General features: G+C 36.6%; 4 protein-coding genes across 9 annotated transcripts in view; 3 read left to right on the plus strand and 1 right to left on the minus strand.

Moving 5' to 3' along the window:
- Positions 1–4,743, plus strand: part of golt1a (golgi transport 1A) — a 9,997-nt gene extending 5,254 nt beyond the window's left edge. For 2 of the 4 annotated variants that reach the window (XR_007140007.1, XR_007140008.1), the window contains 3 exons: positions 1,101–1,164; positions 3,267–3,389; positions 4,522–4,743. Coding sequence is in view for 2 of the 4 variants with exons in the window: in XM_047810449.1 (XP_047666405.1) it covers positions 1,101–1,164; positions 3,267–3,311 (109 nt within the window). In the remaining 2 variants the exon portion in view is untranslated. Of the gene's footprint in view, positions 1–1,100; positions 1,165–1,258; positions 1,539–3,266; positions 3,390–4,521 lie in introns of those variants that run through there. The other 2 variants (XM_047810449.1, XM_027144373.2) reach the window with 2 other exon arrangements.
- A 623-nt stretch (positions 4,744–5,366) lies between these two features.
- LOC113641580 lies at positions 5,367–8,649 on the plus strand. 2 transcript variants are annotated; one of them, XM_027144369.2, is made up of 6 exons: positions 5,375–5,901; positions 6,016–6,037; positions 6,206–6,303; positions 7,277–7,399; positions 7,500–7,552; positions 7,876–8,648. In XM_027144369.2, the coding sequence occupies exons 1-6, from the start codon at positions 5,799–5,801 to the stop codon at positions 8,212–8,214; spliced, it is 738 nt and encodes a 245-aa protein (XP_027000170.1). In that variant the 5' UTR covers positions 5,375–5,798; the 3' UTR covers positions 8,215–8,648. The 2 variants fall into 2 exon arrangements, with proteins under 2 accessions (XP_027000171.1, XP_027000170.1); XM_027144370.2 differs by lacking the exon at positions 6,206–6,303 and having other exon boundaries at positions 5,367–5,901; positions 7,876–8,649.
- A 6,212-nt stretch (positions 8,650–14,861) lies between these two features.
- On the minus strand, positions 14,862–23,679 carry csf1a (colony stimulating factor 1a (macrophage)). 2 transcript variants are annotated; one of them, XM_027144367.2, is made up of 10 exons: positions 23,562–23,679; positions 23,346–23,448; positions 21,217–21,330; positions 21,027–21,089; positions 20,368–20,538; positions 18,246–18,435; positions 17,340–18,071; positions 16,430–16,614; positions 16,227–16,276; positions 14,862–15,448 (listed from the first exon to the last, which is right to left on the minus strand). In XM_027144367.2, exons 2-9 carry the CDS (start codon positions 23,376–23,378, stop codon positions 16,235–16,237), a joined length of 1,530 nt encoding a protein of 509 aa, XP_027000168.2. In that variant the 5' UTR covers positions 23,379–23,448; positions 23,562–23,679; the 3' UTR covers positions 14,862–15,448; positions 16,227–16,234. The 2 variants fall into 2 exon arrangements, with proteins under 2 accessions (XP_027000168.2, XP_027000169.2); XM_027144368.2 differs by having other exon boundaries at positions 23,346–23,445; positions 23,562–23,593.
- A 197-nt stretch (positions 23,680–23,876) lies between these two features.
- optc (opticin) lies at positions 23,877–46,183 on the plus strand. The gene is made up of 8 exons (XM_027144235.2): positions 23,877–24,046; positions 35,087–35,215; positions 36,560–36,736; positions 37,339–37,510; positions 37,635–37,793; positions 38,048–38,250; positions 43,203–43,298; positions 44,867–46,183. The coding sequence occupies exons 3-8, from the start codon at positions 36,560–36,562 to the stop codon at positions 45,035–45,037; spliced, it is 978 nt and encodes a 325-aa protein (XP_027000036.2). The 5' UTR covers positions 23,877–24,046; positions 35,087–35,215; the 3' UTR covers positions 45,038–46,183.
- Positions 46,184–72,089: the final 25,906 nt, after the last annotated feature.

Below are 72,089 nucleotides of genomic sequence, written 5' to 3' on the forward strand. Positions count from 1 at the left end.
AAGTTAATTTAATTTAAATTACGGTATACAGTAAAAGAAGAGCGAATCTTTCTTGGCCGGGAAGATACCGCCTTCATAGAATTAATAAAGGTTACACGGCCTGTTCGCCGGACGAACAGACCAAATAAGCGTAACGTTAATTCCAGTACCGTTAATTTCAACTTAGGTTAAAATATTTGGAAGTCACTATAACACGTTATAGTTACTTATAAATATTTACCTTGCTTCGCGAGCCAAAATCGCTACAAATGAATTAATCACTCGAGTTCAAAGGCAAGATTTGCAACAGAAAGCAAAATCCAAACCATTGAGGGTTATTTAAAGTAAAAGAAAAAAAAAAAACTCTAACTAAACTTTAACCAGAGCAGTTGCTGTTATCACTCTAGACTTTGTTAAGTTTTAGAAAAGCACTTCTTTCTAATGTAACTCTTGCTCTGTTGCGGCTGATGAAAAAGCAGAGACAATCGTAGACGAAAATGAAGAGAGATTTTATCTTAGTTTTTATTTTATACAAAACATTTCCGCCTCATCTTTTTTCGTCAACAATAATGCATGTTAATTTAGTCTTAAGGAGGGGCAGGGTGGCCTAGTGGTTAGCACGTTCGCCTCACACCTCCAGGGCTGGGGGTTCGATTCCTGCCTCCGCCTTGTGTGTGTGGAGTTTGCATGTTCTCCCCTCGCCTCGGGGGTTTCCTCCGGGTACTCCGGTTTCCTCCCCCGGTCCAAAGACATGCATGGTAGGTTGATTGGCATCTCTGTAAAATTGTCAGTAGTGTGTGAGTGTGTGAGTGAATGAGAGTGTGTGTGCCCTGCGATGGGTTTGCACTCCGTCCAGGGTGTATCCTGCCTTGATGCCCGATGACGCCTGAGATAGGCACAGGCTCCCCGTGACCCGAGAAGTTCGGATAAGCGGTAGAAAATGAATTGATAACTGAATTTAGCGTTTTTGGACAGTGGTGCAGTCTTGTCATCGTCTCGTCTTAGTCATAAAAAAAAGGTTGTTGACGAACATATTTCATCTCGTCTCGTCTGACGAAATTAACACTAATTAATGTAAGATACAGTGAGTTTTGAATAAAATTCAGTCTTTTGTTTTTCAGGTCATTTTTCCCGATGGCGTTTGGATTTCTTGGAACAGTACTGAATATGCCGTTCCTCACTACAGTAAGAATATTAATAAGATGATATCCTTCAACCCTTACACAGTTAAGATGAATTTGATGACAGCAGTTTTGATTTCCCTTCCTTTCTGCTTTAGCTATTTAATTACTCAGGAAGCAGCTCTTCTATGGTGTAAGAGTTGTGACGGAGATACGGCACAGTGCACATGAGAACACTGGGATACAAGCGTAGAGCCGAAGATGTAGCGTGTGGCGGCTTTTGTGTAACAACAAACTTAAAAAAAAAACATCCTTGAAGGACACCATGAACTCCACTGCTCAGTCCTGTGTATGTGTGTGTATGGAATTGATCCTATTTTAAGAAGAATTTCAATTGTGTATTGTTTTGAATAAAGCACGTGTTATTTTTAAACCCTGCCCTTGATGTTTTAATGCTTTGGAATACTTAGAGAAATTCAGATCTCAGTTGTACAGTTAATTAACTATGAATGACGCCAAGCTGATGAGCTTCATTTCCTTCTCTCAATAAGGTTCAGTATGCACAGAGTTTCTAAAGCTTGTTGACCTGCTCCAGTCTTCATCTCCATTTTGGAGGAGGATTTGTTCAGTGTGGACCCTCTGTCCTTTTTTTTCTTTTGTTTTTTTAATTTAGATTTTAAAATCTCATCAAATTTAATTATTAGATGCTGATGGCAAATTCCATAAAGGTGCTTCATAAATCCAGTTACTGGTTGGCCAGGACAGAGAGAGAGAGAGAGAGAGAGAGAGAGAGAGAGAGAGAGAGAGAGAGAGAGAGAGAGAGAGAGAGAGAGAGAGAGGGAGAGAAACGCAGTCAGATCAGAGAGTGTTACTGGGGTCTCACCAACGGCCTGCTGGGAAACTTATGACGCAGGATCGCTTGGAGTATAAAGAGGGGTTTGGAGATTAATACAGGGAGTGTGTTGTGTATTAAAGAGTCCCGTATTCACTGCACATCCAGAGCTGAGGAAGTTCGTACAGGTGTGTTATTTACAGTTTTGCTCATGATGAGCTCTCATACAAGGCTTGGTTATTTTTATAATGCAAATCTGTGTGTAATGGCATGTATGTATCTGTCCCTCTGTGTTTCTCTGAATGTACAGTATCTGTCTTAGTGTGTGTGTGTTGGTGTGTGTGTGTGTGTGTGTGTGTGTGTGTGTGTGTGTGTGTGTGTGTTTGTGTGTGTGTGCGTGTGTGTGTGTAGGTGGCATGGTGGTGTTATGTGGGTGCATTTTGTATTTGGCAAGTAAAAAAAAAGTGAACTGGTTTAATGGGAATTGAACCGATCCATTGAAAGAAGTTTGAAGCAGATAAAAGAAATTCATTGAATTATTTACTTTATTATCAGCTGCTCTTTAGTGTTATTATGATCTGCATAAAAAGGACTGATAGTACTGACTACTGACAATAAATATAATATTATTGCAAAAAAAAAATTTGGCTTTTCAAAAATTTTAAATGTATATGAATAACATTAGATTTTAACATGGTCACATCATCACAGCTGCAGTGTCAGGTGTAACCTTTCAGCTTCAGACCTCGGCAGGAAAAGGTGACGTCATTGATAGTCTTTGATGGTGTTTGTTGTTTTTGAAGTGTGTTTGTGTGTGTGTGTGTGTGTGTGTGTGTGTGTGTGTGTGTGTGTGTGTGTGTGTGTGTGTGTGTGTGTGTGTGTGTGTACGTGTGTCTGTGTGCATTTTATACTGTATATTGGTGTTTATAAAACATTTGTTACTGAAGTCAAGGTTTTGACTGCTTTTAGATTACATTTTGTGTGTGTGTGTGTGTGTGTGTGTGTGTGTGTGTGTGTGTGTGTGTGTGTGTGTGTGTGTGTGTGTGTGTGTGTAGTATCCAGATAGTAAAAACAAGTAAAACATATTTTATTTATTTATTTATTTTTTAAATACAATTAAAAACACACACACACATACACACCATACAACACACACATACAATATGCAGATAATAAAAATCCACCCTCTTGACTAATTGCTTCAGATCACAAAGAGATCTTGTATCTGAAATTCAGCTCATTGTTGATTTCATGAACATTAACTTTGACATTTGTTTATGTTTTATCGTGGCTGCTCCCTGTATTCAGGTTGTGATTATTGTATTTCCTCCCAGACACAGTGCAGAGATTTTCCTTTTGGGAACTGTGGAGGCTACTAGAAATGCTTCTGATTGCAGCGATACTCCTGTTATCAGTTAGACTTGGTGAGAGCAATCCCACAAGAGAGTACACTGAAGGTATTACACAATGAACAGACACACTGTATTATCTCATGAGATATACCTCACCGTCACAACATCAAAGTTTGAAAGGTTTTGGAATATCTCAAGCATTACATTTATATTCAGAGACGCTGCTGATGTCCAACCAAAGCTGTGAAAATCTTATTTAAGGTGGTTTTTACACTTACAGCAATATAGCACTGTGCAGCCTAGCAAAGGCAAATAATTAAAAAAAAAAGGATTAAAAAAAATCCAAATATAAGATAACAAAACACAAAACAATATCTGTTTTTTCTGTTCAGCTGTTTGAAATGGACCAAAGTAAGAGAGTGGGCTGTGTTGAACAGCCGAATGATTCACAGGAAATGAACCACATGAGTCAAATGTTAAAGAGGTGAATTAAAGCAGCACCTCAGCAGGGTCAGGATCGAGCCGTTAATATGATTTGCTATAAAAAGGTGAGCCGCATATCAGTAAATGCTGATATTCAACTCGGCATGAATATATAGACGTTCACAGGGAAGTGATCGCTTAGTGGGTAAGGCATTGGATTACTAATTAGAAGATTGAGAGTTCAATTCCCAGGACCACCAAGCTACCACTGCTGGGCCCTTGAGCAAGGCCCTTAACCCTCAGTTACTTAGCTGTATAAAATTAGATTAAATGCAAGACACTTTGGATAAGGATGTCTACCAAATGCCAGAAATGTAAATGTCAGTCATTCTGCACAATGCTGAATTTCTTTAAGAACCATCGACGGGTTCAAACATGAAGAACAGATTAAAAGATTTTTCATTTGTAAAGTTATAGCTTTCAAATAATCAAATACTCATATGAGCTTAAACTGTAATCTTAAGGTGTGTAATTCAGTTTCATAAACCAGTATGCATGTAGTCTATAAAAGCATACATTTAGTATACTATTATATTCACTCACTGTCCACTTTATTAGGAATACCTGTACACCTGCATTCAATCATGCAATTATCTATTCAAACAGTTATGTTTCTGTGAGTCTTCTGCTGTTATAACTCATCAGCCTTAAGCTTCTCAAGATTAAGCTTAAGCTTTTCTGCTCACTACAGCTGAAATTTTAGTCTCCCTGACATCCAAAATGTCCCTTAGACCTCCTTCCTTTGTTCCTGTAGATGAGACTCCAGAGGATCGAGTGCTTGAGGTTTTGCAGAGAATTGCTGCACGGCCCACACACAAACCTCTGGCGTCCAAACACTCGTCTCACCTCTTCATGGACATGTCTGACCCATGGCTAAAGCCACGATTTCCCAGAAGTTCATGGTGGTGGTACATTGAAAAGCCTCATGCTGAAACCAAGAGGAGGCAGAATCTAGCCTCATATAATCTGAATTCATTCGGCCTTCGCTATGGGAAGTGAGATCAGGCCATGGATACAGCAGGGATTCTGCTTACAAATATTAAACTGTTATAATTATCATTGTTTTCTGATGCATCCTTGATTATATTAGGCTTAAAAAAATGTGCACAATTTATCTCATTTGTCGCTTCAGACAGCTGCTTCTAGATGGATGTAGTAAATAAATCTTCTATCCATATCATAAAAACTTTATAATCTTTGATAAAATCCTGTGTGAGTATTTTTACTGTTTCATTTACTACGTATGCATTACAGTATAGTGTATATCCCATGACCGATAGTATTACAAACGCTATTTCTTCCAGGGCATTTATTTTGAAATAATTGATCATTTCTAAACCATTGGATAAAATATTAAGTTTCAAGGCAAATGAAGCTTGAATACACAATCTGAGAATCCCTGATCTGATTAAAGCCTGGCAACGGCATTCTGTTTAATCAGTTAAAAGCAATTATAGTTCAGTAGCTATTACCTTCGGTTTCTGTAGCGTGAACCATCTAATAAAAACATCTCCAAAGTCCTCACAATAGCAAGCTGATTCATCAGTCATGTGGCATTAAATCTACATGATAATAAACACACATATTTTACATATTATATTATATAGCAATATGTGTCTTTTAACAAACTCGCTAACGATTTTAGTCGATTTTATTAGTCAGTGATTCGTGTTAATGTGAGTTCAAAGTACTGTTAATGATAAATATAGTTTTTTTTAAGGTTTTCAAGGTATGTAATAACTTTGCATGACACTGTCTTATAGTAACTGGCTACAATATTTTTTTTATTATTCTTTTCAGCTTAAATGGTAAATATGTTTCTTTTTCTAACTGTTTATAATTCTGTATATAATTCTGTATCACTTAATTTTATCATATAGAAGCAGATATTTGTAGAATACATGCGGCTGACGAGAATATTGAGGAGGGAGGAAACCCTTATATAAAGCGAAGCCCCTCTATATAGTGCAGTCTTGTTTTTTTTTTCCTGTTACCCGCCTGAGCTTGTCTCACCACGAGTTTCCACTGAGTATGGCATCGAACATGTCTGTTTCTTTTAATGCTACAAACATTCCAAAAACTGCAAGTCAGATGAATGGCCATAAGTACCATTCGAGTACTGGAAACGGAAAAGGTAAAGCTATATTTCTATGAATGTTATACATTTATAATTAAGTGTATTATTTTGTCTAAAGTTTTGTTACAAGTTTCTAAAATACACACTTTTTTCATACTGACTTCAAATTAGGAAACCATGGGGCCATGTTTTAGTAAGTAAAATAAATTATTGCTTATTAAAAGCTTTTTTTTGTAAAGAACATTGATTGATTAATTAATTAATTAATGAAACATTAATTTAGTAAAGATCCTTAATTATTATAGGATTTTAATCTTAATTGTTCTTAACTGCTTGATTGTGGATTTATGTTAAATTTCAGCATGGTGCCCTTACTGTATTGTGTCGTTTGTCTCCTTATCTTCATAACGGTTCTTCTACTGATCATATTGTTCAAAACGTACTGCAAAAACTGCACAGGTGAGTAACAAACTTGAACTGAATACTTGTGATTCTTTTATCCTGACTGTTAAAATACTGACTAATATTTTTTTTATTTTATTGCTAAAATTTTTTGCTATTTATTCAGAAGTATCTAATCATCTCTGACCTACTGATTGTATAGAGAACACCCAATTATCCCATATATATAAAATCACATACTACTACTACTACTACTACTACTACTACTAATAATAATAATAATAATAATAATAATAATAATAAGAAGAAGAAGAAGAAGAAGAAGAAGAAGAAGAAGAAGGAAAAAAGACTAGAGTGGCATAATGCAGAATTGCGAGTATTAACAGTGTTGAAACTATATTTGCTAAAAAATTTTAAATTTTTTTGTTTTAAAAAACAAACAAACAAACAAAAACAATTAATTTAGTTTCTATTTATTTATATATTTTTTGTTCCTTCACTTTTCTTAAAGTCGTGTCCCTTCAGCTGAAGCACTTGAAGACAAGATTGTACTATTTAATCAAGTCAATACTGATCATGTTATTTTTGAATTAAAAATTTATTCACTTAGTAAAGAATACGAAACAGAAGCCTCGGACTCCTGGATCTCACTAAATAGTTATTTTTGCACATGTATAATTCAGAATATGTTCTCAAGCATAATAGTGGGACTTGTAGTGATAATAATATACTGTAGACCTCAATTACTGAGATAAGATTCAATAATTTACATATTTATTTTTTATTGATTAGCTAAATTTAGAGTATTAAAAAATGAATTTACCCAGAATGTTAGAAATTAAATATTCCAGTAGAACAAGAAACAGTATTAATTAGTTTTTATTAAATTAGTATTGTATTAATTTAGTATTATTAGTTATAGTATTTATTAATTAGAAGGGTTAATAATTAAATATTATTATATAATAATAATTAAATAGAATGAAATTAAAAAAACAAAGCTGATGGTTTAAATGTGTGCCACTTTCAGTTAACAAGCGGGATTCCAGCATCGAAGGAGGCACTTTTCGCATGAGTGATCTCAGTCATAACCCAGACCTCGAAAATCCTACAAACAACTTTGTCAATGATTTAAACAATTCACAATCATACAGTAAGGACAATTCTACAGATTCTGTGCAATTGCTATATTTGTACCATGTAGTATTGTTTTTTTTATATAAATATAAACCATCTTTTATTTTGTCTTAAAGATGCATGCTGTGATGATTCATCCTCTACTAGTTCTGACAGCTTGTCTACACCAGTATGTATTATTATTATTATTATTATTATTATTATTATTATTATTATTACTACTACTACTACTACTATTATTATTATAGAATTAGTGTCACACACTGTAAAATGGTCTTATCATGCAATAATGATTCTTATCATGTATATATATATATATATATATATATATATATATATATATATATATATATATATATATATATATATGTGTGTGTGTGTGTGTGTGTGTGTGTGTGTGTGTGTGTGTGTGTGTAAAAACATGCATGTTAAATTTAAAGATTTATGATCATCCACTATATACTGTGTCATGTCTGCTCACATTTCTTTCAGTATGAAGATAAACAGAATAACAATAAAGAGCATTACATGAGTTTGAAAACCAGCCTTCAAAATCCAGAGTATGAAAATGTTCTTGATGGAAAACCCACCAGAACTCTAAATTGTGAAAACAAGAAGGCAAAGAAAAGCCGAGACTATGTGAACATCGAAGAACACACGAATATGCCTTTAACTCAGGGCAGGACAAGCAAATGCAAGAGGCAACAAGGAGACGAGGAGGAGAGTCAAACCAGCAGTGAGAGCAGCAGCGACGAGAGTGAAGAGGATTCTGTAAATTACACCATGGTTGTGTTTAAAGAAACTCCAAATGTAGTCCAAAGAGAACAGTAAAGCTGGACTTACTGCTGGATTTACTTTTTAACTCCATTTCGTCCATGCGGTCCATAATCATGACATAAAGACTTCAAAACATGATCTAAAATAAGTGCTTTGTTTTGTCAGGTGATTATGTACATGAGGTATAAAGTGATTTCTACCATATAAGGAAAAAAGAAAACGAAGAATTATTTTTATGATCTGATGAACGTACCCTGTGGTACTGATTATTATCATAATATCCTGTTAGGAAGGAACTGCTATGTGCAGCTCAGCAGGGTGGCAGGATAAAAGGCTTATTTTCGGTTTCTGTGTTTCTGCGTGTTAGTCATTAATCTTCTTAATACACTGTGAGTTTTTTGTATGTAACATTACAATTTCATTTAGTCAAAATTCTTATTGCAATAAAATTCTGACCTTGATGATGATTTAACAAATATATGTACCACTTTTGTTTTAGTTATTTATGTTGGATTTTTGAATTCTGAATTTCTTTGGATATTTGTTTAGGGGTTTAATTTCAGCAGTTCAGCAGTTTACATTTATTGTCAGGGGGCTCATATTTAATTTTTGATTGCTGGGGAAAAAACATTTAGAATGTATTCATAGTAAATATTTCATAGAGAAAATACCAAAACAACAACAACAAAAACAAACAGTTGATTAGTTACAGTAGGTGAGGGTTAAGGTCCTTTCTCTCATCCTAGCAGGGGCAACAATTTAGTAGTAATGTTTGAACATTCTGATCAGTAGCCCAATATATACAGTATCCCACAGATGTGAGTACATCACTCACATTTTTGTAAATATTTTATTATATCTTTTTATATGACAACACTGAAGAAATGACACTGTGGTAAAGTAGTAAGTGTACAGCTTGTATAACAGTGTAAATATGCTGTTCCCTCAAAGTAACTCAACACACAGTCTAAACCGCTGGCCACAAAAGTGAGTACACGAAGTGAAAATGACCAAATTGGGCCCAAAATGTCAATATTTTGTGTGGCCACCATTATTTTCCAGCACTGCCTTAACCCTCTTGGGCATGGTGTTCACCGGAGCATCACAGGTTGCCACTGGAGTCCTCTTCCACTCCTCCATGGCGACATCACAGAGCTGGTGGATTTTAGAGACCTTGTTTGAGGATGCCTCACAGATGCTCAATAGGGTTGGGTCTGTAGACATGCTTGGCCAATCCATCACCTTTACCCTCAGCTTCTTTAGCAAGGCAGTGGTCGTCTTTGAGGTGTGTTTGGGGTCGTTATCATGTTGGAATACTGCCCCCTGGCCCAGTCTCCGAAGAGAGGGAATCATGCTCTGCTACAGTTGGTCACAGTACATGTTGGCATTCATGGATCCCTCAGTGAACTGTAGCTCCCCAGTGCCAGCAGCACTCATGCAGCCCCAGAACATGGCACTCCCACCACCATGCATGACTGTAGGCAAGAAACACATGTCTTTGTACTCCTCACCTGGTTGCTGCCACACACGCTTGACACCATCTGAGCCAAACCATGACGAGGCCTGTTCTGAGTGGAACCTGTCCTGCTAAACTGCTGTATGGTCTTGGCCACCATGCTGCAGCTCCGTTTCAGGGTCTTGGCAATCTTCTTATAGCCTACGCCATCTTTATGTAGAGCAGCAATTCTTTTTTTCAGATACTCAGAGAATTCTTTGCCATGAGGTGCCATGTTGAACTTCCAGTGACCAGTATGAGAGATTGAGAGCGATAACCCCAAATTTAACACACCTGCTCCACAGTCACACCTGAGACCTTGTAACACTAACGAGTCACATGACACCAGGGAGAGAAAATGGCTGATCTGGCCCAATTTGGACATTTTCACTTAGGGGATTACCCACTTTTGTGGCCAACGGTTTAGACATTAATGGCTGTGTGTTGAGTTATTTTGAGGGGACAGCAAATGTACACTGTTATACAAGCTGTACACTCACTACTTTACATTGTAGCACAGTGTTATTTCTTCAGTGTTGTCTTATGAAAATATATTTATAAAAATGTGAGTGGTGTACTCACTTCTGTGGGATACTGTACATATATTGGGCTACTTATCAAAATGTTCAAACATCACTAATACAATATTGCCCTGGTAGGCTGAGGGAATATATATATATTCCCGCATCGGAGTGATCTCTTTCAGCAGGATAATGTACCTGCCACATTGTTCAGCAGTAGTTTTAGGAACATAACAAAGTGGCCAACTAACTTTACATCTTACAGGAATGAAGTCAGCAGGTGGTTTTAAAGGTGTGTGTGTGTGTGTGTGTGTGTGTGTGTGTGTGTGTGTGTGTGTGTGTGTGTGTGTGTGTGTGTGTGTGTGCGTGTGTGCGTGCATGCGTGCGTGTGTGCGTGTGTGTGTGTGTGTGTGTGTGCAGACTTAAGCACACAAAAGCTCAATTTCTGTTAGTGGGTTAGTAAAAGGAAGCCTGTTTACATCTACATATTATATATTTTTAAAGTTAATTTTAAGTTAATGTTAACAGTAAAGAGCACAATAGACAACTCAACTGCCTCTATTTATCAATCTATTAATAAATAAATAAATAAATAAATAAATAAATAAATATATCTATCTATCTATCTATCTATCTATCTATCTATCTATCTATCTATCTATCTATCTATCTATCTATCTATCTATAGAAATTGTGCTGGGACTACCATTTATTTTTTACAGGCACAGGGATGTCATGTTCGGTTTTATGTTGTTTACTTTGTTCTTCATACTAGATTAGTTTATGAAGCAAATGTCATTTCATTATTTTTGAAGGAATTTTCAATTTTACAGCATTTCTTTACAAGTGAAATATGACTGTCAGTTGAACTTGAAAAAAAAGGGGCTCTACCATCGTCGTGTCAGTTTGGGTTGTCTGTTTTTTTCCATTGCAGAAGACCACATGTTAACGTAGGAGGCCAGCATGATATCGCAGCTAGATAAAGAAGTGCTCTCAGGTCTTAAGAAATGTTTATTAGATTCTTAAGAAATTAGTTTATATACTATATACTATGTTAATTGTTTTTTGATGTTGGACTATTTGGTTGTGCTGGACTCGTTTTACATTAACCTATGATATGGGATTTCATGTACATTTGCACTTAGCAGATTGCTTTACTTTCAAAGTAAAACAGCCTCTAATCAAACAAACGGATCGTGGTTTATACTTTAACATGTTCTGAATCTAGGAGGCATGGTGGCTTAGTGGTTAGCATGTTCGCCTCACACCTCCAGGGGCCGCCTTGTGTGTGTGGAGTTTGCATGTTCTCCCCGTGCCTGGGGGTTTCCTCCGGGTACTCCGGTTTCCTCCCCCAGGCCAAAGACATGCATTGGAGGTTGATTGGCATCTCTGGAAAATTGTCCATAGTGTGTGAGTGTGTGAGTGAATGAGAGTGTGTGTGCCCTGAGATGGGTTGGCACTCCATCCAGGGTGTATCCTGCCTTGATGCCCGATGATGCCTGAGATAGGCACAGGCTCCCCGTGACCCGAGGTAGTTCGGATAAGCGGTAGAAAATGAGTGGGTCAGAGAGTGTTCTGAATCTCAGGAATATATCCAGATTACCAATGTTAATGCATCCAATATGAATCCAAAACAGATTTCATTAAAAGCTCAAACTATTGCAACAGCAAGTTTACATGAACCCATCTCTGTAAGCCAGCAAACAGAAAGGATTTACAGAATTTCATTTACAGAAAGGAAATCATTTATTTTATTACCATTTTATTGAAAATTCCACTCTTAAAGATGTTTTGTATTGAAAAGTGCAATTAATATATTTTTCATTTTAATAACATCAGTCTGTTCCTCTTGATGCACTCAACATGTACCGGTGTCAGTCAGGTGATACCAAAAATTAAGCTCACAAACTAGCTGGGTAAAAAAACACAAACATCTCTGGTGAGAAGGCCCAATGATAAGACACAAGAAGAGCCTATGACTGCCAAGAAAAAGAAATCTACATTTGTTAGAAAATATCAGGAGTCGTACTTAAAACGCGGGTGATTGTGATGCACTAAGCCCTCTCTGTATAATATGTAGCAGTAGACTTGGCACCTGTAGATCATCCTGCATTAAAAGACAAGCCTTTTCTGTTTTCAGAGTTTTCTAAAAGTAAAAAAACGTGACCAAGAAGGTCAGAAGCAATTACTGAAGGTCACCATATCAATAAACGGGAGTGTGCTAACAGTTCAAGGTTCGCACTGATTCTCCATTATTGGCGAGTGCTATTTTTATGCACTTTGTGTTTGTTTTTATGCTTGATGATTTCATGGATGGTGTAACCTGAAATTGCACATGTGAACTCAGATGTACACATGTTTTACATCTCATGTTAGTCCTGTTCACCAAGTTTAATATGTTGTGTATTTTAAAATTAAAATGCTTTTAATTTTAACATTAAAATGCTTTTCTGCTTACCACTGGTGTAAAGAGTGATTACATGAGTTGCTGTAGACTATAGTTATAGGTCATTTTCCGGTGATCTATAATGAACTTTATAAGGAGTTTCAGCCTGCATACACTCAGCTCATAAAATGTCTTTTGTTTTTCAGACCGTTCTGTGTAAACTTTAGACACAGTTGTGTGTGTGTGTGTGTGTGTGTGTGTGTGTGTGTGTGTGTGTGTGTGTGTGTGTGTGTGTGTGTGTGTGTGTGTGTGAAAATCCAATTACATCAGCAGTTTCAGAAAAATTCAAACCAGCCCATCTGGAAACAGCAATGCCAAGTTACAGAGATCACATTTTTCCCCACTCTGTGTACACTCACACATACAAGCAGTTATCAATTCAGCCAATCATATCCCAGGAGTGCAATGCAAAAATATCATACAGATACAAGTCAAGATGGAGGGTGAAGGAAAAGTGTGATCTCTGTGACCTGTGTCCTGAAATTACATGGTTTTTGATACTAGATGAACTGGGTTGATTATTTCATAACCTGTTGATCCCCTGGAATTTTCACCCACAATACTCTCTAGAGTTTACTCAGAATGGAGCAAAAAAAAAAAAACACTGAGTGAGTGAGAGCTCTGTGGGTGGAAAAACCTGAGTGATAAGAGGTGTCAGAGAAAAATGGCCAGATTGGTTCAAGTTGCAAGGCGAGATCTAGTAACACAAGTAATCACACTTTATGTCTGTAGAGGGCAGAAGAGTCTCTCAGCATGTACAAAACATTGAATCTTGAAGTGGTTGGGTTACAAAAGCAGAAGACCATACTAACGCCTGTCAACAAAAAACACAAAATTTGAGGCTATCATGGGCACAAACACGTCAAAATGACGAGAGAAAAGAAATAGTTTTTAGTGTTTTTCTTTTTTATATTTATATAAAATATTTCTTATTTTATATTTAGTTGTTTTGTGGTACCAGACAGACACATTAAGAATTTATTTTTCTAGACAGACTATGAGAGTGATTATGAGTCTAATAACAGTGGTGTGGATACATAGTCATGGATGATCAGACTTCAACAGGCCGCTGATGCACCAGCCCTGGGGAATTTTCAGGCATCATTGCGTGGATGATGTCTTGTTGCTAATCTGTCTAGGGTCTATTAGACAGAAAATCTAAGTTGCAGTTCAGTTGCAGCTGGAACAGCTGCTGAACTGAAGCCAAGGAACATCCTGTTTTTTATTTTCTCGATGTGTGTGCAGAGAAAGTGATTCATTCACTGAGCAGATGTGGCAAACTGAAACTGAAAGAATTTGTGAGATTCTGTTGAGTCTTTGTATCATGAGTAAAACAAATATTGGTATATGCCTAGAGTCATTCATACATGAATCCCGGTCACTGATTCAGTGTGTGCTTTTAGTGTAAGTTAATTCAGTGGTATAAATAGTTGTACTCAGTGCTTAAGTCTCGTGTTAAATCTGCTGTGGTTGGATCCTTATCCTTCAACTTGGTTGTATCCTGCATCAATTTTATGTGTTTTCTCTTTAAAGTCTGTGCCAAATGAACAAATGTACTGGATAACGAATGATTATTTTACGCTATGTAAGAAACTTACAGTACTTTTTACAGTGTTGATACATGCAGATAAATGGAATGGGTAATTGTGGTTTCCCATCATATTTGAACAAGTCTTGCATTATGTGTTACATTAACCTCCACCTTCATTGTCCAAACAGTCTGCTAAACAGAATGTGAAAAGAGGAGATGTTGATGAACAAATCTCAAGGTTCTCGGTGTTGTGTTCTCATTACACTGCTAATTAATAGATGTACACTAGATTGAGCTAGTGTGTGATAGCTAGAAGGGTAGCAGGAGAGGAGAAGTGAAGTTGCACATGTTGCTAATGTTCAGTAAAAGAAACCTGTTTGGTACTCGGTGTATTGCCTTATTATTGCACGTGAATACACAACACTCGGTTATGCCAGTGTCTTTAAAAGACAGCATTAGGAGGCTATGAGACTATCATGCTAATTGGAGCGTCCAGTGTAATATCATGGTAATGTGATCATGCTTGTTAAAAAGACTATATAATCTTTGAAATACTATTGACAAAATAGAAGTGACTATTATTATTATTATTTTTCTTTTTTTTTTTTTTTACTGAAATTAAGCTTTTTACATGTAGGTCCCCTGTACTACTTAGCAGCTTGGAAAGCTCAGTACTGAACAAATCCAGCAAATAATCAAGAGACTGAATTACTTAGTTAAAACCAGGTGATCATTTTATTATATTTTTGTATCACCAGATTCACTTATTATCTAATTGTATTAGGCTTTAATACAGAAAGTTTCATCAGAAAGACTTTTAACACATTCTGCAAGATAAGAAAAGGTAAAAAAACAAAACAAAAAAACATTTTAAACATTTTATGTGCAATAAATGTGTCTTTCACAACAAGGTTTGTGCATTTGTAGATAAATAACTTTAAAAAAAATAAAAAAATAAAATAATAATAATAATAATAATAATAATAATAATAATCTGCAACACAGCATTTTTAATTTTATGACAGTCTAAGCCCAATATAACTTTAAGTTCATATACTGTATAATAATACTTAAAAAAATAATATTGCTTTTGCTATGCGTATGTCTGTGTGTGTTTGTGCTATGAATAAAGCATCCTTTAATATTAGTAATCTGTTTTATTTTATGAAAAATGTACACTATTCTGTTCCACAACATTCACTCAACCTTGTTAAATGAACACAGTCACTCCTATGAAATATTTGAAATATTCCACAAGTCACATGTTCAACAGGAAGCAGCATCATCCGAATTTCCTGAAGATCAAAAGAAAGAAAAAAGTTTAGTTCTATTGTTCTTTTTTAATTTATTTTTTTATAATACTATAGTAGGACTGATGAGGTGACTTTGAAACCTGTTTGTCATATAAAAGAATAAAACCATTCATTTAAATTAGAATGTATTTTAATGTCATCTTACCAATAGTATAGATTCTAGCGAATCTACTCGTATTTACTAATTCAATACTAAAAAAAGCTTTCAAACCTGTTACTCATCTACAAGCAAGCTGTAGCATTGTTAACAGGGACACCGAAATAATGAAATCCTTTTCCTGATTTGGGTTAACACATTTTTTGATGGTAAAGCTTTCTTAGATTCAGTGTTGGAAGAGTTACAAGTACCACAGTCATGGAATTATTAGGCACTCTAATGAATTCCAGTGAGAATTGTTCTCCCTATGAAAATTGTTAGCATCCATTTATTCAATGAGCTGTTTGTCATGTTAGTAATTTAAAAGTGAGAGCGAGTGAGACAGTGAGAAGAAGTGAGTGAGAGAGAGACAGAGATAGAGAGAAAGAAAGAGAGAGAGAGAGAGAGAAGTGAGTGAGAGAGAGACAGAGAAAGTGAGAGAGAGAGAGAGAGAGAGAAGTGAGTGAGAGAGACAGAGAGAGACAGAGAGAGACAGAGAGAGAGACAGAGAGCGTGAGAGAGAGAGAGTGAGAGAGAGAAAAAGAGAGAAAGAGAGAGTGAGAGAGAGAACAGAAATCACATGTAAAATACTTATATAAAGAAGGAATATATGTAGCAACCCACCTGTTTCCTCATAGGTGTAGAGTCCTGACTTCCTTTTGTAGATTCTTGATCTTTAAGCAAACAAACAAAAGAAAAACAAACAACAAAACGTTAAAATTCTGGAAAGGTTCTGTATGCTACACGCCTTTCATTTCCACTTCATATATAAACACACTGTTTGATGGCAGGAGACCACAACACATGCCAAAAAAGTAAAATCTCACCCGCTGCTGCTTGTAGTAGAAAACGGCAGTGATGAACAGCAGTAATACACAAGCAGCTGTAATCAGGAATGTTGAATACACAGAGATGTGCACAAGATGGTACTCTTTTTCCCCAGTGTGTCTCTCTACACGGCCTCTGGAACTCTGATCTGATCTGTCTTCAGTGCTCTTATCACATCTGGAATCTGAGAAAGACCAATAAGTTTTATCTAATCATAAAGGGTTCCAAAGAAAAATCTAATGCTAGATTCATACATACAGCAGTTTTATCACTGGAAGTCACTGTACTGCCAGTAAGTTGTTAGTAGCTGTTTCTACCTCTGGTTGCCATAGTAACAATGTTTATCAGTGGGAGGAGCAACTATCATTCCACTTGACAACAAAGAGTTTTATTGCCACTGATATGCAACAATATGAAGAGAGATATGGCGTTTTCGCTCAGATCACGTACACTCTCATTGGTAATCACTGCAACAAGTCACTCTACATTTGCATAAAGGTCATCGCTTGACATGACCATATCTGGTCACCAATGGTTGCTTTCGCTCACGTTGCCAGATATTGCCAGCTCTCACTGAAAATGAATGATCTTTTGTGGATTTGTCACTGCATTTGGCTATATGTTTGAAGGTAGCATAAATCTTCAACGTTCTCCAGGCTGTTCATTTGGGGGAACAGTTATAGATTATATGCAGAATATTACATAAAGATTTTGCCTTTCAGAAACTTTTTTGTAGGTGTGACAAAATTATATGAAGTATGCTTAAAATTATATGAAGAATATCTGTATCTAGTAGCATGTAACCAACCATTGAAGCAGAATTGCAGTGTTCCCGTCATGAACATATTTAGTTCCTGTGTCTGAACATATTCAGTATTAAATGGAGTTATAATGGCATTTCAACCTTACCTTTGCAGTTTGGATCCTTGCTGATGATTTTAAACACATTCCCTAGTAAGGACTTGTCCATGTGAATATGTAGTTGTGTAGGACTGTTCTGTTCAACATGATCAACAGGCTGGTTTTCTGTTTCTCCCGGTGTGATTTCTAAGACTTTGACCATCTTATTCACCCTAATTCCTTTGGTAATCCAGCTCCAGAGCAGATTGGGGGAGGAATCAGAATGCATTCCTTGATCTCTGTTATCTAAGGATCTCTTGGAAAGCACTGGGTCCCTTTTAGAAATTAGTGGTGTGTTGTTTTTTTCAGATGGCTGTGATGTTGCTGATAAGAGATCAGTTCCTGTTGTTATGCTTGTTAATTCACTTGTGGATGATATGGGAGAGGATGTAACTGGTTGCGCATCACTCCCCATCGCTACAGAAGAGTCACTGCTGTTATCCATCACATTTGGAGTGGAAGAAGTAATGAAATTTGTAGATTCCTCATGAATGAGTTCAGGTTTTGTGAGCAGTCTTAAAGGACCAGGAAATGGTGAAAGTGCAGAAATCTGATTTGGAGTTGAGTTTGATGTTTTAACTTTGTCTGCAGGCTCAGGTGCGCTAGGTTCTTCATAGTTGTTCTTGAAGGTGTACGCTCCTGATTGGGTGTGGGGAGATGATGGGGATGCAGCTGGAGCAGATGTGGTGAACAAAAATGCCTTCATAGTGTGAGGACAAGAGCACTCGCACTCTGTGGTACCTAAAACCAAACAGGAAGACGTTGTAATATATTTATATCTTTGTCTGATATTCTATAGCAAGTTACTTTAAAAACAGCATTCTAGCCAATAATATAGGGAAAAAACAATCAAGTGTTTCATTTTTGCCATCTGTCAGTGCATCATACCTACTAGTAAAGTATTTTGATGGTTACCTGTAGTTTGGGTGGGAAGCACAGTGGTGGCTTCTAAAACATTATTCGCATACTCATCCTCACAGTTCCAGTTCACTGCTTTGTCATTTTCACTCATCAGCTTTTTGTACATCTGAAATACCTCCTCTGTTTTTTCTAGACCTTCCCTGGGCAAAGACCAGTATAGTCTGGCAAACGTCACTGGATTTTCCTAAGTAGAGTATAACACAGAAATGCAGTTATGTCTGGTAATCAATACTGGAAAGCCACCAAATGCTCTGTTCATATCTATGGTCAGACTATATCTATATGTGTTAATATTTATTTAACTCAGTTCTTCCCCCCCCCTAAATAGCCCTATATGAAAATCTTCTGTTATTATAAGTCATATTGTGGCTATAAAAGCCACAAATGTTAATTAGCATTTAAAATGAACTTTAAACCAATTTTTACTGATTTGCAGTTTGATTAAACTTTGAAAGCAAATGCTGTTCATGATGCTCCATAACACTAAAACTCATAATACCTAACTACAGTACCTAAAGCCTTCATGACATTTGGCATAGGCTTATACAAACATTTTTAAAGGCTTATTCTAGTTATTGTCAGCCAACATTTTGTTCTGTGTATCACATGTACAGTACTAGCCAGTGCCCCTTCCTAAATCCAATCCTTTCCTCTGCACACTTGTTCCTTGTGTTTCCACGATTGCCCTCCCTATTTATACCGGTTATCTACAATCTGTGCTTTGGCAGAGTCCTTGTGTTTTGGTGTTTTGGGGTTGTCATGTCTCCTGGTTTCTGTTTTTTTTATCACAGTTCCTTTGTTTTTCCCAATATTTTTAGATGTGTTTGTTGTTTTCCTTAATAAACCCCTTTTTAGGTTATCCATAAAGACACGGTGATGAGAGCACAATTTTTGTAACCACAGTTACAAAACCAAAATTTATGAGCTTTCTGTGATGAGTCTGATCCTGAATACCCTGAGCCACAATATCAAACCACATTTACCTTCATAACACAGAAAGTCACTTTACATTTACGGCATTTGGCCGATGCCCTTATACAGGGTGTAAATGACCATTAAATTCCCCGACCATCGAAGTGGTACTTTTATTTTGAAGTTCGAGAAAAGAAGTTTAGCAGCGCTGTTTGTATATGGGGGCGGTAACGCATTCTGAGCGGCAAGTGCCATTTTGAGTTATTAATGTTTTTTCGTGAAATCTTCTATAAGCACACATCTGACCAGCTTGAAAAGGGCTGTTTCACCTTGTTTCCATGAAACATGATAGGACACAGTGTGTTTATGTCAGAAATCTCGGAAAAAAGCTTTTTACATGATTTCTCTTGAAATAATATAAAATATAAGTTCATATTAAAGGCCAATATGTTGATAAAATATGATTTATACTCGAAAATCTGATGATTTTTGTGTGGTATGATGGTGTACCATTTTGTGTGGTATGATGATTTTGGTATAAACACCATACACAGGGTGACTTATTTTATACAACTGAGCATTACACGCCTTGATCAAGGGCCTATCAGTGGCATCTTGGTGGACCTACAGTATGATTGGAACGCACACTTTCTAATCATTAGTCCAAAATCTTATCCACTAAGCTACATTGTCCATTGACTCTTTTTGGTTTTGAAACTTGAATTGAGGTTAAAGATTCATTCATTCAACCTTAGTAGGTGTCTGGTCCTGGCCACGGTGTTTATGTTACACTCAGATCCACAATTCACCATGCCTATGACTATGCTGGCATTTCCCCTTGCGTAATGTGAATTCCAGGGACATTGTGGTAAGTCAATGGTACCCTTTTTAGTTACTGCTGATTAACTTATTTATTTACTTAAAATATATCTCTAAACAATAAACATCAAGAAGAAGGTTTACAGAATTCCAGATTTCTACTGTATTTAGAGCCCTAACAAGACAGAGGTGACACTAGCAAGAAAAATAAAAATCCCTAACATGACCTGAGGAAAAAATGAGGTAAGAGGAACAGTGCACATTATCATATCTCTTCATATTACAACTTGTTTTCACTTTCACAGATGATTCTTAAATATTATTTTTTTAATTAAGACCTATATTTTACAATGATATTCAGAAAAAAATATAATTGAAATATTACCTCGATTTCTTCATTAACAGGTGGGACACATTTATTGGAATAAATGTTGTGGATCAAGTCCTTTAGTGAGCTTGTGTAGTAATAGTTATCAGAACCATTTTCATATGTGAAGTGTTTGAGCAAAAGGTCCAGGATGTGAGGCAATGCTGCTTTAATGTAACAGACATCACTCTGCAAAGACAAAATAAGAATATGCAAGAGATACAGTACATTTTAATGTTCACAAATCTGCAGTATTAAAATTTGAAATTTGAAATCAAAATTTGACAATTTTCTCTATGACATTTCCTTCTGAAGTCAAACTGTAATGTTAGTGATACTTTACTGTTAGTTGTAATACTAGCTTCTTAAAATATATTTAAAGTATTGGGATTATATTCAGGAATGGCTGAACATGCCTAACATTTTAAGATGAAGAAATAATGAAAAAACAGATGTGACAGCAGTACCTGAATCACTAATGGATCTTCTAAATACAATTTAGAAAACAGAATTTTCTGATTCTACAGGTTCAAACTACCTGGCAAGTGATACTGTAGCTCCCTGCTTACCATAAAACTGTGTATATATGTTATAGACAATTGTGTGAAAAGCTTGTCATGAATGTACTTCTTTAAATTCAATTAGAAGAAAAAGACATAAAAGCATGTCATGCATACCAGGTGCTGGCGTTCGGTAAACTTAAAGGATATAGAGCAGCCACTTTGGACTTGGTTCATAATCTGAAATTAAACAATTAGAAGAAATACAGTATTACTGGCTATAACACAACTTTTCTTCCAGACACAAATTAAACTTTATTTTATTTTTTTCAATTGCATATTATGTTCACCAATATTTAAGCCTTACCAGTTTTCTTAAAGTCAGGAGATGTTCCTCAGTCACAGAATATTGACATGGACCAGGAACAGCACCAGAGGCCAATTGCAAGCACAGGACAAGGCAGGAGCACAGATGCCTTATCTTCACATATAAAACAGTTACATGAGGATGGAATTGCACTTAAACAGTCTTTGCTTTTTCTATAAAATGCATAAATATCTATACATTTTCTATGAATTGCTTTCATGAAGGATTTAAGTTCTGTATTTGTTTACTACCATAGCTACTTTTAGAAGAACAAGATGAACATGTAAGAACAAAGAAATAAAAAGACTCCCAGTGACAGGGGGTTCTGAAAAAAGTACTAAATTGTATTGTAGCTATTTTGTATATATATATATATAAATCAAGCCTTCAGAATTTTGCAAAAATTCATTAAAAAATTTAATTGCAAAAATATTTGTTTGAGGTTTTTTATGTTGAATCACATTACTTTTTAATGCTCATGAAAATCCCAAGTATTATTATTATATGGCAAAGAGTTTGGGGACATCTGATCCTAGTTGAACTTCTTATTCTCATTTTGGTGCTGTAACAGCCTCCACTCTTTTGATAGGCTTTCCAACAGATGTTCGAGTTCATTCTGCTAAAAGAGCATTAGCGATTAGCGAAAGTGGGCATGTGGTAGCTGAGTGACTAAGGTGTTGGGCTACCAATTGGAAGGTTGTAGGTCCACCAAGCTGCCACTGATGGGCCCCTGAGCAAGGCCCTTAACCCTAACAGTTGTATAAAAATGAGATAGCGTCTGCCCAATCCTGGAAATGTAAATGTAAAAGTATTCATTGGCACCGAGGTCATTTCTTTGTTGAGGCCACTGACACAGACATCAACCTTGACAAAGTATTTTGTCATTGATTTCACTTTGTGCACAGGAGCATTGTCATGCAGGAACATATCTTAAATTGAAGAAAAATCTCAAAACTACAGCATGCAAAAGCATTTTATACAGTTGTTTGCTTCCAGCTTATGGGAAGAGTTTGCGGACGAATGACATATGGGTGTAATGGTCAGCTATCCACATACTTTTGTTCATATATTGTTATAACTGCACAATCTCATAGCTTTTTTCACTCTTGCAGCTATAAAAAGTCTTGGTCTGTTTAAATATTTATTGCATTGTGGGTTTAATCTGGAGTGATTATATGATATGCTTGTAATGGACTTTGGTAAATGGTTTGAATGTTAGTTTCACTTCTGCTTTGCCTACAAGTGAAATTCTATTATAATCGTGCAATTATAGCCTACTGTTTACCTTTGTAGATGAAACAGGCATTAGATTCCACTGGAATATATCATAAAGAAAGCATTATCATTTTAATATTATGCAAGGCTGATCCCATCAGAATCATGTTTACACTGTGCCATCTTGCATGCTTATTATACTCAAAATTCTTAAACTAACGAACATTTTCCCGAAAGAAGGGGAACTGGACTCATTTACTGGACAAATTCATAACCAATGCCAAAAGAATGAGTCTTATGTTTATTCGTTCAGATTTTCAAACCACATTCTTCTCTGGCTCCTAGTGTTGTGGTTTTTCACTTTAGAAAACTGACAGAAAAATATGTGGGCTGAACACATGAGTTCTGGGAGTCTGTCTCTCTCATATCTAATATTGGGTAAATATGATCCCTTTGAACAGTCAAATAAATGATTTTAAATGAAATTAAAAATAAGTGGAATTACTTTGCTTTCAATATGGAGGCTAGAAATGCATGTCTTAATGCTTTCAGCTTAAACTTTTGAGCACATTTCTATCTGTGGAATTCTGTGGATTGGTATAGCAACATCAGATAATCTGGAATGTTTAAAAAAAAAGAAAAGTTAACAGACTGAATTAAGAACATATGTACATACATATGTAACCCATTAGTACAGTTTTAACACGAAAACCATTTTTAAGTACTTAAAGTAGCATCGTCAGATAATTTGGAATGTTTAAAAAAAATAGAATATATAACAGACTGAATGAAGAACCATATTCATTCAGTATTCATTCAATATTCAATATTCCAATCAAGATAGAGAGAGCAGAGAGATGTTTCTGGTCCAACATATGCATCACACCAGAAATAGTTCCATTTCAGACACTTACCTTGGCCTTGTTGACTGTAGTGTGTGTGTTCATCTGGCTGGCTTAGGCAAGGAGATTGAGCGAAGTCCACATTTAGATACATTAGAGTTCCTTTGCATTTCTTCTTTGTTTGGAAGAAAAAAGAGCAAGTCACAGGTAGGCTCCTCACGGTCAAAAGAAACCTTAACTTCAGTTATTTACTAGGACTAAAGAAACTTATAAGTTTTATATGCTTACTCAGTCAAAGAGTGCATCTTCTCCCGACAGGATGAATATGTGAAAAGGCTTGTACTCCCTACGGCACCAGTAAAATGTGCACAGCTGCGTCCCTCCCACCCTCTTCTTTTCCTTGACATCATGTATTTTACAAGAAATCATCCTCTGTAGGAAATTTTAGAAACAGCAACGAAACAGCAGCACTGATGCTATAGATAAAAACAGTTGAAGCAGATATATGTGCATATAGGTAGGACAGGAGACTACTGGAAAGAGTAGTACAGGGACTGGACCAGAGACATAATCTACTATGATACTGACCAGGAGAAAGAGAACAAATTCTATCACAGAGGAAGGGAATGCTAATTTAAGTGTGCAAGGGCATAAACTGTGCATGCAAATACTGCAAGCAGGCTTTGCAGGTGATTCAACAAATAATTCAACCCATGCGAAATTCCACACAGTCAGTAACCTGAGCTCCGGATTGCTCCCAAGTCTCTAATGAGGTGAGGCAGAAACATTACCCACAGCACAAAATAAGTTATATAATAACAAGTTAAAGAGTATGAAGTGTTAAAAGAATGTTTCATAAAGGGCACATTGTGAATAAGACTCCTGGGAAGATTACAACTGATAAAATATCAATTCTTAGTTGTAGTAAGTATCAGGTATCCAGGAAAGATGGGGAGAAAGATGAGTGTACAGTACATAGTTCCTAGGAAGTGTAGAACTTTATGGTGTTAACGTCGAAACATCCAAAACATCGGAAAATAAGTAGACGTAGAGCATCAGGAACAAATCAGGACAGTTTAGAGGTTGAGAGTCTGGGTAAGGAAGACCTGGACAGGAAAATAAGGTAGAAATTCACATACTTTGTGGGTAAAAAAAGCCAAAATGATTATGGTACATTGTTTACGGTTGTTGTAACATTTAGACATTTTATTGTTACTAACATACAGTACCAATGTGTAATCATAATAGAATATATAATAAAAGATTCCTTGCACTGACCTAACAGTCTAGTGGGAAGTGTATTGTTATCGGAAAAGACTCCTTATATTTAGACACATGACTTGTCTTCGTTTGCCAAAGCCGAGACGGCACAAGCGGTATTGTTCACACACTGTTGTTCATTGTTCACATCTGCCTCTCTTATGTATATCTAGAGGATTAAATGTGACATTCACTACATGGCATCTCAAAGACAAAACATCATTGTCCTAGATTCCAATTCCACAGTGATGTTTGACTTGCGCTTTTTGCAGGATAGCTGAAAGTTTTGACGAAGATTATAACAAAGCTGTCAGTGTGTTAAGTCTTAAGCTGTGTTTCAAATCCAAAACACTGACATTCAAACCTTTATCTAGAAGAAAAAATACTGGAAAACTGGTTACTATTCAGTAATGTTCTAGAATACTATATAAGCATTTGGTTTGAGACACAATAGTTTATTTTGAGGATGCAGATGGATAGAGATTTTTTTTTTTTAATTTCTAAAGTATTTCTGAATTCTCAGGAGAGTGAAAAAGACCAAAAGAGCATGTTCATTCTTATCTTAAATATAGTCTGAATGTGAATAAATAAATAAGCACTCAAAATCCTGTTTATTTCCTACACAATATACACAAGTAAAACAAAAGTGATGATTGTGAGGTTCTCTACTAGAGTTCTCTAATTCTCTCTAGAGATGTAACCCTTAGTCTGGGAACCCGTGAAGTAAGGCATTAAAAGCTTTTGTGATTAATAATCCTAGAGCAATAGAATTAATCACAGTAATAGAGAAAATAAGAAGTATTGCCTAAGGGACCACAGATATTTTATAAGAGATATATCACACCCATTTTGAAAAAAGATAAATTCCATTAGAGTGGCTCGTAACAAGACTTCCTGTAAGTCACACACATAAACCCCCCCCACACACACACCACCCATACACTATCTCCAAAATTTGGAATAATCGACTCATGGTTAGAGAAGAGAATCATTGATCCAACGATGTTACAAGAGGACCACACCTTATGAGCACAAAAGACAAAGATAGAAGATTTATTCTCATTTCTATTCACATGATTATTTTAAGCATCACCTTTCTTAACTTTGGGAATTATTTTGATTGGTCCGTTAGGATATTTGTTTGAATCAACACAGATGACGAGTGGAGTCATACTTCTACTTTTCTTCAGCTGAATCTTGCTTTACAATCTGAATGTTGTTTTACAAGATTCTTCTGAGAAGATCCATTTAGCAGATTAACCCTTTATGGCATTTTTTTCACATGCACTTATTTGGAACAGAAATTGAGCTTAAAAAGTGTTATGTAAGATCCACCACATTATACAGTCAGTGCTTTATAAGAGTCGGAAAGTTTTAAAAAAATCCTTCAGCACATTTTTGGCCGTAGTAACTTTAAGAGAGTCGACAAAAAACAAGGTCATGAGTGAACTTTTTAACAGGAATAAATATTTCTCACTGAAATTCTATGAAGTTAATATTTAGTGGAGTAGTTTTTTAATAAACAGTCTGATGGGGTTGCATAATTCAGTAATAAATAAACATTTAAAAACTTTGGCACACTTCTGTAGATCAACAGACTTTATACCTTGTTTCTTCCATTTTGATAAAAGATAAATTCCATTAGAGTGGATCATAACAGGACTTCCTGTAAGTCAGACACACACACACACACACACACACACACACACACACACACACACACACACACACACACACACACACACACACACACACACACACTCAAGTATCACTCAAGAATTTGGAATAATCAACTCATATTTTAACAGACCAGAGAATTGTTGACCCAACGATGTTGCAAGAGGACCACACCTTATGAGCACAAAAGATAAAGATAGATGATTAAATCTCATTTCTATACACATTATTATTTTAAGCATCAACTTTCTTAACTGGGAATTATTTTGATTGGTCCGTTAGGATATTTGTTGTCTTATGTTTAGGGAGTGTACACAGATGACGAGCGGAGTCATACTTCTCCTTTTCTTCAGCTGCATCTTGCTTAACAATCTGAATGTTGCTTTACAAGATTCTTCTGAGATGATCCATTCAGCAGATTAACTCTTTATGTCATTTTTTGTTTTACCTGTACTTAGTTGGAACAGAAATTGAGCTTAAAAAATGTTATGTAATAAGTTCCAGCACATTATACAGTCAGTGCTTTATAAGAGTCGGTAAGTTTAGAAAAAAAGCCTTCAGCACATTTTTGGCCGTAGTAACTTTAAGAGAGAGGATAAACAACAAGGTCATGAGTGAACTTTGAGTCAGGAATAAACATTTCTCATGGAAATTCTATGAAGTTAAATATTCAGTGGAGTAGTTTTTAATAAACAGTCTGATGGGGTTGCATAATTCAGTAATAAATAAACATTTAAAAACTTTCTGTAGGACAAGCAGATCAACAGACTTTATACCTTGTTATAAGAACAAGAGTGTGAAGAGTGAACTGTTTGTATTTTTAAAAAAAAAGTGAGTGTCTGGAAAGGAAAGAAATGATTGATCATCCAAACTCTACACCACATATCCTACAGGAAACCTGGAGCCTATCCTGGGAGTTTCGTGGCATGAGGCAGGGTACACTCAAGACAGGATGCCAGTCTATCACAGGGCACAATTACATATTCACACAATTTAGAGATGGCAATCAGCCCACAATGCATTGGGAGGAAACGTGAGTATATAGAAGAATCCACCAAGAACATGCAAACTCACTCCCACAAGCAAACAGTGGAGGCAGGAATCAAACCCCCAACCCTGTATGTGTGAGTCAACCTGGTAAACCACCAAGCCAACTTGCTCCTCAGAAATGATTATAACTAGTATTTAGTAGTTCTGTAGTGATTCATTCATTCATTTTCTACCGCTTTATCCGAACTTCTCGGGTCACGGGGAGCCTGTGCCTATCTCAGGCGTCATCGGGCATCGAGGCAGGATACACCCTGGACGGAGTGCCAACCCATCGCAGGGCACACACACACACACACTCTCATTCACTCACGCATTCACACACTACGGACAATTTTCCAGAGATGCCAATTAACCTATCATGCATGTCTTTGGACTGGGGGAGGAAACCGGAGTACCCGGAGGAAACCCCCGAGGCACGGGGAGAACATGCAAACTCCGCACACACAAGGCGGAGGCGGGAATCGAACCCCGACCCTGGAGGTGTGAGGCGAACGTGCTACTCACTAAGCCACCATGTCCCCTCTGTAGTGATTCATTAACATTAAATGTAAATAGGTAGAAAGTATACCTTGTAGTTGTTAAACTGATGTGGATTAGGAGTTATAAACATATCTAGATATGCCACTTTTGGATAATAACTATGAGTAGTAACATTACTTCACACTGGGCATCACACCAATCCAGCATTGATACTCTATGAGACTTTTAATCCCTTACGTAGAAAATCGACTTGAGGGAGAATATGGTCAATAAGCTTAGAAAAAAAAAGGCTCCAAATAATATTTTAATTGAATGATTCTTTAGTTTGTCTCTATAGGGAACAATTTGAGTTTCTACAGTCCTTTTAGAAAATGGTCCAATTAGCATCAGCATCCATTTGGGAAGGTGTAGCTAATCAAAAAGCTCTTAACAATTTAGTAGATTTAAGCTGGGTATTGGAAAGAGGTGTATAAAACGAACTCAAAGTGTGTTTTATGGGGTCAATGACAGTAAACAGGGGTAAAAACAATCACCAACATCAGAGCAGGAAAAACTTTAATCAAGAAAATTAACCAATAGTGCAGTGTAAGAAAGGATAAAAAAAGAGAAAATGGCTTATAAATGAAATAAATACACATATACACATAGGGGAGTTCACTCAAATCACTGGGAAAAGAAAGTAGAATCAAATTTATTATCCCCAAGGCAAAACATTGCAGTTAATTTAACAGTAACTACCGCATTTCAGGATGTATGAACCATTCTCAGTTTATTATCTGACAGTCACACAAACTACATACCACATGATTTTATAGCATAAAATTCAGTTTACAGTTTGTAATGAACAACTGGATTTATAGTAAGTGGTAGAACATAAGCCGACAATGTTTTCCCAGAAACACACTGTATGACTAATGTTAAAGACATGTGTAATACCAGTAGTGCAGCAATGTGCCACAAAAGCACTAGGGCTAACGTCAAGTTCAAGTTAGTTACACTGTCAGTTCAATGCCCGGTGGGCTCATTTTACGGTTACATCTTTGTTATTATTAATTACCATGACACTTGAATAATATTCTGAAAATAAAAATGACGAACGAAATGTTTCTGCTGACTGAATTTTAATCCTGCTCATTATAACCTATAAATAATAAATAATAAGATAAGCTGCATTTCTAGCACACACTTTCTTTCAGCCTCAAGCTCTGATATTCAGGAGGAATGCATTTGGCAAGAGAGCGAGCATGGCACTGCCACTCTCCTCTTTTACTATCTCATTTCACTTGTTTTTCAAAATCAGTGTTTTTCAGAAGTCTTTCTGAAACATATACCAGTTATTTACTGGTGTTAAATGAGGGTATGATTACACTTTGATTCACCAAAAACAGTCTACGCAAACACACCTCCATTCTTTTCAGTGTAAAACCATTGTTTTCCAATGATTATCGTTTTCAAAATCTTATTTACCAGAACTGAATTGCGGGACTTTTAGTGGTCTCATTTATAAACATTGTGTAAGCAATGTTTATAAATGTAAGCACAAAAAAATGTCTTATATGTCTAAAAAAATTTAATATGCAATTTGTCATGTATACAATGGGGTCCATAAAAATAACCTTGGTGTACAAATTCATCCCACATTAGGAAAAAACTGCATTCCTCTTAGACCCACTGCTTGTTAGTGGGCTTTAGTGACTGCTTATATTGCTAAGCGATATTTTAAATGAGGGGGCCTTTTTTCCGAGCAAAAAGAACTATAAACCTAAATGTATAGAGCTTAGCATTGTCTTTGCTGTATGATGTTGCCTAAAAAATGCAACTGGAGGCGATTATGTGGCTTTTATGCATTGCTGCCAGGAAGCCAAGGCCCAGATGGCATATATTACTGTGGCCTCATGACTGTAAAACCCAGATCCTAAGAAATGCACTCATTAGCCTTAATCCAGTTTAAAGTGTAAATGTAACCTCTTTAAACATTTTGTCTCATGCAACTTTTTAAGATTAAACACAATTCCTACAGATATCTGGGTTACCTTTTATACATACAGTATCAAAAATACATTTAAAATGCACATCACATTTGTCCCAAAAGATTTTATAACTTTTGGAAAATTATATACTAACCAATATAATATGATATGAAGTGTTATCGATGTCGAGGTTAACACCACTTATTGTACTTTCTGGTCCGTCCCTCTTTGTCAGACACATCTACACACTTTCAGTCTGCACATCTGTAAACCAGGCTTTTTTATTATAATGGGAATCACAATCGGGAAATTGTGGCAATTCTCCAACAGCTCTGATAGCAAAGTGCATCTGAAGGCCTTAAATTATTGGGGTTTTTTTGTCAATTGTAAGCAGTGGTCTCAGAAGTATTCACATTCATTACTCAGGTAGAAATACTGTATAGATACTAGGGTTTAAAAATACTTCTGTAGAAGTTGAAGTATCAACTCGAGCTTTTTACTCAAGTAAAAGTGTAAAAGTACTGGTTTCAAAACTTTAAAAGTATAAAAGTAAAAGTAATGCAAGGAAAAAATGCCATTAAGGACAAAAGCTTAGGCCAGTGGTTCTTAACCTGGGTTCGATCACACAACATCGCTTGGCCTATCTGTGCTGCTGGAAATTTGGTGCGCCCAGTAGTCGACTTGTGACTGTCGTGATGGTACGTCGTGTGATTTCTTTCTTAATTTTTTAATCCCTTCATACTAACTATGTCAAGCAAAAAAAGAAAGTGGTCGGACGAATATGTACAATATGGATTCACATGTATAACGGAACATGATGGGAGTCAGCGTCCTAAATGCATTATTTGCAATGCCAAGTTGAGCAATTCTAGTCTAGCACCGGCAAAACTAAGAGAACACTTCCTTAAGCTGCATGGAGATGGAAAATATATGAACACAACGCTCGCTGAATTCAAGGTGAAGAGGGCCAGATTCGATGAAAAGGCTACTTTGCCTGTTCTCGGCTTTGTACCCATCAACAATCCGATCCTCACAGCATCGTACGAAGTTGCTTACCTGATCGCAAAGCAGGGCAAACCACACACACCATTGGTGGAACACTCATAAAACCAGCTGTTTTGAAGATGGCGAATATCATGCTGGGAAAAGCGGCTGAAGTTATCCCAAATTCCTCTTTCAAATGACACCATCAACGACAGAATAGCGGACATGAGCAACGACATCTTGCAGATCTGATTTCAAGCCCGGCAAAATTCAGCCTTCAACTCGACGAGAAAGGCGATTTGATAAAGGAAGATTTTTTATTTTGTAAGCCTTTAACAACAACTAATAAAGCAGCCGATGTGAAGAAACTTGTAGATGACTTCTTCAAAGGCCGTGGGATATGGTTTCTGCAGTTTGTTCGGACGGAGCTCCAGTCATGCTGGGAAGAAAGTCTGGTTTTGGTGCGCTAGTGAAAGCTGATGCACCACACATCATTGTTACGCATTGCATTCTGCACAGGCATGCGTTGGCAACAAAAACCTTACCTCCAACACTGGCAGAAGTATTAAAAATTGTAGTGGAATGCGTGAACTATGTGCGAAATAGTGCTCTGAGGCACCACATCTTCAGTGAGCTGTGTAAAGAAATGGGCTCTGAATTCAAGGTACTTTTGTACCATTCTAACGTTCGGTGGTTATCCCAGGGACAGGTGCTGAATCGTGTTTTTGCCCTGCATGTGGAATTAGCCCTGTTTTTGCAAGAGCACCAACATTTTCATGCAGATTGCTTCAAATGTCTGATGTATGAGTTCATTCTCATTTTAGCATACATGGCTGATATCTTCGCAGCTCTCAATCATCTCAATCAACAGATGCAGGGCGGTGGAGTCAACATCATCGGAGCGGAAGAAAACCTGAAGGCTTTTTGAAAAAAGCTACCGTTATGGAAACGACGAATAGAGAACGATAACTTCGCAAACTTTCCCTTGCTAGACGACTGTGTATGTAAGATCGAAGATGTATCTGGAACCGGAGACATTTCTTTACCCGCGGAACTGAAGCAAGCAATTGCCACGCACTTAGATGAGCTTGCAAAGTCTCTCGACGGATACTTCCCTACAAGAGAAAGTCTTATCCAGCATGGGTGAGACAGCCGTTCACGTTTGGTGTTGAGACAACAGATGTCAGTGATGAATACCTCGATGAAATCATTGAAATTCAGCAGAGCCAGGTCCAACAGCAACTCTTCAGAACAACAACAACGCTCTCAACGTTTTGGTGTCAACAAATGGGAACGTACCCTGTTATTGCTAAGAAAGCTCTGGAGATTTTCATACCGTTTGTTACAACATATCTTTGCGAGCAATCATTTTCGAGGATGCTGGACATAAAAACGAAGAAAAGGAACAGACTTTGTTGCGAAAATGACATGAGAGTGGCACTTGCCAAGGTGAAGCCGCACATTTCTGAACTGGTCTCTGAAAGGCAACAGCAGAAGTCACACTGATTTTCAGTAAATATTCATTATTATGTTTTTGTTTTTGTGTGAAAATCGTTTTAATGGTTTTGTTCTTTGAACACAGTGATGTTGATGCACGGTTCATTTTGTACACCAGTATTTTATATACTTATGTTTTGAATTTGAAAAAAGTCATATTTTATTTTTCCAATTATCAAGGGTTCGGTGAATGCGCATATGAAACTGGTGGGGTTCAGTACCTCCAACAAGGTTAAGAACCACTGTGCACTACCCCACCTCCTCAAAAACATATTTCTAATGGCCATAATGACTATAATGTTAAATTAATATAATGATGAAAAAATTGGGATGCACTAGGCTACCTGTTTCAGCTGCATATGCCCAGTGAAAAAGAATGCATTTCAGTACAATGCAAATACATAAAAGAACCATACTGTATACGTGTACTACTGAGCTGTGTTTCATGGAGCAGAAGATATGACTAGTTGAGAAAAAGAGTTACCAATATCCCTTGTTCAGCCGCAAAAGCAACTGGTTTTCGAGGTTCTTTGAGCCAATGCATGCTATTCTTGTCCTGAAGATCAGCCCTGCAACACTGAACAGTCTTTCACAGGATGCTGAGGCCGGGAGTGGCATATTAAGCTTAAGCCATAGCTGGCACACAGCTGGGAAGGACTTCAGTACCTCTACTGTGTCTCCTGGGCACCCCAGGTACGCATCCAACTGTTGGGTCATTTCAAGAAGGCTGGTCTTCTTCAAGCAGGAAAAGAAGTCCTCTTCCTCAGATGATTGAGAGCCCTCACTGATTCTCGGCCTGACAGTCTAATTGGTTTCTGATGTAGTCAAGGCCTGTGGAATAAAAACAAAAATCAGGGCAATTTAGACCATATGACACTATTGTAATTGTGTATTGAGTAGTGTGTGTGTTATTCAATTTCATTTTAAACTCAATTCAAACTCATTTAACTGTCTCTATAGAATTTACACACATTAAAGGGATAGTTCACCCAAAAAGAAAAATTCGGTCATCATTTTCACATTTACCAGACGCCCATATCCAGAGAGACTTACATTTTTCTCTCATATACAACTGAGCAATTGAGGGTTAAGGGCCTTGCTCAGGGGCCCAGCAGTGGCAGCTCGGTGGACGTAGGAATCTAGCACACAACTTTCTGATTTGTAGCCCAACACCTTAACCACTAGGCTACCTCATCCTCATGTTGTTCTAAATGTGTATGAATTACTTTTTTCTCATGAACACAAGAAGATATTTTGCTAAATGACGATAAGCACACAGCTGATTGTAACCATTGATGTCCATAGTAGGAAAACAAATGATGGAATTCAATGGTAACGTCAACTTTGTGCTTACCATCATTTATCAGAATATCTTCATCATGTATTACTTCCATAATATTTGTTTTCCTACTATGGAAGTCAATGGCATTTTTTTTGCTATAACCTGGCACATGACATCTCTTCTTTCTTAAATGTTCTCTGTGCATTGCCCCTGATTAAGTACAAATAAACTCATTCATTGTTGTGATTTGTGTCATTATTGTGCTCAATGATGAAGTGTGTCCCAATTACATTGGATGAATTTCTCTGTAAACTGAGACAGAATGTTTCTGATGACTTCTGAATTAGTCAATGTTAAAGATTAGTCAATGTTAAAGATTAGTCAATGTTAAAGATTAGTCAATGTTAAAATTGTGAAAATTAAAGTGCAAGCCCACCATGCTTCACTGATGAGCTCATATTCAGTTCAGTTCAATTCATTTTTATAGCAAATTATTATAATATTCAATTTCAACAATGGACATTATCTCAAAGCAGCTTGTTACAGATTTTAGCTCATCTCTGTATTTATTTGTAATTGCAATCTGAATTTCTGTTTTTTTTTTTTTTTACTGATGATGAATGCTTTGCATCTTGGGGTTTGGCGCTATGGCTATGGGGTTTCTGCTCTTAAAGTCTACTTAAAATGGTAGATTTCTATATTTCCACTTTTGCCTTTTAGAAGTTGCTGGCATTACTGAGTGTTGTTTTAGGAATGTTAGTACAGGTGGTTTCTTTCTTTTTAAGTAAGTTCCATCAAACTCCTTACTCACTCACTCACAGATTTAGCACTCAGTAGATCCACTACAGACATGGTTAGCAGAATTGATCACTTCAATATATGCCTTTAATATATCAAAATCTGTCAAGTGGGCTGAATTTACAGACTAAATAACATTGAAATTATAAATGTAACTGAGGCAGCTTGTATTTCTGCCTTTTATTAGAGCATATCTATAGGTTTTAAGGAAAGAAATGAAGTCAGAGTTAACTTTTCCCTCAGTTTCTGACTCTGCATTCAGCTGTACAAGACATTTAGGTATGGAATGTGTGATGTCCTAAACACACAGATTAATGAGGACAGCTGAAGAGGAGAGAAAAAAGGAGGAGGGAGGTGGAAGGGACAGAACTTCTCACTGACTTACTCTGTGTGTGTGTTTGTGTGCGTGCGTGTGTGCGCGCTAGGTCAGGTCAGAAAAAGTCTGTATCTCACACAGGGATGTGAGATGCCTGTAAAATGTTCAAATATACCAAAAAGGTTTATTAAAAACAAAAGTAAAATATAGCAATACATTCATTTTAAACTTGTATACAGAGGTAATGAAATATTTAGACATGTGTAGACATTCATGAGAAATCTGCATGTGATTATCCACAAAGAATCTCTGATACTGAGCCGAAACTAAATATTCTTTTTTTAAAACCCAGCGTACAAAAAGACAACAATTAATTAAAAAAAAAAAAAGACAGACAGGTTCAGTAGCAGAGGACAAATGACAAATGGCTGTAGAATTAGTGACAGCTGAACAAACAAACACTTAAAGGAACCTGGCCTTTCCCCTCTTCACCCATCAGCCCTTCTCTATTTGGCTCCAGTAGCCCTGAGCCTGACTGGGAGACATTCTGCTGACCACCAGTCCACAGACACCAGCATTTGTTCTAATCATCTATACACATCAAATATCAAGACTCCATGCTCAAAAGGTATGGTGTACATTTTGTCTTTTTCTTTTACTGAAGGCTATCGTGTAATCAGATTTCCTCTGATTGTTGCTGCTGCTGGTGGTGGATTACATTTCCTGACAAATTTTGTGTAAAGCTCCAGTCGGAGCTTCGAGCTTTGAATTATAAATGCTGTTATCATGAGGAAAAAAAAGCTGAATATATTGCATGGATTTCCATATAACACCAAGCAACATCAAATTATGTGTCAAAGCTTGTCATTATCTGATGCTATTAAAGCTGTAGGATGTATTGCATTTTCTTGTAATCCTTGACATACTGAACATGTTTCTTTTTTGCTGCTTTTCATTTGCAAGTTTAGTATTTGCAAAGCCATAGCAGACAGCTTTAGGGGTATAATATAAAAACCTGAGTTAGTTTATGGATATAAAGCCATTTTCTAAAACGACACAATGTATGGGTGTGAACTGGAAATTGTAAACTTGTCATTGTTATTTCTTTACAAAGACGGCTTTAGCAGATACTTAGGCCTGTTAATGAGCATACATATTACTACTACAGTATGACACAGCACATGAATTTAAAGTACTTGAATATTCAGTCATATGAGATATGAGAAGTCATAGAAAAAAAGCACATAACTATTTGTATGTAATGGAACTGGCAAGGATGTTGAGTTGGATGTTTATTCAGTTTATACAAATGTAATTGTAAAAACAACAAGAAACACTTAACCACAATCTAAACCCAAATCTTAACCTTCCTAACCTTTTTTTTTAAATTAAATAAGTCAAACAGATTGTTCTAGATTGTTCTGAAAAAACACATTTTTGAAGCTGCATAAAAAAAAAATGTTGCAAGACACAATACTATATTCAGCAACAATACATGATGTAGGAATGCAAGAAAAAAAAGTAGCTGCCAAGCTGCTAACCCGGGCCCCTGAGCAAGGCCCTTAACTCTCAGCTGCTCAGTTGTATAAAATAGGATGTACTGTATGTAAGTTTCTCTGGATAAGGGAATCTACCAAATCCTGTAAAAGTAGTTGCAAATGTAATAATGTATTGTTATTGTTATAATATTGTCTAGGTACCAGCTAGTAGCTATGAAATCAGTAGCAGAAGGTTGATGATTAATGATAAAGATATGAGAAGCCATTATAATTGCTTGTTTGTAAAAACCCACACTTGCAAACTGATCATTTTTGAATATGTTCCTGCTAAGATGAGGAGTAGAGTTATTGTTTGGATTTTTAATTCTTAAATGACATAAAACCTGTCACAGTGACTTTGTATGAATGACAAGTACAGGTTTAGATACAGGCACTAGATACATTTTCAAGGTTATTCTTTATCTTTCCCTCAGATGGCAGTGTATGTAGTGCTTGCCGTCGCCCTGCTTGGCTCGTGTTGGGCAGCTCCTCCAATTGATTCAGATCTGGTGAATTATGATGTTGATGCAGACACATGGGACATGAACACATATGGAGAATCTTATGACTATGATGACTTGGAGGAAGATGTTGACAATGCAGGGATTTCGGTTAGTGTGTAAAACCATGGCTTGAAACTAAGCAATTCTTATGAAAGGTGCAGGATTCAAACATGTAACAGTTTTGTTAATTGAACGATTTATTGAATTTATTGTTCAGGTCTAAATAACATGTTTTATATGTATGCACTTAATATAGCAATATAGTCTTAACTTCTCTGCTGAATATAGGGGTATTTTTGGACATTAGACATGAGGAAAATCTTGTAGCAGTTAACACGACTAACTTTTAAACAGAGACCTAAAATATTATATATTCAAGATGTCGAAAATTTACATCCATTGTCTAAAACCTACCGTTTATTTTCAATTTGAATTATATTCATCATTTTATTATTTCTCAGGTACATTAACCGTAATCGATGGTCCCTGTCACATGATCTAGCACTGTGTAGTTGATGCATGCAGTAGTAAACAAGTATGTTTTGGTGTCTGCGTCAATACATATTCTTAAAAAATTCTAATAACTAAGATGTTCCTATACAGTGTATTACATTTTGGCTAATTAAATTGCACAGTTTATTGCACACATTGCTTAACACTTGAGCATGTATTTAAATATAACTGGAAAACAAGTGTTCATCTTCTTAAAGTTTGAGGTTGGAACCATGGCTTCTCCTGTTGCCATTACTCATCCACATCCTGCAGATAATCCTGGAAACAAAACTGAAGAAATAACACTGCTGCCACAGACCAGCACACCCACAATACTTCCTGCTCTGGACTTCCAGGGTACTGGACTTTTTGGCCCTGACACTGGTCTGGGTGAGTGGAAAATATTACCTCCGGCATACAGAAACATCCCTGAACAAACACTCTTGTCTTTTAATGTGACTCTTTCACCATCTAGTGATGAAAGCTGTTATTACAATGGCTTGTATCTCCACAGGAATGCCCACTTGCTTGCTGTGTGTGTGCCTCGGTGGTAGTGTGTATTGTGATGATGCTGATTTGATCAGGATTCCCCCTCCACCCAAAGACACTACACACTTCTATGCTCGCTTTAACAAGATTACTGCGGTCAACGCAAAGGACTTTCTTAACCTGAGTAAGATGGTGCTTTGAGTATTTCTATGCAGCCAATAGTGTGCACTATGCAATTTGACTAAATTCAGAAAACTCCCTATTTCTTAAAATGTACATATAGGTAACTACATATGTTAATAACAAATGGGAAGGAAGCTATTAAAGAAAAACTATGTCAGAGATTTAACCTTGCTATGACCTTGATTTAATACTTAATATCAGTCTATAGGATTTTTTATCCAAGAGCAATATTCTCCATTTTTCCACTGTTCTTAGATCTGTTGAAACGAATTGACCTAACAGGGAATCAGATCTCCGCGCTGGATGAGGACACTTTCCGCAGTCTCCCACAGCTCCAGGAACTATTTTTAGCTGACAACAGAATCCCGTCTCTGCCTGAGCTTCCAGCCACTATGAGGCACATCGATGTACGCAATAACCATCTGACGAGTGCCGGCATGCACAGAGAAGGCTTTAAGGCAAGTAGTCAATGCTATAAAGGGTAACAGTCCATATAGGGACACAAAAGTATTCAGAGCACAAGAGCAGATGAGATTGTGTGGGAATTCAAAGCAAAATGCATTTAGTTTTTGAGTGTATTTTATTTTATTTTTTAAAGATATGTTCTAATATGTTTTTTAGTATCTTCTTAGTGAAACTGTATTTATGACCGCTTCAGCCACATTAATAGGAACAGTAGCAGTCATGCTCAATCATGCACTTTTCCAGTCAGCCAATCATGTGGTTGCAGAACAATGCAGTTTCAAGAGCTTCAGTTTGGTTTAAGATCAAATATTAAAATGCTGAAAAATTGTGATCTCATTGACTTTGAATATGCTGTGGTTGGTGGTCTAACATGGTCTGGACTGAGCATTTAAGAAAGTACTTAACAGTCTATAAAGTTTACACTGAACATCCTGTTTATGGCAGATCCAAGATTTGTTGATGAGAGAATGGCTTGTTGATCAGAAAACTGATTCAAACTGACAGAAAAACTTGAGTAACTCAAATAAGTAATTTTTACATCCATTTACATCCAAAAACCTCACAGAATACACCACATGAGTAAAACAAATCAGGCCATGTGTTTGTTTGTTTTTTGCAACTGTCCAGCACTATACCCTTAGATTGCTGTTTTAGTCTAAGAACATGGAAACTCTGTGATCTGAAGCTATTGTAGCTGTTTGATTTGTTAAACTGTTAAACGTCATCATTTGAGTTAATCAGTTTTAGCTGCTTAGAATCAAGTTCTCACACAGTACTGCCTCATGTAGGCAAACAGTACCAAAGAAACAAAGCTAGAACATTCAGACTCATGGTGAATCACTGAATCAAGGTCTACCTCACTGTACCAAGGGTGCATCAAGACAGAGGTGGTTTTTATAGAGGACATGTTTGCTGTGGCCCAAATTTAAGTGTGTTTGGTCCCAGAGCCACCCCCGGGGCATCTGCCAAATGCCCTAAATTTAACATTAAAACGGAACACACTGTAATTTTTGTATGCAAGCATCACGACATTATGCCATTACAGAGAAAACATTCAGTAGGCTCATGAGAAAGATCCAAGGAGAGCTAGATGATGGAAAAAATCATAAATAATCATAATAATAATATCAGTGAAGCATAATTAAAGAGACTGTCGCAATTAAAATGACAATTATTGAGGCATGCCCTGCATTTATAAAGCTGTTTAAAGCTATATGGATGAAGATCCTTTACTAACGTTACCTATAGCTACGTGAACTACGTTACTATGAACCTGAATAAGCCTGACTTAAGTGAAATCACGTTTCATTAGCATATATTCATATATATAAACGTGAGCCATCATATTACATGCTGAACAAATGCTTATTTTATATAATCCTAACATTAAAATAAAATGAAAATAAATAAATAAATAAATAAATAAATAAATAAATAAATAAATAAATAAATAAATAAAATCTTTGTATAGCAAGTCAGCCTACACTTTACACTAAACAGCCAACATTAAACACCGTTCTTTTAGTTTAATGTTTCTGTGTGCAGAAACTGATTATTAACATTATTTGCTAGATTTATAATCAGTACTTATACTACTTCACTATGCTGTGAAAAAGTATTGATTTATTTATTTATTTATTTATTTATTTATTTTGCATATTTGTCACACTTAAATGATTTTTAAGAAAATCTTAATATTACACCAAGTTAATCCAAGTTAATACAAATTGCAGTTTATAAATCGTTTATTTAAGGGGAAAACAGCTACCTAAAACCTAACTGGTCCTATCAAAAAAGTAAATTCCGCCTAAAGTAAAAAAACTGCATTTTGTAGATGAAATTGACGAGTAAGGTAATGATTTCATGATCGTGTGCAATTTTAATAAATAAGGACCACTGAGATCTAATATTGTGGATCCAGAACCCTGTGGCTTTCCATATAAAAAACACATCTGAATACAAATACAAATACAGTGTAATTACATTAAAGTGCAGCACAGTATGATAAAAACACAGAGCAGTATGCACTAATTACTCCAAACAACAGGAGCAGCATCAGGATAAAAGAGACAGCATAATATGCAATGCCGAGCAGACCGACTCCACAAATTGCACATGACTTCAAATGATGGCATGTAGCGGCGTATGAGCATATAAAGTAAGAAGATAAATAAGCATTACATGGAGAGACAATTCAGAAAGCATTTTTATTTTGTAACTAGGGTTAAAAATTGGGAAGATGTAGGTCAGTGGTTAAACTTTTTAAGTATTAAAAGTATCTGGGTGTTTTGTGGTCTTACAACCTTTAAGCTTTGCTTGTTTAGTTCAAACTTGTGTTGTGCACAGCAGTGTGTTGAGAAGTAGTTAAGTTTAAGCCAACTTAATTATCATCAATTGTAGAGACTTCACACCGCCTTGAGTAAAAGTACTGGCATAGTTCTAATAAATGAGTAACAGGAAAAGTAGTGATTAGGAAAATTAGTCCAGTAATGACTTTAAAATGACTTTAGTAATTACTAGTAGTTTAGTAATTAATTTTTATCTGTTTAAAATTAACCCAGCTAATAAAAAAATGTTTACTTTCCCAGTCCAACATTGACAAAACCTTGAGCCATCTAATGGTGAAATGTTGCACTTAAAGGTGGGGTCTCCAATTTTTGAAAGCTAATGTTGACATATAAAATCACCAAAACAAACACGCCCCTAACCCAAATGGGTCCCACCCCTGTATTTATAGCTCCGCCCACACATACATACGCAACCCAGGCAATTAATGGAAAGAAATGTGTCTTTATCATAGCTGAAGGGAAGAACAATACGATTGCAGATAAACAAACAAGCAAAAATGACACACAAACATAATCATGCAAAGGACGGCATATATTAGTTCTGTGTAACAAAGCAAAACCAACATTACTCACTTATCGAGAAGGAAAAAAGCGCCTCAGCGTCTTAAGTAAAGTTGGCCGCATATTCACAAATTGGAGATTCCCGAGTCAATAACTCCTGAGCTAAACGCTTGCCTCTCTACATTACTACGATAGAAAAGAGGTGTTTTTGGAGAAAAGAGGAGTTATTGACTCGGGAAACTCCAATCTGTGAATATGTAGCCAACGTCCTGCTCCTTCAGTTTTCTCCAGAGCTGGAAAGCTGATCCTTATTGTAAGCCTTTCTTCGCTTTCTTTCTTTTTTTTTATCCTCCATGTTAATGCTAAAACTGCTTTCTGCTAATGTCACACATGCGCACTGAACACTCTCTCCGCCCATATCGACAAGACCCGCCCCTTTCTGCTCATTGGCAACACGTTTGTTTTGGGTTTTTTTTGTTTATTTTTCGGCTCGACTCAGTTTTCTGAGGCATTTCTCAAAAATCGGAGACCCTACCTTTAATTCCCTTACACTCAATTTTATTCTGTATTAAACCACATTTAGATTGACACACTGCCACCTAAATGACCTTTTTTTCCGCTGTCTTGTAAAAGTACAATATTTCAGCTAACTGACATTAAACCTAAGTAGATCTACCATATTTGTGTGTAAGATTGTGTTAGCTAACCTAGTGTGCTATGCTGACGTGAACATTACCTCAGTAATAAAAAGTATATAAAGACGAAACATTGACTAGCTTGCCAATTTAATTCATGCATGTTTATAGGCATGACTAAAAGGGATAGCCAGAAGATGATACAGACATGAGTGCTTCCTGGGACATAAAGCGTCCAACCACAGTAAGCAAACCTAAGTGACTTGTGAGGGTGGAAGGGCGACAGCATCCAAACGTCCCAGTTCATCAAACTCTATACTCATGAACCCTCCAGATCTCCTCATCTACCTATTCATAGTTTGCTAGACTAAACAAATGTGTTTTCAACCCTGAGACTGTGTCTGGGACCTGAATACAAATTGCAAAGCTGTTCCATAACTGTGTAAGAAAAAGATCTGCTCCCTGCTGTAGCCTTTACTACTTGAGGTACTACCAAATAGCCTGCACCTTTTGATCGAAGTAGGCATGATGGATCATAAAAAAACTAAAGATGGCTCAGGTACTGTGGTATGAGACCATTCAGTACTAGGTTAGCACTCTAGCTGTACTAACTGGAGTCTGTTTATGTTCCTACTTCAACATCCAGACATTAAAGCATTTCAGTAATAAATAAGTATTACTATATACTGTAAAGGTTTTTACACATCTTAAGATCATACAAAGTTTTGATACTGTAACATTAAAAGATTGGGTTAACTTGGGTTTACTTCACTATCCTAGCTAAGGAAATGCTGATACAGTAACTCAGTGGATGGCTCAGATCATTGAGACTGTCATAATGGTATTTCATGTTTATTTGATATATAAGATTGACCTGGTATGTTTCCTTGTCTTCATGCTCTCAGACTGCTGACTAAGCATATAATGCTTGAAATGAAAACATTCAGCAGCAAACTTTATCTTTGTTGGTTCTTAAAATTGTTGTTTTTTTTGCACCTATTGTCTTTTAGTTTTAGTGGTCAAATGCATTATTAATTTTCTACTCTAAAACAGTGATCAAAAATAAATATAGGGAAGTTGAATGTTTTATTTAAAAGCACAATTATTTAATTATACTCAAAAAAGTATGATTACAGTGAATCGTGTAGTGAAGTACTGTAATGAGAGTACATTCATTATCATTATGCATACTGCACAACAAATTAGGTAGTGAGCCCTCTCAGTGTCATGTTATGTACTTAAAAAGACAAACAGAGAAAAAAAAATGCATTTAAGAAAGTGAACTCTCAGCTATGCCACTTTTAGGCTCTTTAACAATATTTGTAACCGCCACCTGATCTAGAGTTCCCATCTACGTGAATGTAGCATTTATTGTCATAGGATGGCATAGTCCTCAATACTGCCACTATGGATTTCATGCTACACAACTTCCATTACCTCATTCTCTGAATTCCTCAACAGGAAATGAAAGATTTGCAGTTCCTGTACCTGTCAGACAACCGACTAGACTACATTCCTGTCCCGCTTCCTGAGAGCTTACGAGTGCTTCATCTGCAGGTCCCACACTTATGCATTCACCTTTTCCTCATAAAAGTGCTCATTTTCTGGAGGTCAATAGATAATAATTGAGACAAACAAGCAATTAAAGATGCCAAGCTACAAATAATGTAATAAGTGAGTCAAAGGCGTGCCGATTTTTTTGGCCTTGAAATTCACATTGACCAAACCATTCACAAACCATGGCAAATTCTAAAACTGCACCAATTAATCAACTCCCTAGTTAAAATCATTATGGCTGTCTTAAAAGAATAAGGCCCAATGTAAGAGAGTACAGATTAACTTTGACAGCACCAACCAAATTATGTGCTCATATGTTAAAAGCTAGGATTATGCAGCATAAGATGCAGTGAGTGATCCATTATAAAACGTACAAATAAATACATCATGCATCATTAGGCACCATTCTGACTGTCACACACAACTCCATCAATTTTGGTATGCAAAAAATGATTGTTATTGACTATTCATTGAGGCCAAAAAGCCTATTTTCAAATGTATTGACAATGTCTTTGAAGCAGCTCTGCAACTTTAGCAGCGAATGAAAATGGTTTGCAAATGACAGGTTTATAAACAGCAATATATACAGGAGATACACAATATAGACATACAAGGACATAGCCTATATCATATAATGACAAGGTATAAATACATACAAAATATGGTCATGTAAATATATAAATAAACAGAGGTAGTGCAATGTGGTACTGTGAGTGGAGTAATAATGCAGTAATACTGTAGTTTATAGAATATTATTGCACCTAGTTAGGATAGGGGTTAGGAAGGGAACCAAAATGACATGTGATGCATTTAAGCTTGTTAAGTTTGTATTTTAAGATGAAGTTTTAGATGTAGATGTCATTGAGTATGGGCAGTGATGTACCCATGCTAAAACTTGTAGAACGCTTGGCCGCTGCATCTACTGTAGATGTGCCGACATCTGAATATGTATTCATATAGTCTCCTGTTAAATTTTTCAGTGTATTTTTCTAAAAAAAAAATATGTTGAACTACACTAAAATTTAGGAGAAATTTCGCTTTTTGCTGATGCAATCAACCGTTCTCATTGTAAAGTCAGCTATTAAGCTTGGCAGTGACAGTAGCTTGGACGAGCACAATGCAGAGTCTACAATAAGGTCAGTAGCCTAATAACTTCCTAATAACATGAAACAGGGTTGAGCAATCACTTTTCTTTCCTTAGAAACATTTAAAATATATCACATTAATATCTATAATTTTGGACACAACATATGGTGCACTTATTAAATAGCGTTCTGCCACTATGTACATGTGCCAGGTTAGCTGAAAAGCTTGGCTTTCCTTTTAGTTTCACTCAATGCAGTCACAATCATTTAATTTTGTTAATTGAACAGAATTAATAGGCCTTAAATCACAGATCAGGACCTTTTCAACATGATGGAGAGTAGAGGACAAGAAATTTCCTAACAGACTAATAAAACATCAATTCAAACCTATGTTAAAAAAATAGATGCATTTTACTTAATAGATGCATTTTACTTAAATGCATTTACACCTAACTCACCAATGTCCTCTCGTGTCCTATTCAGAACAACAACATCCAAAGCTTGAATGAAGACACGTTCTGCAACAGTCACGACCGAAGCTACATACGCAAGGCTCTGGAAGACATTAGATTGGACGGCAACCCGGTGGATGTGAACCAGTACGCTCAGGCTTATGTCTGCCTGCCAAGAGTGCCTGTGGGAAACTCTCACTGAGTGTTATTAGGGCATATGGCTACTCGACTGGTTCTGCTTCACTTGTAACAGGTGCTATGAGAGTCACTTTTTTAGATAATATGGCACATGTAAGTCTTGGCCCTAACTGACTAATCTTTATTTTAACTAACCACTCCAAATGCACAAAAAAATGGGTAGAAATTATATTTTGCTTATCTTCCTTTTGTCATTTATAAAGAATTACCTAAGCTCCTTAAGTATCTTTTAGTAATCAACCATCTATTCAATAGCTTAACTGAACCCAATATTATACTTCTGTATTTTTGGTCACTTAATATGTTTGAATTCCTTGAATTGCTGCTGAACACTTAATATTAGAATTTTTGTTTGAATGTGTAACAATTTAACTCCTAGGATAAGTGTGTTAATAAAACATCAGTTTCGCACTTAACATCAGAGGCTTAACCTACTAATGACCACATGGTGGCATTCAGTGTCTTTTTGGAAACTATTCCTGATCTCCACACAATATATATCTTCCTGCAATTTTTTTTTTTTAGAAACGCAGACAACCTACAGTAACTGAGAGTTCTGTTCATTCTTCTGGACTATGTATCCTTGAATCATGTATATTAGAGACCAAGTTACAGGTTACGTCTATTTTTATAACAATTTGCTCATGTAGCGCAGGTGGTTGCAAGGGGTTACTTAGCAACTATCAAATATTTATAGTATGACAATCACACAGGCACATAGTTTAAAGATGCATGTGAGCCATTTACATATTTAGGCATTTGTCTTGTATTTGTCTCCATCTGTATATGACTGATCAATTACAGAAGATTGTCCTTTTGTATAACAGTATACAACCTGATATACAGAATTATGCAATTCCTCACAAGCTCATCTACAGTCCTCACTGTGTTTATGCTTATTTTATCTCAATCGCAGTATGAAATGAACAGAGACTCTAAACCCAATGTAAGACTGATATTAACATACTGAACTACCACATGTTAGCAAATAAACTGCACATGTTAAGAGATCGATTCAACTCTGAGCTCCATTGCTAAAAAATACATTTTCTTTATTCCATTTTAATTCTCAAATCAAAATTCAGATTCAAAATTCCAAATTTTATTTGTCAAATACCCAGTACTACATAGTGAAATGCATTTAACTGTCTATGTCATAAATATAGAATAGAAATAGGAAACTATTTACAATTAATTTAGAAATAGAATTGCCTGTACAAGCAAAGTGAAAAACACACACATGTGTATATATATATATATATATATATATATATATATATATATATATATATATATATATATATATATATATATATATATATATATACATGTGTGTGTTTTTCACTTTGCTTGTTACTGTTTGTTTTATAATATATATAGAATAATAGAATATATATATAATATATAGAAAATATATAAATATGAATATGGATTGGTGACAGAACAGATCTGTGCAATTAATGCAATAATGTTGGGAAAAAATCTGACTTCTGTGGTGCTGACTGTTGCAATTCATTAATTCATTAATTTCAATTAATTTTATTTGTATAGTGCATTTAATAATGAATATTGACCCACAGCAGGTTTACAGAAATGTATAAATTTAGCATATACATTTTAAATGTATACATTTTGCGACATTATTATATATATATTATTATTATTATAGATGGTGGCAAGGAAATACTCTCAGGAACGATATGAGGAAGAACTAGACTCAAAATGGAACCATCCTTATCTGAGTGACATTGGATAGTGTCAATAAAAATAATTAACTATGGTCCAAATTTTCACCACACGCACACACGCACACACACACACACACACACACACACACACACACACACACACACACACACATATATATATATATATATATATATATATGTATATATATATATATATATATATATATATATATATATATATATATATATATATATATACATATATATATATATATATATATATATATATATATATTTTTTATTTTTTTTTGCAGGGTAGGAAATTTGTTATCAACAGCATGGATCCATGGACCCAACCTGCCTTGTGTCAACTGATCCGGTTGTTACTGGTTGTATAACAGTGCAGGCAGTTTTTTTTGGCACAAATTGGGCCCCTGAATACCAATCCAGCATTGTTTAAATGTCACAGTCATTGCTGAGTGTTGTTTCTGAACATGTACATCCCTTTATAGCTACAATTTACCAATCTTATAATGGCTACTTCCAGCATGATAATGTGTCATGTCACAAAGCACAAAGACAACAAGACTTCAATGGTCTTGTCAGTCACCAGCTATAAATCCAATAGTACACCATTGGGATGTGGTAGATTGGGAGATTCACAACATTAATGTGCGAAAATTACATGATGCAATCATGCCACCAAAAACTAATAGCTATGTTCCAGCACCTTGTGGAATCCAAGCAATGAAGGATCAAGACTGTTCTTAAAAAAGTGGCCTATTTACAGAAAGAAGAAATAGTGTTTTCCAAGACCTTGGTGCAATATGTTCAAGAAAGTTACATTGCACATCACAATACTCAAATATAACACAACACATCTATTATAGTAGTGTAGTAATATTGTAGAAGTGATTTTGTGTTGTCTTCAAATATCACTACATCTAGCAGCACAGACGCACAGTGTTAGGAGTAACATGTCCATTAAAAGGAAATATATACAGTTTATGACAGCTAATCCTAGTGTAAAATGACAAATCTCTGAACATGGTGTAATAATGAATAAAATATAGTGTGGATATGATATATGTGTGATTAGCTCATGCACGGAACTAGTGTCGATACTGTATCTTGACTGACTTTGTGCCTTTTAAAATCTGGAATTTCTGGAAATGTGGGCAGTATTGGCTCATGAAAAGCTTTCACTAAGCTCTTATTTCTGTTTGGTTTATGCTAATTTTTTGCATTATTTTAGATTATAATAATTAAATTGATGACAATGAAAAAAATGTCATATTGTCAATGAAGGGTGGTATGGTGGCACCGTGGGTAGTGGGACCATGTACTAGTCCTGTCTGTTCATTAATTTACTATTCATCACTAGTGGAGATGTTAACGTCAGGTTTCCTTTAATGCACCTGTTCTTTTACGTTCATTACATTTACTGCATTTGGCAGACACCCTTATACATTTATCTCATATATACAGCTGAGCAATTATGGGTTGAGGGCCTGGCTCAAGGACCCAAGAGAGGCAGCTTGGTGGCCAATGGATTCGAACTCCCAACATTCTAATCATAGCATTGTATATTGTATATGGTGGAGCTTTGTGTAAGAGGATATTTATGGACATATGGAAGGAGTCTCTAGTCTCAGCACTTTTTTCACCTTCAGGACAGAGGACAAAGGCTGGTGGGAGGAATATAGGTATAATGCTTTAAAATATTGTAACAGATTCATTAATACATTCATAAAAACGTAAAATCCACTGTAGTTCTGTGTGTTTTTGGGCGATATCACACCATTCCCAATAACAGAATGACCTGCCATGTTTCCTTACTTATTCCTTATTAAATGCTAAAGTACACGGATTGTTAAGGCTAACTAAAGAATTAAATCATTTTAGGAAAGGAAATAATGAGGCATATATTAATAATGAACTAATGAATAGTTAACCTTAGCTATGGCTTGTATATTAGTGTGTGAATGGTTACTGTCTTAAATACATCTTTGCTAAGCTATTAACTGTGTACATGTAGGGGTTAAACTTAATCACACAGAAGTAAGAATATGAATTAAACAGGCAGCATTAAATTGTCAAATCATTTGTCATATGCAGCTGTGTTCACAAACATCACTGATTGGTGTTGGATTACTTTTGTAATTTACTCTGATCCAATTTATTGAATGTAGAAAGACACACTAATAAAGCAATAATTAATTCTCAGTCTGCTTTGTGTCATTCTCTATCCATTTCTCTTTAGATCCCTACTGTAGTATTAGTACATGCTCTGGGTGGCTCGGACCTGGGGCTTTGCTCTTGTAACCGCAAGCTGGAAATGACAGTAATACAATTACATTTAGTCCTTTAGCGGAAACAAAAACAAACATTTATTTTTAGCTATTATCATGTAAATCAATGTGCAATAAGATTATATTATTCTTGGGTTTTAGTCTCAGATAGAGCATGTTTGATTTATCAGTTTATGTTAATTAAAATATTAACGAACAAACATGTAGTGACATGTAATTAAGGTGGTTATTCAGGCATGAAGTCACGTCATAGTTAAGGTTGACTCTATATTAATTTGTGATTAGTACACGCCTTACCTCATCATTAGTTCATATTTATATGTGATTATTCACGTGCGGGTATTGTTACCTTAGTAACTGTTACTAGAGACTCTTCATGTGAAACATTACCATATAAACTGGAGAGCATCATCTTAACATTAAAACTTTATGGATTTATTTATGCTTCGGAAATTTTGCTTGCTGCAATATGTCCCCATAGTATATGAAATGAAGCAACTTTTTGCACCTTGACAATATATATCAGTACTCTATGGCATAGCACCTGCAAAAATAGATGTGTGTAATGCAGGGATCCATGTGATGCCATTGCTTGTCTTTACACACAGATTGCACAAAGTTTGCCATCCCTGTTCTGGGCTAGGAGCAAACCTTGCAAAAGAAATGTACTGCAGCAGTGGAAACAGTGAGTCTGCCCAGAGTTCTGCACTTCATCAGCAGATGAGAGAGTGAGACATGCTTAGCAGTGCTTAAAATGTCCTGCTAAGGACTAAGGCTTATAGCTCAGCATGGTCATCGCCTTATTTTCCCTGTCCTCCTTTTTGTTTTCTGTTTGTGCTGACTCATCCTCCCATCTTCATTTCAGTAAAGACTAATATCCTGTTTAAATGTAACTCACCCCAGTCTACTGTATAGCTCCAGGGGATGAGTCGGGGGATGTCGACTCTTCACACGTTTGACTAATTGCTACATAAATGTGTCGAGTGCAGGGTTATCGAAGAGACGGAAAAGAAAGGAGCTCTGGAGGGAAATGGAAGCTAGATAGTGAAGTGCGACTACAGATTTTTGTTCCATTCCTTGGCACACGTCATGGGCTTCTTCTCTTGCTCATCTGTTTTTTTCTTATTCTCTCTCTCTCTCTCTCTCTCTCTCTCTCTCTCTCTCTCTCTATCTCTCTCTCTCTCTCTCTCTCTCTCTCTCTCTCTCTCTCTCTCTCTCTCAGTCTTTAGCATTCCTCGGTGGTTCCTGTTTCAGTCTTGCTCATCATACTAATACATAACTCTGCATCTAATTCTCCATTGATCTGTTTCTTTCACACACACACACACACACTCACACACATGAAGGTGACCTTGCTTTCTGCTTCCATCTCACCAATTGATCATATCACTGGAAGGAACTGGGGCTTCCTTCCCACACGACAAGGCAAGGGAGGGGCGGCACATAGGTGCATATGGTGCGGGGGTGTAGTGTAGCACATTTTGTGTGTGTGTGTGTGTGTGTGTGTGTGTGTGTGTGTGTGTGTGTGTGTGTGTGTGTGTGTGTGTGTGTGTGTGTGTGTGTGTGTGTAGCCAAACTAGCAAACAGGAAATCCTGCATCCATCCACCTCTCAGTGATCCCAGCTGCCCTAAGCTATCGAATAACTGAGTCAAGCCTCCTCCTGAGTAACACACATCCTGACCTCATACACCCACACACAACGACAGATTACATCCTCAAGCATGCAAAACTGCATCATGCAACACTGTATGCATTTTAATTCAACTGGTTAGTGTTAAACCCGGGCCAAACGTTTCACCACGTGTCACCACGTTGGTGTGTAACTTGTCTTCATAGATTTTTTTCCTGTTTAACGACAAAATATTTGCTTATATAAGCGGTCAAATTGTGATTGTCATTTTCGTTCTGTGATTTTATGTATGTAACATAGACACTCACTGGCCACTTTAACAGAAACACTTCAATCATCTAATCAGCCAATCATGTGGCAGCAGCATACGAGATTCACTTAATGTCAGTAATCAGAATGAGGACAAATGTAAGACTCAGTGTTTTTAACCATGGCATGGCTGCTGGTGTTGGTTTGAAAATCTCCTGAGATTTTCAGCAACAGAAACCAGTCTAGAGCTTAATCAGGACAGTGTAAAAGACTGGCTACTTTGCAATGTCGATTATTTAAATGTCCACTATTTACAACCATGCTGAACAGAAAAGCATGGACTGCAACAGCAGAAAACCACTGTTTCACTCATCTCAAGCCAAAACAGGAATCTGTGGCTACAGTAGGGTGAAACTCACAGTTGAAGATTGGAAGGTTGCCTGTGAGAGAAAAAGAAAGAGACATAAAGTCAAAAGTAGACATTTTTTCTGCTGCCGAGGGGAGAATGGAGGGTAGGAAAAGAAGAAAAGTAACAAACTAATGAATGTGAGAAGAGAAAAAGGCAAAGAGAGAGAAAAGAGAGCAGAGTCATGGCTACACTACAGGCGTAATGCGTGGGTGGGTGAGAAGCACAAGCATGCGCATGCATTGACGATCAATAGCGGACAGCGTTATGGACAGACAGAAAGAGAAAACAGTGAACAAACAACATCTACGGAAGATGGTGATTGTTCATTTAAATTCAGCAGGAATTGAAATCGAGACAGCCGCTCATTAAAATTCCACATGCCTTCTTTCATTATATGGCTGTTCATGTTCATTAGCACATAACTTAAAAAATATTACATTTAAAGCTCCACAAGTTGTTCTGATCTGATATATGAAAATGATTTATGATATGTTTTGTCAGTTTAGCGTTTGTTTTCACTGGTGGTCACATTACATTTCAACAATGAGACAGACTGGAGTTTTATTACCCTCAAATATTCACTGGTCAACCAAAAAAAAAAAGGCAAGCCAGGCTGAGGAGTCACATGTTACAAAGCTAGGAGGCAGGCCTGTATACCTGTGCTTATACAACAGACAGAGATATAATGCAGGACATTATATATATTTTGTGGAAAAGGTATGCAGAGAGAGAAAAGGGGTGCCTTGACAATCTTCAAAAACCATTAGTCCATTCACATGAGACTTTTAGGATGGCTGGGTGGGATTTTGATGAGTGGGTGTACTTAAAATGAGTCAATTCCATAAACAAGCAGCCCTTTCAGATGTGTTTAGCCAAGTATGGAAGATTTAAGATGAATCACAGTGGCAGTTCATGTTTGCATTCAGATCATCTATTTAAGGGAAGATTTGCTTAGCAACATGATCGTCTGATGCCATTTCACCATGGCACTCTCATTCCTTGACAGATAATGTACAAGTTTGCGCTTCGCCCGTGATGATTAGAAAGTTGCATCTAATGGTTTTGTTACCAAATGAAATAATGAAGCCCGGATGAGGTGTCAGATGGTTAATGGATTTTAGAGCAGAGTGAAAGAAAGAAAAAAATACATTGCATGGAAAAACATGCTAAATGGATAGAGGGTGAATATAAAGAAGAATATTATTCAACTGATTTGATATGAAAGGTTGTTCAGTCATGTTTTATTTGATGCACACCTGAATATATACTTAGTCATGCTTACTTATACTTAAATATATAAATTTTCAAAGCTAGAAAGTAATTTGAATGGTTTACTTGAATCATTAAAATAAATAATCCTCTTAAAAAAAAACATGGCTGCAGACTTATTACAGTATGCATGAACAATACAAACATTTGTGATGGTAGCTTACTTCTAAATTACTAACTAATGTCAGAAAAAATGGCTGGTGGCATAAATACTGCTCATGCAGTGTTCAGTGGTAATAATTCCATCTGCTTCTCCATCCCTGACACTATCGACCCATTCCAGTTCATCGATCACACCAATAGGTCTACGGAGGACTCCCTCTTCCATCTCATGTCCTTCACACCACCCTCACCCACAGCAACAAAGAGAATTCTGCAAAGCTGATGTTTATAGACATTACCTCAGCCTTCAATACTTTAGACCCGCCCATACTGGCCTTCAACAGCAGGGCCCTCACATTTAACGCGTCGCTCTGCAACCGAATTCCTCACACCTGCAGGCCAGATTATGTCCAACCAAAGTTGCGTTCTAAGCCCCCTGCTCTACTCTGTGTACACACAGGATTGTGTGCCCCCACAGCTCCAGTTCTGATGTCAAGTTTGATTACAGTATATCATTTCCAGCAACGATCAGGCTGCATACCTTGGTGACATGGAGATACATACAGCTTGGTGCTAGGGTAACAGTCTCTCCCTGAATCACTTGGAAAACCATGGCATATACATCTTTGTCCTGAACTCATCACATCCAAACTCAAGTGAAGAAATGTAGAAAACAATTGCACCACCTGAGATACAGAAGAAATTCAGGATCTCCACAGTAATCCTGAGAACTTTTCTGGTACTATAGAGAGTCTTCCAACTCAGAGCATCTCAGTGTGGGTACGGAAACTGCACAATCCAGGACTGTAAATCCCTGCAGAGAATGGTGCACCTAGCTGAGCGCATCCCCGGGTCTGCTATCCCCTCTCTGCATCACATCTACAACAGACAATGCAGTACCAACAACATTATCAAGGATTCCACATAGCCTGGTATCTGTCTGTTCAGGTTATTGTAATCAGGCAAATGGTTCCATAATGTGATGTCTAAAACTGAGAGGCTCAGGAGGAGCTTCTTCCCTCAGGCCATCAGACTCATAAACACAGACACATCCATCTCACAAATTTCTTAGGACTCCTTAAGACTTGCTAACTTTAAACCAACTCTGAACATTGCACCCTACTGTTACCACATGTACTCTAAATCACCTGCATGTTAATATATCACTTTCCATCCTGTAATAGTTGCATATTCTGCATCATTTCTACAGGTAACATAATTGCACATTACGCTACTACAGGTAACATGTAAACATATTGTATGATACATTTTATTACCTCTTTGACTTTCTTGAATCTTGAACCTAATAACTAGATTAGTTGGAGACATACAAACTAATGAATGACTTAGTACAGTTTTTCATTTGTACATTTTACATGACTTTATTTGCTGCTACATTTTATATATTACATATGTATAGATATTTAAAAAAAAATAAAACTATTAGACTATAGACTAATTAGTGTATAGTTAAAGAAAGTAAATTACTGACAATCTGCTATTAATCAGATGAGATTCACTTTTAACTCTGGTTCCTCTCAAGGTCGGACCTCTATATCATGTGGTCTCAGGGTTTTTTCCTTGCCACCATCACCTCTATTGTATTGTATCGATATTGTATTTTGTAAAATACATAGAAATTTACTTCATTTTTCGAGTGTAATATTCATAGATTTTAACAAGTTGCCTGTAAGAAATCATCACTCTGACTATATATATATATATATATATATATATATATATATATATATATATATATATATATATATATATTATTTATTTTTTACACATACAGCATTAAAAAGTTTTAACAATGACTTTTTCATAAATAAGTCAAAACTGATTTGATTGTCTTATGTACTGCAGTAAAAGGAACTGCTTGTACTTGAAATCTTGCGTTCCCGGATGATTCCCTGATGGGCTGCTGCCTGTGAGTATCAAGGCTACCATGTAAGGAAACGTTAATAAGTGCGACAGATTGAGGCTCCAAGTAAGTAAATTAGCAGCTAATTACGTCTACATCTGGGTAGTGCTTCAGACTGTAAAATAGATACAGAAGTCATTCCAATCAGTCTGATATTTCTATTGCCCAGCTCTTCCAGTGAGGATAACAAAGCTGTAGCTACCAAGAAAAGCTGCAAGGCAATAGGACTGAGCTGAGACCATGGGTTCATCCTCTGCTGCAATCTCTAACTCTGTCCGTCATTGGAAAAGGACCACCGTGAACCAGATTATTATTTGCATAGTGGAGTGTTTTCAGCACAAGAGTGACAATGACATGAGAACGGCCTGTTAGTGGTGTTTGAGGTGGTTTAGCACCTCTGTGCACAATGTGGTCAAATGTGGTCAAACATTTTATGAATGAATGGATGCAAACAAGAAAGATTATTTAACATATCATCAATTTCATTTTTTAAAATGCTTTTGATGGAAAAAAATTAGTAGATACTTTAAAAAGTTGATCTAAGCAAAACTGTAGGTTTCATGGGCTAGTTGTCATTGTTTTTTTGTTTAAATGAAACATTACAATATTTTTTTTTACCATATTTGGTACAGTATTTGGACCTTTGGGTTTACCAAAGATTTTGCACTGATGACATCATGCACAGTTAATCATGCTTCTAAACCAACATTCAGTATTTGTTCATCTTTTTATGTTTGTATTCTTGCTTTCTGCTGTTCCACCGATTCAGTGTAGCTTGATGTTTTTGATTAACTACGATGATTAGATGGACAGAGAAATTTGTCCATGTTTTATCGCTGAATGTTTCATGTTTTATTGTTTGAATGAAACGCCTAGTTAGATTTCTAAATGTACAGAGAATAATCACATGAAATCTTTAGTCATAGTTTGAGCAATTTTGGTGTTGGGGCTCAGATACACTCTCCGTGTTAATTGTTGATTAAAGACATAACTTTTAAGCATATAATTCATAATATATCCCATATCCTTGTGCTCCAGTACATCTGATCAAATGCACACTATCATCTTGTGCTTGGTAATATTATGAACAGCAGCTACGCTAATTCCTTTCTACTTGCTTCACCTTTTTTCCTCTTGATGCCCATTTCAAGGCATCTACAGATTTTGAGTCTGGATCCTTTTAAGGTTTCTTCCTCATACCATCTCTGGGAGTTTGTCCTTGCCACCATATTCTCAGGCTTGCTCATTAGAGATAAATATATAAGTCTAATATTAAATCTTATATATTCTTTATGTTCTGTAAAGCTGATTTGAGGTGATGTTAATTTCTAAAGAGCTGTAGAAATAAAATTGAATTTAATGGAATTGATAAAAAAATCCAAAACCTGTTGTGATAGTGTCAGGTTGTTGTATGTCGTGCTCCCATGATCTCTCAGGGTGCAAGGAAGGCATGCATCAAGCCTCTTCTCTGTTCTGGCATTTAGGGAATGGTATAAACTTCCTCTAGATCTCTGAAAAACTGAGTCACCTGCAGTTTTCAAACAGTCTAAAGACCTACTTCTTCCTCAAGTACTTAAATTAGCACATTAATTAAAAAGGTGTTCTTTTTCTTGTTATATTTCCTCCTGGCAGAGTTTTTAGACTGATAATACTCTTAATCCATAAACTAGTGAACCAGTATTTATTGATAGAGACTTTAAAGCACTTGTAAGTTGGTCTGATTAAGTGTGTCTGCCAAATGCCATAAACCTAAATGTCAATGTATTTCCCTAATGCAGTCTGGGATATGCCGTTTGATGCTGACATTGACAAGATTAGACTGTGAGACTGTCTTTCAACTCTATTTGCAAAACCTCACATGGATTCACAATCCCTACTTTAGAAACCCCTGTGGTATGAACTCAGGAGGACACTATGGACAGAAACACTTAACAAAATTGAAATCATAAACGCAGCCCCCTTTTTGCCTCTGAATTATCTCTGTGTGTGTGTGTGTGTGTGTGTGTGTGTGTGTGTGTGTGTGTGTGTGTGTGTGTGTGTGTGTGTGTGTGTGTGTGTGTGTGTGTGTATAGTTTGTACAATACCATTCTTCATACATCATATATTATTCTGAGACCATATTATTCATCACTCAACCCAATTAATTTTATTAATATATCTCTTCCATCTAATATAATAACTGGTTTAACATTTTAAAAAGTGCATTTTTAGCTATACACAAAAAAAACTGTAATATAGTTCCAAAACATTTAAAACACCAAAACATAGAATATGGACTGTGAGACCTGCTAAATATACCTGAGAAAAGCCAGAGAGTTCATTAAAGGTCACACACCCTAGCGTATTGACTATACAGTACGTTTATCAATGTCCAGTGTAGATAATTATCCTGCCACTGATTATATAGCCAGCACAAAGTATGGCCTATTATCAATTTCTTAGCTAGATCGAAGTAGTAATTTTTCTACTAGTAAATTTTTGACTAGGACTTTAGATTTGTATTACTGTTTGTTAATGCGTATTTATTCATTCATTCATTCATTTATGATAAATTGGTTTGTTACTAAATTGGTAACATCTAAACATCACTGGTGAATATGAATATTACATGTCAGCAATTCTTAATCCTCCTCTTTGCAATGTTATTAATAAATGCAGCATCTCATACTGTTATAGTAACATGTCCAGTATCAGTAGTTCTCTGAAGGGCTTGAAATTCATAGCAGAGCATTCATCAACAGATATGCCTCATGTCACTGAGGAACACATCTAATTGAAGCCATCCATCCTTCAATTGGGGGACCAGAGAGATGAAGGAGCTGTTCCAGGAAAAAAATAAGCTCGCCTCATCATAGAGAGGTAGCTGGAGGCTGCTAGTCATGCTGCTGGAACAACAGAGCCAGAGTGGTGTCACACTATGTGGGGTCTGAAAATGCAGAATTCTAATATTTTCATTTCTGTTTGTGTATATGTTGGTGATCTGCAGGTTACGTGTGCTTTTAGCATGTAGCATAGCATGTTGCGGCCTCTGTTTAGGTTAGGATAATTAAGTAAGGGTCACTGGAAAATAATCAATAATGGGATGTGACTGTTTCCACCCTAAATTCAATTATTGTCCAAGAACAGCATGTCCAGAATTGTTGTATTCCTACAATACCACAGCAATTTGTCAGTGATTACATTTTAGCTAATTAGCTATTTAGCTGTGACAAGCTAGAAACTTCAGTTGTTAATTCCCCCTAATTCCCACTTGCTCTCTCTAATAAGGGTATGCCAGGTGATTCTGGGCACAAAATACCCAAGGTAGGGTAGGGTGGCTACTAATTGCAGAGCACAGTCACACACTATAGACAATTTAGAGACACCAGTCAGGTTACAATGCATGTCTTTGCACTGGGGAGGAAACCAGAGTACAAGGAGAAAACTAGAAGAACAAGGAGAAAATTCACACTCCACATACACAGACTAAAGGCAAGAATTGAACCCCCAAATCCCAGAGGAATCCCAAATCCTGAAAACTGGAAATACTGGTGACTATAATCTATAAAAAAAGGTTTCATGTTTGTTATATAGAACATTTTAAAATAAAATATGTTTATTTATTTGGCTTAGGTTATCTGGATCATCTATTATCAACTTTCAGAGAAACAATATAGTTGTAGATAGAACACATTAAAATAAACCCATGGGCAGTGGTTAAGGCTTGGGGTTGTTGTTTAGGATTTAAACCCCAGCACCTCCAATCTGCCACTGCTGGGCACCTGACCATTGCCCTTAACCCTCTCTGCTCCAGGGGTGCTGATTCATGGCTGACCCTGCACTCTGCCACCAACTTCCAAATTCAATTCGATTTGTAAATCACTTTTAACAATTCACATTGTATCAAAGTAACTTTACAGAAGTATAAAAACAGAGAATAAACAAACAAACAAACAAACAAATAAACAAACAACCAAACAAATAAATAAATAAAAACTACATACTTTTTCAATTACAACATACAAATTAATTTTAAAAATTAAAATACTTTATATGTCTAACATCTATCCCTAATGAGCAAGCCGGGTTATGCAAAGGAACTCTTCTACTATAATAAAGTTCTGATCAAGAGATCATCAGTTCTGTTGTGTAATAAAAAGTATTAGCTTGCATGTATTACTGTACTCAATATGTCATATTTTCTTTGTTGGAAATTGTTTGATGTTTCCTTTTTCAAGCTTGTCATCTAACTAGAATTCCTAGAAATAACTGTAGCACAAAAAGGTTTAGGCAGCTGAGGCAAGTGTCTGAAGGCAGCTAACCCTGAGGGGGGAAAAGAAACTTTTGTTCCATAATGGGGTGCATGTTTATTTTGATGTTTCTTTCTTGCAGAAATCTCCCCATTTTAATAGCAGTAAGCTGATGAGCAAACAGCAGCATGCCTGAAGCAGAGAGCAAGGCCATGCACCATGGGATGTCTTTTTCATCTTTGGTTCCAAAGAATCTCTCCTCATTATCGTATCGCTTAGGTCATGCTGGAAATAGCTGCATGAAGGGATGATTTGATCAATGACAAACCACAAAAGTATCGCACAGACCTCAGCTAACAGTGCAAGAACAGATACAACACTGATGTTCAAAAGATTGTTCAGAACATAGATTATTATATAAGATTCAGTGGTAAAGCTAAAGCTTCTCTTCACATGTATGGGGGCACATTATGTCCAAATAACATCTCTTTTTAAAAATAAGCTGGTTGTATCATTAAGGAAGTAAGTAATGACTACTGTGTATTTTTTCATGCTGAGTGGAAAGATGTTTTTCCTATGACATTAGCACCCTATTCCAACCTCGAAATAATAAACAGCCATCTCTTGCTCATTTCCATATCGGAAAGTCCTTAGTCAACTTATCATTTTCCAGTAGCTCTGCTTTAGCTCACTGAATGTAGAGTCTTCTGATTTCCATGACATGAAATTTCCCAGGTGGAAGCACTGACTGAAGTGTTCAGAATTAGGACAGGACCCAGTCACGCCTAACAATCGTGTGCTCCTTGCTTTTCCATCATGTATTTATGTTGACCCACAGGGGGCAGCAGCGAGCAGGGAGCAGGAAGCATACAGGGCGGGCATCTCATCGACATTCAGACAGCACACTCGGTAAATAAGCAGTCTGGAGACTGGGGACTGCCTGGCTATGATCTCTGGAGTGACGGGGCACGGGTATGCGGTGTCTGAAATGTTGTCAAATGCTCTTTCATCTACAGGGAGGCAAGAACAGGAAGAACATACTTCAATGCCTTTCCTTTGTCTCTTCACCTACATTTAGATTAAAGTTGACACTTTTATCAATACTGATTTATCCAAATATAATGCATGGGTAAGGATAATGGTTCTAATCTAAATCTAAAACTATGTTCAGACCTGAGAATTAACAGAAATAGAGTGGTCTTGAAACTACATTTGAAACAAAATTGGTTTCTTAGTTTCTATTAGTTTCATCTATTATTTTGTTGCTAATAATTGAGATGTAAAGAGATGGTCTGGATCGGTAGACTTTGCAATTAGCATGACAAACGCCTTGCTATCCGCCCCTCGTTCGGTTGTTGATGTTTTTGTTTTTGCTATCTGACAAAATGAATGTGTTGTTTGGCGTGCTATTAGCGCTCATGTTTTCATTCATAACTCTAATTACAAATTCAGCAATGAGTTTGTGCATATAAGCAAGAGGCATTTATAGATAATGAATTAGGAAGGCACTGAGGCTCAGTGAAAATTTCCTTTCTTGCTCGTGTCAAAAGGCATATTATACACTACAGGCACATTATAGACTTCAGGATTGTAGTCAGAATGATTCGTGCCCCAGACACACACACACACAAAGTGCCATTCTTTACTCAACCTCCTACTTCTTCAATTTCACATTTTCAATCATTCAGTATTCTCTATATTCCATTTATTACCTCCCTTTATCTCTCTCTCTCTCTCTCTCTCTCTCTCTCTCTCTCTCTCTCTCTCTCTCTCTCTCTCTCTCTCTCTCTCTCTCACACACACACACACACACACACACACACAAAATTACATTGTCATCCTCACGCCTTTTCTCTGTCCATGGGAAACCCTAGACGAGATTAAGAGCCAAATGGAGAGCACTCTTTAAAGAACAAAGCGTTATCAGTCAGAAGTGCCATATCTTTCAATCCTGCAAGGAACATCATTCAAACCCAGATGCCTCCCTGTAGTGTATTGCTGATATCAGCCATTCTGTGTGCGTCTTTGTGTGTGTGTGTGTGTGTGTGTGTGTGTGTGTGTGTGTGTGTGTGTGTGTGTGTGTGTGTGTGTGTGTGTGTGTGTGTGTGTGTGTGCGTTTGTGAGTGCTGTCTTTCCATAGCCCAGCATGTTGATTAAACACACTGCTACTCACTTTCTCCTCCACCATTCAGGCTCGTTCGCTATTGTATGCACATCACGCATGTCTGAACCTGTTCCCTGGCACTTTGCTTTCTGCTTGATCTCATTATCCCACCAGTGCTTAGACACTGATCTGCTGAGTGTGCTGGCTACACAAAGGTCAGACTGTGGATGAAGGCTGTGACAGGTGGAGCTTCTACTGACAGTCTCTACTGATTGACATTGTGAATGTGTGTGTGTTCTGGTTAGCAATGGCTCGTTTTAAATTTTAGTGTTCTAGAACCAGCTTTCCTATCCAGACTCCTATCCTCGGGCAACAATTGCTAGAATGAAAAATGGCCAATTGGACTCAGACCTAAATGAAACAGCAGTTGCTCCGAAAAAGCTTTTCAATCTCCTGATTTCAGGCATCATGAAATTTGTAATGGGGTCTGGATATTGTGTGACTTTATTGTGAAACTAACCTTCTGCTCAAAGTATTCCTTTTTACATATAATATTCCTGCCTTCTACTTGTAACACTTTACTTCAAGTCATCTTTACAGTCATTCATGATCGCTTTTTAAGCCTATAGCCTATGCTATCTTTTGTAGGTTTTTATGTCAATATGACATAACATCCAAGACAAGTCAACTAACAGAGCTTGTTTAAGGTTGTGTCATGACACTTTCAGGGTTGGATTTATGTGCTTCACATTAGTGTTACAAGGCAATTACATGGATATGTAATGGTGTCATCTTTACACCAAATATTTCATTGTTCAGATTTTTTTATTTAAAAAAAAGGCCTTAAGTCAACTGAGCATGTACAGTATTTCACCTTCATGTATTTCCCCCAAAGCAAACAACAGTTGAAAAAAATTGTGGTACAAGCATGGAAAAGCATTACATCAGGTCAACCGGTTGCCAGTTTGAGGCAAACAATGGATATGCAACCAAATATTACCTGTAACATACTTTGTAACTCACCGTTTCATCAGTGGTGGCTCAAATAATTAAGGCTCTGGGTTATTTATTGGAAGGTTGAGGTTCATACTATCACAGTTTGGTCCGTGAGCAAGGCCCTTAATCTTCTCTGCTGCATCATATCATATATCATGGCTGACCCTGAACCCCTTCTTCCTAAGCTGAAATTTGCAAAGAAAATAATTTACAGTAACTGTGCTCTAACAAGAATACATGCTTCTTCATTTTAATTTCCTTTAAGATAATCTGTTCCACCAAAGGTACCATGTTCTAAGTTGTTTAAAACATTTAGATGTAAATATCAGGAAGTTAAAACAGAATTTTTTATTTATTGCCTCATGTTCATCTTTAGATCGTAACCCAAAAGTAATAGAATTGTCCTTTGTGTTCAAATACTTTTATACGTCACATTATATACTACATATATCTTTATTTTTTTTTTATGTTTTTAGAGTAAATCTGTCCAGTTTTGGTTAGATATGTGTGCTCATTATAGGCTCAGGTTCCAGTTCTTGGCTGACGAGAGTGTTATCTGATCTTGTTATAGGATCAAGCTTTGATCTGTTTTGATAGGTACATGCTAAGATGCTTTTAATCTGCACACAAAATTGTAAAGATCTGCTTTACTGTAGTCCTACTGTGAGAATATAATGTTGTTTATCTGAAGCTCTTAACCTGTAAACGCTTAAATGTAAATATAATATAAATGACATAAATAAACAGAAATACGGGGGTTCCTATTAAAATGGCCAGTAAGTATATGTTGGAGTGTTGTATTGATATAAAGCCATGATGGGTTTAATCAATGACATCAGTGGGGCAGCCGCCACCTAGTAGAAAACAGAACATGGGAGTCACATGGACTTGTTTGGATTTCTTCCATGCTTCATTTTCCTCACAGCTGTACACTGTTCTGCATTATGTTTCTGTGCCGAGCTGATTCGCCAGAATAAAATGTACTTATTTGAACCAGCCTTCCCTTTCTTCCAAATGGCATGACTCTAGATGTCCTGGAAATAATAATCATAATTCCTAGATATGGAGTCTTTGTCTTCTGAATGCAGTTAAGAAGATAAGGTACTGTAATGTACATTAATAAATCTCTCTTTGGACCTGTGCCTCAGAAAGTGCTTACAAATGAAATGTTTTGTTGCATCTGTCAGCTGTGAAGAGCCATGATTAATTACTAGAAGAAAAGGAAAAACATTTTGAGGTACAGCCATAATGGTTAAAAAACGGTGTGTATAATGGCTGTGTAAAGTCAAGGATACTTATGCTGAGTCTCTGTTCCTTCAATGAAGATACTGAGTCATTTTTTAAATGGACCTTTCTGATGACAGGTTTTCCATTGAAGTCCTTTTCCTTTCATTTTACATTTTATAAGAATTTGACCGCATTACATGCAGAGGATAAAAACAGACAAAGTCTAGTTTTAAATGGAAATGATGGTGGTATTTTTTTATGCAGTCAATTAGGGAACTTCTTGCAATGGTTTTATTTTGCAAGAATAATTAAAGAATGATTAACAACGTTATTTTCCCACTCAATCAGGACATCACTGCCGATCAGTGCTTAGACGCCAAGACGTCAAGACGATTTAATGTAGCCATGTGTCATATCCAATTTAACCTATCTAACGTATGGGTAGATCAGTAGACCATTTTTTACCTTGTAGTTCCACCATGAGATGCGCTTAGAGATCTTTAAACTGTTGCAAATATTAATCAACACTTTCATCATTGTTGGTTATTCCTTAGGGCCCTGTTGCTGTGCTGTAAATGATTTAAAAAGCATAACCATACTCTATATTGTCCATTTACTGTATGTCCAAATCAGTAAAAGAAGCTGACATAATATTGGTCATTACTAGTAGAAGCATCATGTTTTTATATGTAGGTATGATTGTAGGATGCATTTCTAACATATGTCAATGCTAACCATATATCTTGAGTGCATTAGCGTCTTTGTCTCTCCTATTCCATTTGATTCGACTGCCAACGTATAATTACATAAAAATTGCTTAGTTTTTTTCAGCATTGTTGCTGGAGTATAGAAATTTTAGTTTCTCAGTAGATATATTAGAATAACTATTAGCGCTTTCACAGACATTTTATACACAAATAAAAATGGCATAATTTGACAGACACCCTTATTCAGAGTCATGTACAACAGTGCATTGACATCTCTATCGACGAATACATTAACACTGGTTCACTAGGTTACAGACTTAGGATACCATCAACCTAAAACTCTGTTTATTTTTTTGCTTTGAATTGTTTATTGTTTATTTTTTATTTTTTATTTTTTATTTTTTTTCGGGGTTATGTGCACATACAACAAACAGGGAAAAGTGCTAGTTCAAGTATTTCAGCAGTGACAGTGGGGTGGTATGGGAGAATTTAGGCAGGTTGAAAACAAGTCCTGCAGCTGCATTTTGAATCATTTGCAGAGGATGAATTGCATTCATATGTAGACACTTCTGTTGTTGTAGAGAAGAAACCGACATGTGCGTGTCACAGTAGCAATATGCAAAGAAAAGGACGGTTGATTGTCATTTGATTAGATCGTTGTGCAGGGATTTTGTAAGATACTGACCTGGGGATGAATCACCTGGGATGATCAGCAGTTCAGTGTTTCTGGGATTGAGTTTCAACTAATGAGCTCTCATCCACAATGACATGTCCAACAGACATTCTGAGATCCAAACAAAAGCTGCAGTAAGAGAACCCATGTGAGGAAATAACTTCACCAAGAGAGCGAGTATTCAGGGAGAAAAGAAGAGGACCAATTACTGGGTCCTGTGGGACACCAGTGGAAAGTCTGCGTTGAGCAGTTGTCACCACTCCATGTTACCTGATATGAGTGACCTTCAAGGTAGGAAGCAAACCATTTCCATGCGGATCCACCAATTCCTGATGGTGGACAAGATAGTCATGGTTTACTGTCTTATGCCACAAGTTCCCAGGATACAATCCATGACTCTGACCAGGATTATTTAAAGTAAGTGATTAACATTATTTACTTAACATAGAAGCTTCAATATATATATATGAGACTGACACAGGTTTTCAGAGGTTTATCATTAGTATTTTAATTATTGTTTTGCCTCATACCACCATGGTTGGGGGTTCCTGTCTTCACCCTGTGTGGTCATGGAGTTTACATCCCTGTGATTCAAGGGTTTCCGATGGGTAATCCAGTTTCCTCCATTAATGTGTGACTAGGTGTTTGAGTGTGTTTGCAGTTGTGCCCTGTGATGGGATGGCATCCAGCCTAATTCCCCTGTATTGCCTCCAGGTTCCCCACAACACTGTGTAGGATACAGGGAATGCTACAGAGAATGGATGGAAGGAGATATTGTTTCACCAAGCTTGCCATTAAAAAAAACCTATGTCAAATGATTAAAAGTGACATAATACTAATGGAGGGGAGGAGTGCAGGGGTTGCAGTGATCTCAAGATCAGGGCTCTCAAGTTTTGAAGACAGGCAAGCGTGACATTTTTAGTGTCATGATTGTTTTGTTTTGAGGTTTGACCATCGAAAATATCCTTGCTAATGAATGTTTTTTTCCATTGGTTGTTGCGTTAAATCTTACCAAGATAGTGCTATTTTCTGATTGGCTATTGTGTAGCCTCTTTTTTTTGATTGGCTGATAAGTGTCAGGCTCGACTAAGCGGTGTGTACTGATACATTTTGGGCGCTGCGGCATATTAAATATATTATAAATAGTCCAAAAGTTTTTCTGCTTGGGAAATACGATGTGTGGTGGGAGAGCGTGAGAAAAGAACAAAATGTGTGACTGTGACACTCAATGCGTGCCACTTGACAGCCCTGTAACATCTTGCTTATAAAATCAAATCTACCTTTCTTTTTCTCCTTCTGCAGTACAGCTACAGTACTGATATCTCTGGTCTCAGAAAGCAATGTTAGACTGATATATCAGTTTCTGTCCAGTCGCATCAGCCGTGCCTATTGGAAGTATAGCATTAATGTGGGGAAGTTTTAAAAAGGTTTGGGTTGAAGCAGCTAATAGCTTTTAAACAGAAATGGTACAACCCTGATGATGGGTTAATCTTTTTTCTCACCTAGCAACTGGTCTCTAATGTCATTAAACAAGTCAAGCAACATGTTTGTAATGATGACATTGTTGACCTTTTATGAGCATCATTACAGCGTAATTACTGAGCTAAACAATGTAGTTTCACATCTACAAAATCAGCCTGTCATTTAGTATGTGTGTTATATTTGGAACTGTCTTCAAGAATTTCACAGAAAATCCATTCATTTTTTTTTTCTTTACAATTTCAGTATATTTATGGTTCAAACTTTTTCAAACCACTTTATTTATTAGAGTTGGTATTGATTACTGCAAAGTTCAATAATTATATAATTATATATTAGTAATAGATGGTGTCTTTGAAGCTACAAATAACAGGAAAAAAATTTGAACACTAATATAGAAAGGGAAATCAGTGCATTACATTTTTACACTACATTTTTATATTTCCATACAATAACTCCACCAAGGATCTGACTTGTGTTGGAAAAAGCAACATAATATACAGGCTTGGCTTGAAGGTCAGTCCTCCCACCAGCCATGACAGAGTATTCATTCAGAGCACAGGGCGAGTTCGTAAAAGCCCTTGTTTAATGTCAGTCACATGTTTCTGACACACTCGACTGTATGTCAAGGTCTCACAAATAATCAGTTATACTTGACAGGCAAAAGTCTTTGTTAACTCTTGGAAATAAATGATTCATCTGGTTTAATTTTTTCCCCAGTAAAATATTGGGTTAATTGTTCAATTACAACCTATAATGGATTACATGCTGTATCACATTTTTGTAACACATTTAAAAAACACAATATGAGGGCAATAAATCTTTTTACCATTGTTAAAACAATAAAAAATTTTATAGCGTTGGCAAATTTAATTCATTATTTTATTGAGTATTGTTCAGAGCTCTGCCTAAACAGGATTCTTCACCTCAAAAGTTCATAAATTAGCTCACAAATCAGCTCATGTGTAACATTCAGAAATTTGGAATAGACAGTTCTATTAAATTACCGAAGTAGCAAATCATCCAGAGTTTTGCCAGTGAACTAATTTGTTTTCACCATGCAGCTCACACTGACAATTTCAGAGTCAGATGAACTATTATAGACCTTGTTTGCATTCATTAATTCAGCCTTGTATTTCTAGTCCAGGTGAAAGCTCAGGACATGACAGTGTTGCTATATAGACCACTCTTCTGTTCTGTGCCAAAACTGTGACTGGCCAAGGCATCTGACCAGAGCTGTACCAATCACACCCCACACTGATATATACAGGATGTTAACAAATTTAGAGATATCAATCAGCTTAAAAAATGTTTTAGTAAGGGGGAAGAAACTGGACTACCAGAGGTAATGGTTATGCCTTTCCAAGGGGAAAGGGAGGACATGCAATCTCTTTGCACATAGGGCAAGAGGCAGGATATGAGCTCTGAACCCCGGAGGTGTGAGGCATACATGCTAACCACTAAGCCGCTTCATCCTGGTCAGGGTACATGGTGCATCCTGAAGCTATTCTGAGAACGATTGGCTTGACACAGGGCTACACCATGAATGGAACATCAGTCCATCACCGGGCACCATGCCCGCACACACACACATACACACACACACACACGTTCACATACCCATTGTCAGATAAAGTCCTCCAGTGTTGTATTTACTTCTTGATCTCAGTAAGTTGACTTTATACAATGCTAATGTTATAATGCAACTTACACCACCAACACCAGAGACACGTGACAGTGAATCGACTAGGCTTAAGTAAACACTCTGCTATGAATAATGCCTTTCTGTCAGATGAGCGTAATACTTTTTATGTTCGTTTTAGGGCAAACAGCCCCATGTCCATGGAAAGATCTCCATCAACCTATACTGCAGAGTTGGTTACACTCTGTCTCTGTGGCAGATGTAAACAGATCCTTCCAATGGGTGAATATCCACCAGTCCGTGGGTCCAGGCGGCATTTTTGCACTGAGAGTAGAATGAGAGTAGAAATCTAGAACAAGAATTTCATTGTATATAAATTCTTAAAGCACACTTTACTCTAAACCTATTTCTAGGGTTAATGTCTAAGACTAACACGTTTCATGACTTGAGACATGTTAAACTCCTACACTCTCATGAGTTTATGTATAGCAGTGTCATGTTTCCATTATTGGTCACTGTCATGACAGCTGCCATAATATTGAATGTCATGGCAGTTTGTGTCACATGTTAATCTGTCACATGCTGCTTCTACTTTCCATATACTTAATTACATTCAGCCTAATGATTGATGCTATGATAGGTTTTGATTGATCTCATAATCCTTTGAGTCTCTTACCTCATAAATATGCCACTTTACATTAATAATTTTTCAAAAAAGGACATGAGGTTAGTGAATTTCTGACTAGAATATGAACGAGATAACAGCCAACCAAAACATCCCTAAAAGGAAATGATAAATAAATAAAATAATGAAAGAAGCAGAGACAAAGAAGCTGTTACAGAAGTGATTCAGCATACATTATCTCTCATTTACCATGGTTACTTACAAATGTTTAAAGTACACAGGCTTTGTGCATGTTTTACTTCCTCATAACTGAAATACCAACTCACATACACACACACACACACACACAAGAACAAACAAGCGCACACCCAGTAATAGGTACCATTATGCAAATGTTGTTATGGTTATGTCATGAAGGCGTTATATCATTCCATTCTTGTTGTAAGTACTGAAAACATTTCCTTGCATTGCAGCCTATGATTCTTTTCTTTCTATGTACACCAATGTCACTCATTTTTTCCTAAGCACAGTGAAGTGTGAATGTAGACCTCATTTAAACCATTATTTCTGCTTGTTGTCATGGTTGCAACATGGTTACATAGCACCACAACACTCGATTTAGTGATGAATCGTCATTGAATGTACATTAGAGGCATTTTATATGAGAATATACATGAATATGAAATATATGCTGGCCAATAAGATATGAGAATTTTCTATGGACATTTAATTTTTGTCTTGATAACACGCTCATGTCACTTTTGTATCAGTCTCAAATAACTTTATATGAATCGTAATGGTGACTCACATATGATCTCATATGACTGCTTCCATGTCACATTTTCTGACTATGTACAGTCTGTCAGGCTTGTAATGTAAGAGAATCAGTCTGAAAACCTTAAGCCTTTTCACCCAGCTAGGGCCTCTGGGGTTTACAGAGAATGCTGTAAAAAATATAGAGTGGAAACAGACAGAATGATAAATTCTATGATAAATAAGGCTATGGAAACTCAAATAAGAACTTTATACAAACATGGTGTGTAGAAAAGTATCACAGATCATGTATCTACATTGCAAGTGTTTGTAAATGGTTGATGATGTAAATCATATGTGATTGCTTCCAACCCTGTCATCACCTGCACCAACACCAACACTAACTGAGCATGGATCTTGTAAAAGAATGATATTTATCATTCCAGGACAAGAGTCTTATAAAGCTGAAACGGTTCCGGTGGCTCGTAGTGACTCAGCAGCCTTGTTTCTTTCTATCATTTCTTGCCTTCAATGTGATATTTTCTCAGGATATTGCTTGAAGGTCTATTTTCACAGAAAGTTGATTGACACTTCATGTAACAAAACCGGATATTTCAGCTGTTTTACTAACTAAGCAGCCAGAAATTTCACACACAGAGATAGAAACAGGATTTTTGTTTAATTGTAATACAGAAATAAAAAGAATTATTATATATTATTTTATTTGGTGGAATTTTTCATTTTCTGTCACTCTTTTTGTTTTTGTCTCAGTCTCATCAATACCGTGGTTAACACATATAGTACATCATCCATGACCAGCTTGTTTTCGCCTCTCTATTGCAGCTTTGATGACATTTTCTATTTATATGCCATGTGCGAGAGCATGTGTCTGAGTGAGGATAAGCAAAAAAAAAAAATCCATGTTTATTTAATTCCTTAACTATAAAAGCAAAATCGGTAGAGGAGAAATCCTTTTACATAACACTGTGGAATACGTGGGGAAAAAAATTGTATGTTCAGGGTGTGTGTAAACAGTCACATATGAAATTATTATGTTTTTCTGATGTTAGAAGATTTGTAATAATTTCTCTTACCATTATAAAATGCTGTTGACAGTCACATGGCACATGAAACAACAGCATCAGGCTTGACATTTGATTCCAAGTTTCTCTTCCACAACATCTCAAGACGTCTCTTTGCTTCTCCTTGGCTTGAGATAATGATGCAACAACAGACAGAAAGCTAAGAAGTCACTGTCTTTTCTTTCTTTCTTTCTTTCTTTCTTTCTTTCTTTCTTTCTTTCTTTCTTTCTTTCTTTCTTTCTTTCTTTCTTTCTTTCTTATCTGATAACTTATCTTGTATCTGGATGAGGGTGATCTTAGAGGCATGTCTGTGCCATTGTGGGTGGATTTCATGAAATTGGCCGACATTCCTGAGGATTCTTTTCCGGTTCCTCATTTTTTTTTTTAAATTGCCGAATTGCTGGATCACGGTGAAATATGACAATGTTTATAGAAGACTGAGTATAAAACTGAACAAAAATTGTGTCACTGTGTGATTAGTTACAGTCTCCACAGACAGACAAATATTATTTACCATCAAAGTCTTATGTGACACATCAGTAAGCGTTAACCAAATGTGTCTTTTCACAATAAACCCTTCAACATGTAATTGAACCTGAAGTATGAGGGAATGTTTAAAAAGTACTGCTTGGATTCTATAAAGCTTCAGAGACAATGATGTATAAACAAATGAATGCTGGTGTTAATCATCTTAGTAGCTATGGTTTTCTGGCTGTTTGAAGACACTATTTGGATGAGAAAATGAGGTACAGTGACTTCTAACTCAACTGCCAGAAGGTGTTTTCCAGGACATCCACAATTCATAGCAGGGCTTCATCAGTAAGATCAGCCTGGGAGCTTTCCATCACACCCCTCCCTCTAAAACACACAAACACACTCAGTCCTAAGCAACAAGCCTGAAATGGAATTTACAGGCAACACACAGCTGCAGGAGATCAGGGGGGTCTTTACAGTTTCCCTATCGCTCATTTCAGCCCTCAGGCTCCCAGGAGAACAGGCAGAAATCATTCCACATCATCCTTCTGCACTGTGTCAATCAATAAAAGACCGAGCCAATCGATAACACCAAGGATAGGCTGCAGGGCTGAAACATTTAGCTAGGGTTTTCCATTTTGTGCTGCAAAGCCTTCTATTGTTTCAGCAGATAAGACCTTACTTGTCTTTCTTATGCATGTATATAAACACTTACTGTACAGATATTTCTCATTCTGCTATTGCATTTATTTCCATGTATCAGTCATCACAGTGAAATTAAGGAACTCAGAATCTCCAGCACAGCTGCAAATGAAACCACATTAGATGATCTTGTGATGTGTGTCATCATATTGGTCAGATTTGTAAGGCATGAATTAAAATAAAAAGCCAACATAATGAGTGTTACCAAAGTGTTGTGCCACCAAAAGCTGTCAGAACAGCATTACACACATAGATTGGAGCCTGTGGAACAGCATTCTTGCCAAAATATATGCTCTCAGTTGTTGATTTCCCTTAGGTCTACAACTGGGTTGAGATCTGGTGATCTGGAATGCTGAAGAATATGATTTACTGCAAAGCATTCAGTGATTCTGTATGCTCTGCCATTAGGGCCCGAGTTATCTGGGTTCGAACCACTCCCATGAGGATAGAAATGCTCTTATTGATTAAAACGATAAGAGAAATTCTCTCTGGGATTAATAAATCTATCTATCTATCTATCTATCTATCTATCTATCTATCTATCTATCTATCTATCTATCTATCTATCTATCTATCTATCTATCTATCTATCTATCTATCTATGCGATCAATCAATAGCACTGTGTATTTATTTGTTAACCAATGACCTTGTGCTCTGTGGGGACCCAAACCATGCCAGCAAAATGACCTCTGCAGCATAAGAGGCAACATATTTCAGTTCATTCATCACCCATCTGTGTGTTCTTGTGCATGGAGAGATGATTAATGATGATTAAAAA

Source organism: Tachysurus fulvidraco, chromosome 2 (genome assembly GCF_022655615.1).
Source record: "Tachysurus fulvidraco isolate hzauxx_2018 chromosome 2, HZAU_PFXX_2.0, whole genome shotgun sequence".
NCBI classification, from domain to species: Eukaryota; Metazoa; Chordata; class Actinopteri; order Siluriformes; family Bagridae; genus Tachysurus; species Tachysurus fulvidraco.

Excerpts from the sequence above, each read along its gene's own strand:
- LOC113641580 (XM_027144369.2), top strand. The coding sequence starts at position 5,799 with ATGGCATCGAACATGTCTGTTTCTTTTAATGCTACAAACATTCCAAAA. Across the intron at positions 5,902-6,015 it reads GAGTACTGGAAACGGAAAAG|GAAACCATGGGGCCATGTTT; the intron begins GTAAAGCTATAT and ends ACTTCAAATTAG. Across the intron at positions 6,304-7,276 it reads GTACTGCAAAAACTGCACAG|TTAACAAGCGGGATTCCAGC; the intron begins GTGAGTAACAAA and ends TGCCACTTTCAG.
- csf1a (XM_027144367.2), bottom strand. The coding sequence starts at position 23,378 with ATGAACACACACACTACAGTCAACAAGGCCAAG. Across the intron at positions 21,331-23,345 it reads CTACAGTCAACAAGGCCAAG|ATAAGGCATCTGTGCTCCTG; the intron begins GTAAGTGTCTGA and ends TTATATGTGAAG. Across the intron at positions 20,539-21,026 it reads TTACCGAACGCCAGCACCTG|AGTGATGTCTGTTACATTAA; the intron begins GTATGCATGACA and ends TTGTCTTTGCAG.
- optc (XM_027144235.2), top strand. The coding sequence starts at position 36,560 with ATGGCAGTGTATGTAGTGCTTGCCGTCGCCCTGCTTGGCTCGTGTTGG. Across the intron at positions 37,511-37,634 it reads TGGCCCTGACACTGGTCTGG|GAATGCCCACTTGCTTGCTG; the intron begins GTGAGTGGAAAA and ends GTATCTCCACAG. Across the intron at positions 43,299-44,866 it reads TACGAGTGCTTCATCTGCAG|AACAACAACATCCAAAGCTT; the intron begins GTCCCACACTTA and ends TGTCCTATTCAG.